Source organism: Bos indicus x Bos taurus, chromosome 21 (assembly GCF_003369695.1).
Source record: "Bos indicus x Bos taurus breed Angus x Brahman F1 hybrid chromosome 21, Bos_hybrid_MaternalHap_v2.0, whole genome shotgun sequence".
NCBI classification, from domain to species: Eukaryota; Metazoa; Chordata; class Mammalia; order Artiodactyla; family Bovidae; genus Bos; species Bos indicus x Bos taurus.
Window position 1 is genome coordinate 13,839 of NC_040096.1, and position 72,089 is coordinate 85,927.

The window sequence follows — 72,089 nt, forward strand, 5'->3', positions numbered from 1 at the left end:
GAGCAGTTGGAGCAGGGAGGTGATAGAATTGCATCTGCATTTCAAAAGGTCATCTTGCTCCACATCACTCATGATTGGACAGACTCAACTCCAAACTACAACGAGGTTCCACTTCACATTAGTCAGAATGGTCCTCATGGAAAAGTCTGTAGATAACAAATGCTGGAGAGGATGTGGAGAAAAGGGAACTCGCCTCCACCGTTAGTAGGAATGTGAGTTGGTAGAGCCACTATGGAAAAGAGTATGGAGGTTCCTGAAGGAACTAAAACTAGAAGTACCATATGATTCAGCAGTCCCACTCCCAGGCATATATCCACCAAAAGTATAACTGAACAAGATACATGCACCGTCTGTGCACATATATCTGTGTGTGCGCGCGGGTGCGCGCGAGCTCGGGCGTTCGCCTGCGAGGATGGGGGGGTGGGGTGGGGGTGTGTGGGGCTGGGGCTGGGGCTGGGGCTGGAGCTGGTGCAGCCCCCCGGGATTGCCTGAGGCACGCCAAGGGAGCCCCAGACGGAGACCCGCGGGACGGTCGTCTGGTTTCCTGGAAGCCAAATGCGAGGGGCTCGCGGGCCGCGCGGAGGCAACCCAGGTCTGCAGCGGGAGTCGGTGCCCTGGCCACCCACCCCCAGGAGGGGCTGGGGCTGCGGGAGCCCAAGAGTTGGGACGTGGGGCGGGGGCTAAAGGAGAGGGAAGGCAAAGAGCCTACAGCACCCGGTATGCCCAGGCGGTCTCCCACCCAAGTACTAACCAGGCCCGACCCTGCTTAGCTTCCGAGATCAGATGAGATAGGGCGCGTTCAGGGTGCTATGGCCTTAGACGGAGGCTGCTGCCGCCCGGCGCCCTAAGAGCCCTGCGCTGCACCTCCCTTTCGCTCTGACCTGCCGGTCAGCCATTCCGTCTACAAGTAATTTTACTCCCTCCCCTTTCTCTCCCTGCTTTCTGAGAGTCTCTCTCCGTCCATACTTGATGGTGTAATGAATGGATGCCTTAGATCATTTTCCCTCAACATTTTTTTCTCTTTATTTTTACATTGATTTCTATGAATTCATCTTCAAGTTTATGGATTATTTCTGCTAGCATCTCAAATGTGCTGTTGAACCTATCAATTTTTCATTTCAATTATTTTAGTTTTCAAATCCAGAATTTATGTTAGTTTCCTTTAAAAAAAATAATTTGTAGCTCTTCATTGAGTCTCTCTGTTTGTTGACTTCGTATCATACTGTCATCTAATTCTTCAAACATGGTTCCATTATTTCATTTTGTAGTTATCATTATTTTGATATTTTATCTTTTGACCTTCATACTGAATTTATAAGTGATATACTTATATGAGTTATCAGTGGTATGTTATACAAATGCTTTACTCACCACCATTACAACATTAGAGTTTTCTGAGTTTAACTGTATACTTACCTGTCCCAGCAGGTTGATAAAGAGTCCAAGCCTAAAGCCCCTTTAAGGAGGAGGCAAGCTTGCTTTCTTTTTCACATTCTTTTGCCTAAGACAAGTAGGCATTGTAGGGAGCAGTATCTCAGGTTCAAGGACATTCCTCTTTTTGAGCTTTGGATGTATGTTATAGGAAAGGGTCTGGGCAAAACGCTCACATCCTTGAGATGTTTTTTGTCTATTCTCAGAGGCTAGTTGAGAAGTATATATGGCCCCACTTAAATTAGTGAGCCCCTTCTGATGTCTGTGTCAGAAGCTTTTTCTGTCACCTTCACTTTAAATAAAATATACACAAAGCTCTGAGTGACTGAGACTGTCTTTGGCCCCAGAGTAATATCTTCTTCTTAGACACCATGAATCCAGTGGCATCGGTCACCGTTGACTGCTAGGTTATCATCTTGGGGGCTTGTCCAAGATCTTCAAGACAAGGTAAGAACACTCAGAGTTGAGATTCTTTTGCTCTTTTACTGTGGTCTCTACTTTACTACGGAGAAGGCAATGGCACCCCACTCCAGTACTCTTGCCTGGAAAATCCCATGGGCGGAGGAGCCTGGTAGGCTGCAGTGCATGGGGTCGCTAAGAGTTGGACACGACTGAGTGACTTCACTTTCCCTTTTCACTTTCCTGCATTGGAGAAGGAAAGGGCAATCCACTACAGTACTCTTGCTTGGAGAATCCCAGGGGCGGGGGAGCCTGGTGGGCTGCCAACTCTGGGGTCTCACAGAGTCAGACACGACTGAAGCAACTTAGCAGCAGCAGCAGCTACTTTACTAAATCAGAAGCATGTGGACTGAATTTCTTTTCCCCAGTCAGCTTTTCCTGGTCCCTCTGACCATTTCATATCTGCTTGGGGAATTAAAGTTATTAACCTTGTGTGCCGGATTGTAGACTTTCAAGGGACTTGCAATCCATGCTGTTATTGTGCTTTTCTAGCAAGGCCCCCACTCCAAGTTTTACAGGACACTGCAGACAGGAGCACTTTAGGGAGCTAGCTGGAGCTCTAGCTCCAGGGACATCTCTCAGACTAGAAATCACCATCCTGATCCCACAGACACACAGGCAAGTTCTTGTCATGGCTATGCCTCTGGACTATATGGATTGAGGCATTGCTGGTGAGCATGAGATTCCTGAGGACACAGATTGGGACACCCCAGATTTGGGCAGATTGAAAGTGCATTGGGCTTCTTCCCTTAGTAACGCTAGCTCTTAGCAGAGCAGACGAAGCCCTCCAGTGGCTCTTGTCTCAACTCCTTAGGTATTCTTTTTGTACAGTCTGATGGACAGGAATAAAAAGGATGATGTTGGCACTCCATGAATATGAAGGATTAGTTTTTCCTCGCAGGCGGGCCCTCCATCGCCTCCTTTGTTATTAAATAGACTCGTGTGGCCACTCTCAGGAGGATGTCTTGGGTTTTCTGTTCATCCCTTTATGACTTGCCACTTATACTGTTATGAGGATGTGCGCAGGTACACAGAAGTTGGGTGCTTCCCCTAGTGGTCTTGGCTCGGCAAGCATCCGGAAAACTACTCTGTTCCACCCCAGGTGGTGCCAGAATAAAAGGGAAATCAAACCAAGGTTTTAATGGTGAGGACCTGGACATCAATCTGGGATGCCATCAGGTCTAACCCTGGTGCATCTCCACCATGCCTGGGTGGTAGAACGAGGGGGGTTGGGAGTAGGACACCTTCACCTGTAAGAGACAGGTTAGCTCTGGCCAGGGAAGGAAGCTTAGGTGGAAAATCAGTCTCCAACCCCGTCTAGAGCAGGGGCAGACACCTCTGGTAGAAAAAAGCCATGGCACTGGGCACTGCTTTTTTCTCTCTTACAGATGGGGCCTAACAGTCCAGAACCACCCCCCTTGAATAATATCTTGAAAAACTGGGATAATTTTGATCCTCAACGCCTAAAAATCCCTTATATATGGGGTTTCTTTGCTTTAAGAGAAGACCTCACCTGCCCAGAGAGATATCCCTGCTGGGACATCTTATCGATCAGTCTACCCCTGTCATCAGAGCCAATTTGAGCACTCTCTGGTTTAAAGTTTAGCTATGAAGCTATGACTACATGAAGGAGAAATGACATTTTGAACCCTGAATGGCCATGTGTATTCTTTAGACTCCAGAGAAAACTAGGTAAAATGGAATCTTTTTGAAATTACAAAACTGGTTCTTTTTGCACATGTAATTACTAAAAGTTTGACTTGTGAAAATACTGTTTTGGGGAGCTCTGATCCTGCCTGAGAAACAGAAACATGCCTGGGGAAAAACCTGCGTTAACTCTTATCATGTCCTTGAGATACAGAGCCCACTCTATCTGGGACTCCAGCCATGAGCTGGAACTCAAGCCAAGAAAATAAAATGGACAAAGAGACATTTTAAATTTCAGGTGGAAAACTGTGAGGTTTCTGTCTGTCCAGATTTGTGTGTGTCTCGGTGTATGTCTCCATCCTTGGAAAAAATTGCTAAAGGCTAAGTGGTTCAATGAGCTCTAATTAATTGGCCTAAAGAGAAGTCAGTGCTTACAAATCAAACAATTCTAAATTCAAGAAAATTAAAGTAAATGAATTTGAGGCTTGTGTGAACTGGGAAATAATCATTACTGAATTGATACATGGCATTGATGTTTGTTTATTGATCTAATTAACAGAGACATTGTGAAGATACTTTTATAAATGATATAACTTTGGGTGATTTATCCTTACCAATCTACAGAATGATGATGTAAAGTACAAGTCATGGTTTCTGAAGAAAAGTAAGATATGTGTTTTTAATAAAAAGTAATAAGGAATGGAATTACATTCTATTAAGGAAAAGCAAAGTAAGTCTAAACGTACAGGTGGCTGTCCTCTAAATGGACAAATGAAGTGATGAATACAGAAAGTGTAAACAGGTGTGTTGCAAGTGAAAGAAGAGTTTTGTGCATGCTACAAGTTTGTTAAGACATTAAACTGCCTTTGAAGTCTTATTGTTACTATGACTAAGTGAATAACTATTGTTTCACAGTGAATATAAGCTGTTACCAAACTGGAATTTGGTTTTCTCTCACTGATTAAAAGAACAAAGTTTTGTTGGAATGTGGCTTTTGATAACAGACTACAGCACATATGAACAAAGCTCATTCTGCTTCTACAAAAGTTAACACCTCTTCAGGGAATTTAAAATGGATTTAAAATGGCCATAAACCAAAGAGTTTGGGCTATGAGAGGTCCAAGATGGCCACTTGGCTTTTCCTGGCTCCCTGACAAACCTTATTTTTATTTGATAATGCCTTTCCTGGCTTCAGGATTAATATCTCAGAATAGAAAAAAATGGTTAAAAGGTGCTTTCCACAATCTCCAGTGATCAGGGCACCCACTTTGCTGGACAGGTCATACAGACGTTCACAAATACTTCATGAGTCTCTTCGAGACTATTGCTTTCACTGATGTCCTTGGTCATGGGGCAAGGACAGCAGAACAAAGGGATCAATTGCATGGTATGGAGTAGACTGCTAAATATGACCACAATTTTCACAACTTTTTGTCTGACATATCGTTGACTTTTACTCTGTTTTTTCAGATATAAAGAAGCACTTCATTTAAAACAATCTAGTGATTTACTCCTATGGGTAAAATTATACCTTTTTTCTCTCTGCCTCATTCCTCCAGAAACTGGAGACACTTGGGTTCTGAACAGCCTTATCAGGTAAATAAAAAGACTGTCTCCCAACATATACAGAAATCTCAACGTATACCGGGGAGCTCTAAAAGAAAAATCCACCTGACTGATGTCAGGCCTATGGCATCTATTATGTTTCACTGAATATTAAGTTCCAGTTTTTTTAATTAAGGTCTATATTTACTAAGACTCACTCCTTAGATAGTTCCTTGTGGTTATGTTACATTGCTAAGATGTTTAATTAAGTTGTTTAAAAGGACATTCTGAGTTTGTTTCTAAAGTTTATCTCAATAACCAGCCTTTGAATAAAGATCAGATGCTCAGGATCTACAACCAGGATATCAACAGCAAGCTATAGTCATTTAGCAAACTAAGTCAGATGACATGGAGATGTCACTGGGCTACACCTAATAGAAGTTCTTGACTTAACTTCTTACTTATGATTCTACTATTACTGCTGTTGTTTTCAATATTGCCTGTTTCAAGAAGTGTTGTTCCTTACATTATCAAGTGTGTGACTGAGCCACTAAGTGAGTCACTGTATGACTTAGCTGTAAAAAGAAGAGAAGTGAAAAGCAAAGGAGATAAGGAAAGATATAAGCACCTGAATGCAGAGTTCCAAAGAACAGCAAGGAGAGATAAGCAAGCCTTCCTCAGCGATCAATGCAAAGAAATAGAGGAAAACAACAGAATGGGAAAGACTAGAGATCTCTTCAACAAAATTAGAGATATCAAGGGGACATTTCATGCAAAGATGGGCTCAATAAAGGACAGAAATGGTATGGACCTAACAGAAGCAGCAGATATTAAGAAGAGGTGGCAAGAATACACAGAAGAACTGTACAGAAAAGATCTTCACGACCCAGATAATCACGACGGTGTGATCACTGACCTAGAGCCAGACAACCTGGAATGTGAAGTCAAGTGGGCCTTAGAAAGCATCACTACGAACAAAGCTAGTGGAGGTGATGGAATTCCAGTTGAGCTATTTCAAATCCTGAAAGATGATGCTGTGAAAGTGCTGCACTCAATATGCCAGCAAATTTGGAAAAATCAGCAGTGGCCACAGGACTGGAAAAGGTCAGTTTTCATTCCAATCCCAAAGAAAGCAATGCCAAAGAATGCTCAAACTACTGCACAATTGCACTCATCTCACACGCTAGTAAAGTAATGCTCAAAATTCTCCAAGCCAGGCTTCAGCAATATGTGAACCATGAACTTCCTGATGTTCAAGCTGGTTTTAGAAAAGGCAGAAGAACCAGAGATCAAACTGCCAACATCCGCTGAATCATGGACAAAGCAAGAGAATTCCAGGAAAACATCTATTTCTGCTTTATTGACTATGCGAAAGCCTTTGACTGTGTGGATCACAATAAACTGTGGAAAATTCTGAAAGAGATGGGAATACCAGACCACCTGATCTACCTCTTGAGAAATTTGTATGCAGGTCAGGAAGCAACAGTTAGAACTGAACATGGAACAACAGACTGGTTCCAAATAGGAAAAGGATTATGTCAAGGCTGTATATTGTCACCCTGCTTATTTAACTTATATGCAGAGTACATCATGAGAAAAGCTGGACTGGAAGAAACACAAGCTGGAATCAAGATTGCCAGGAGAAATATCAATAACTTCAGATATGCAGATGACACCACCCTTATGGCAGAAAGTGAAGAGGACCTCAAAAGCCTTTTTTTTTTTTCTTTTTTTTTTTGCAGTTATTCCTTCTTTCACTTTTTTTGTATAAAAATTTATTCATTGTCTACTTTCTTCCAATAAACGTTCTAGGCTCTGAAGATACACTGGTAAACAAGATAAGCAAAGGCCCCTGGTCACCTGGATATATTTTAATGGGAAAAGACAGCAAACAAGTAAATAAAAAAATGATTAAGGCTATTTCAGAAATAATAAGTGTTATGAGAACATAGAACAGTGACACATAGGTAGAAATATAGATTGAATTAAGAAAGACTAAGTGGGAGAGGTAACAAGAGAGTTAAGACCAGAATATCTAAAGGAAATAGGAGCTATAATTTATTATATTTTTTTCTTTTTTTTCTTTTTTTTCTGAACCCTCCTCCCTCCCCATACCATCCCTCTGGGTCGTCCCAGTGCACCAGTCCCAAGCATCCAGCATCGTGCATTGAACCTGGACTGGCATCTCATTTCATACATGACATTTCACATGTTTCAATGCCATTCTCCCAAATCTTACCACCCTCTCCCTCTCCCACAGAGTCCATAAGCCTCTTGATGCAAGTGAAAGTGGAGAGTGAAAAAGTTGGCTTAAAGCTCAACATTCAGAAAACGAAGATCATGGCATCTGGTCCCATCACTTCATGGGAAATAGATGGGGAAACAGTGGAAACAGTGTCAGACTTTATTTTTTGGGCTCCAAAATCACTGCAGATGGTGATTGCAGCCATGAGATTAAAAGATGCCTACTCCTGGGAAGAAAAATTATGACCAACCTAGATAGCATATTCAAAAGCAGAGACATTACTTTGCCAACAAAAGTTCATCTAGTCAAGGCTATGGATTTTCCTGTGGTCATGTATGGATGTGAGAGTTGGACTGTGAAGAAGGCTGAGTGCTGAAGAATTGATGCTTTTGAACTGTGGTGTTGGAGAAGACTCTTGAGAGTCCCTTGGACTGCAAGGAGATCCAACCAGTCCATTCTGAAGGAGATCAGCCCTGGGATTTCTTTGGAAGGAATGATGCTGAAGCTGAAACTCCAGTACTTTGGCCACCTGATGTGAAGAGGTGACTCATTGGAAAAGACTGTGATGCTGTGAGGGATTGGGGGCAGGAGGAGAAGGGGATGACAGAGGATGAGATAGCTGGATGGCATCACTGACTTGATGGACCTGAATCTGGATGAACTCTGTGAGTTGGTGATGGACAGGGAGGCCTGGTGCACTGCAATTCATGGGGTCACAAAGAGTCAGACACGACTGAGCGACTGAACTGAACTGAACTGAAGCATTTGAGCATGATTTTAAACTAAGATTGAATGAAAATTAGTCCTGAAGGATGGCTGTAGGTAGGCTAAATAAAGATAGCTGCTGAGTAGATGGGTGGTAGCTAGCAATTAAGATGGGAGTGTATTTTGAAGAATATGTTCATTTTGCCCTAATTAAATTTTTCACAGCCTTAACCTTGGATGGAAAAGAAATTATAGAGATACACACAAGGACAGGAAAAAATGGACAAAACAAAGCTCATGCCTTGATGGCTTGAGACATTAATGAAAATGTGCGGCTAAGAAGGAAACATTAGAAAATAATTAAGTAAGAAAAAGATTTCCTCCGTGTATGCATTTTTTATACTTCTTAGTCACTATTTGCACCATTTCAGACTTTGTAAAATTATAGGCAGTGCTACATTGTAGAATATTTTGAGGTCAAATATTTCAAATTGAAAGTAAACATGAAAAACAGCATTAGAAATACAAGAGAAGAAACTAAATTTGGTGGGGGCCATTTATTACATGTGAAATTAAAGTCTTAAATGTTTTAGAAAATAATTAAAGTTGGACTTCCCTGATAGCTCAGCTGGTAAAGAATCCGCCTGCAATGCATGGGACCCCAGTTCGATTCCTGGGTCAGGAAGATCTGCTGGAGAAGGGATAGGCTACCCACTCAACTATTTCCGGTCTTCCCTTGTGACTCAGCTGGTAAAGAATCTGCCTGTAATGTGGGAGACCTGGGTCCAATTCCTGGGTTGGGAAGAACCCCTGGAGCAGGGAATGGCTACCCACTCCAGTATTCTAAACTAAATTTGATGGTTGGGGGGCATTTATTACATGTAAAATTAAAGTCTTAAATGTTTTAGAAAATAATTCACTAATTTAAGTTATATTTTATACATAATTGTGTAGTAAAAACAAATTCTTATAATAGAATTATATTCTATAGGTAAGGTTTCAGACAGCTTAACTTGTCAGAGACATATTAATAAGTGACTGAGGTTAATTTGAAGGCAAGTTAAATTTGACTTGATTAAAGAGTCTAGAATGTTAACAAGACATCATTCATATTCTCTAGGAGATACAATATGTGACTTTTTACCAAGGTTTGGCCAGTTGGTGAAATCATTAAGGGAACGTAAACCTGAGGCTTCTCTGATGAGGTGGTGCTGGATCTCTCAGTTGTGTGACTGGCGACTCCATGGCCTATAGCCCTCCAGGTTCCTCTGTCCATCAGATTTCACCAGCAAGGATACTGGAGTGGGTTGCCAGTTATTTCTCCTGGGGATATTCCTGACCCAGGGATTGAACTCATGTCCCTTGCATCTCCTGCACTATCAGGAGGATTCTTTACCATCGCACTACCTGGGAAGCCTCTCTCTGATCGGAGAGCACTAAGGAAAAGTGAGAGAAAAACAGGACATCTTGAGCAGTTAGAATGCCCTGAACAAACATAAGAATTTGCAAGCACAATCAACAGTTCAATTAAATGAAGCTAAAGAAAGGAATTCTTCATGTGGAGAAAAGGGAGACAGAGCTGGGAGAAATTCAAACAAGGACATATTCTGAGTCACCGTGACACTCAGCTCTTCCCAGTCCATCCTCTCCTTGCCTTTCCATCAGAAGCGGACTTGCATGCTCCACACCTGTAGACACACAGTATACCATTTGGGCTCCACCTGTCTTATTCGTATTCCTGGGAAATCCCAGACTTCACCACTGCAGACCAGTCCCCTGTCCAGGCTGGGGGAAAGAAAAGTACCCTCCATTTCTGTCATGTCTGGTTGCTTAGGGTGAACTCTGGTTTTCTCTGGCAGAAACCATAGTGATGGATGAGAGAAATCAGAATCACCTTCATCCTCTCAGGCTTCTCAGAATACCCACAGCTCCAGGTGCCCCTATTCTTGGTCTTCTTCACTGTCTATACAGTCTCTGTGGTGGGGAACCTGGGTATGATTGTGACCATCAGAATCAATCCCAAACTTCACACCCCCATGTAATTCTTTCTCAGCCATCTCTCCTTTCTTGATTTTTGTTACTCTTCTATAACCACACCCAAACTCTTAGGGATCTTGGCTGTGGACACAAGGACTATCTCCTACATGGGTTGCATGCTGCAGTTCTTCTTTGGTTGCACACTTGTGATTACGGAGATGTCCATGTTAGCAGTGATGGCCTATGACCAGTTTGTGGCTGGTTTGTGGCTAACCCTAACCCCCTGCTCTACACAGTTGCTGTGTCTCCTAAGCTCTGCAGCCTCCTGGTCACTGGAACCTACACATGGGGTGGAATGTGGTCCTTGACAATCACATGTTCTCTTTTGGAGCTGTCCTTGTATGGTTCTAACATCATACATCACTTTGGCTGTGAGCATTCTGCAATTGGCTCTGCCTCTTGCTCTGACTCTTACTTCAGTCAGATGACATGTTTTATCATTTCTACTCTCAATGAGGTGTGTCGCCTCCTGATTATTCTCGCCTCCTATGTTTTCATAATTGTCACATCATCAAGATGCCTTCAGCCGGTGGACTCCGAAAAGCCTATTCCACCTGTGCCTCCCACCTGACTGCCATCACCATTTTCCATGGGGTCATCCTTCTTCTCTACTGGGTACCCAACTCCAGAAGCTCATGGCTCTTCATCAAAGTAGCCACTGTGCTTTTCACAGTAGTGATCCCCATGCTAAATGGGGGTCTTACCATCAGAAAATTAGTCAACACCAAAATGTCTTCTCACCTAATGTAATTTTGAATGAGAAAAGAGATAGAGGAGAGCACTTTCTTAAATGTACTTTACACAGTGTGTTGATGGTTATTACATTTTTCTTCAAATGTGTGCTTATTCGCTGATTAGTGTGATCTTTGAGACCCCTTCTCTGTCCATGGGGAATCTCCAGGGAAGAATACTGGAGTGGGTTGCCATGCTCTCTTCCAGGGGACCTTCCCAAGCCATGGATGGAACTCATGTCTCCTGAAGTGCATGTTGATTCTTTAGTGACTGAGACACAATATATATATATATATATAATATTATATATATATATACATATATATATTATATACAAGAGATTGTATATAATATATATATGTGATTTTTATAATGTGATTTTTAAACTGCAATGTGATTTTAAAATATCAGCTTCAGTTTAAAAGAAAAAAATAAATAAAATTATGTTTATGTCTCACTTTAAGAGTGTTATAGGCTAAATAATGATCATCTAACACTGTCCATGAACTTCCCTGGTGGCTCAGATGGTAAAGAATCCCCCTGCAAAATGGGAGATCTGGGTTCTTTCCCTGGGTAGGGAAGAGCACCTACAGGAGGACGTGACAACCCACTCCAGTATTCTTGCCTGGAAAATCCCCATGGACAGAGGAGCCTGGTGGGCTACAGTCCATGGGGTCACAAAGAGTCAGATAAGACTGAGTGACTAAGCACAGCACATCAAAAGGCTGTCCACATCCTAAAATCCTCAGAATTTGCAAATGATTTCTGTTCCATGTCTTCTTTCTTTTTTTTCCCTCTTTCTTTCATTTCCTTTCTATTTTTCTCACTCTCAAATTATGAAATGTGATAAATAGACAAGTAATTCTGTATAATAATCTTATATGTTGCTTTCTCCAAGAAATTAAAGACATTATCAGCTCTTTACAGCATGTCTGTAAGCATTTTTCTAGTCACTGTGCCTCTCTGATGCCTCTAGGAGCAAACTTCATTGCTGTGTTCAAAACTTTTTCTTCTAAACAGAGAATAGGTTCAGTTCAGTTCAGTTGCTCAGTTGTGTCTGACTCTTTGTGACCCCATGAATCACAGTGCGCCAGGCCTCCCTGTCCATCATCAACTCCCGGAGTTCACTCACACTCACATCCATCGAGTCAGTGATGCCATCCAGCCATCTCATCCTCTGTCGTCCCCTTCTCCTCCTGCCCCCAATCCCTCCCAGCATCACAGTCTTTTCCAATGAATCAACTCTTCGTATGAGGTGGCCAAAGTACTGGAGTTTCAGCTTTAGCATCATTCCTTCCAAAGAAATCCCAGGGCTGATCTCCTTCAGAATGGACTGGTTGGATCTCCTTGCAGTCCAAGGGACTTTCAAGAGTCTTCTCCAACACCACAGTTCAAAAGCATCAATTCTTTGGCACTCAGCTTTCTTCACAGTCCAACTCTCACATCCATACATGCCCACTGGAAAAACCATAGCCTTGACTAGACGGACCTTTGTTGACAAAATAATGTCTCTACTTTTCAATATGCTAGGTTGGTCATATCTTTTATGACAGTTAAAATTTAACTTTGTTGCTTTTGAAATTTGTATTATTAAAATTTTAGAGTATATTCCCTTATGTCTGGCTTATTTGGCTCAGCATTTTTTTTCAAAAGAATTTTTAAGTGATTGACTATAACAGTAGTTCCATTTTTGTTGCTGAAGAATGTTCCACAAAATAAATATATGATATGATAATATGTTTATTCATACTTCTATTACAAATGGAATTTGGCTATTTCCTCTTCTTTATTGAAGTATTATTTATTTACAGTGTTATAATAATTTTAGATGCACAACACAGTGGTTCATTATGTTTTTAGACTATATGCTATTAAAACTTAGTGTCTCAGTGGGTAAAGAACCTGCCTGCAATGCAGGCGATGCCAGAGATATGGGTTTGATTCCTGGGTGGGGAAGATCCCCTGGAGGAAGGCATGGCAACCCAATCCCATGGGCAGAGGAGCCTGGTGGGCTACAGTCCATGGGGTCACAAAGAGTTGGACACAACTGAAGTGACTGAGCACAGCAGAGCACACAAAAGATAATAGCTAGAAATTATGGAGCTAGGCAGCGGTATCCTTGTAGCTTATCTATTTTATACAGAGTATTTTGTAGACTTTATACTCCTAAATTGACCCTCCTCCTTTCTTTATAAAGTCTGCAAATAACAATTTTTGGAGAGAATTAGAAGAAAGAGAAACCTTGTGCATTGTGGATGAGAATGTAAATTAGTAGAGCCAACTGCATATTGCTTAGAAAACAGTATGGAGTTTTGCACACACACGCACATAAACACATACACAAAAGCTAAAAATAGAACTACCATATGAGCCAGCAATTTCACTCCTGGTTATTTCACCCTTTTTGTCTTTAATGGAAATGCTGCATGAACATTCTTACACAAGTATGTGCTGCATTGCACATGAGCACTCACTGGGTGAGGTATGCTCTGTCTCTGAATGTTTTGGATCAAAGGCGCTTGTTTCTGATATTTTGCTAGGTGCCATCAAACAATTTTCCAAAATAGATGTATTAGTTTAAATTCCAACTATATTGCATGTGGGTTCTAATTATTGTCCATTCTTGCCAATATTTAATACTGTCATAGCAGACATTTTAGTATTTTGAGGTTGGTGGATGAGTAGGGGTACTTCATTTTGGTTATGAATTCAATTCCACTTTACTAATGTGGTTGAATTCCTATAATTTAGTTATCAGTCATTTGACTTGTCTTACTTCTTTGTGAAGGTCCTATTCAGGTTTTTTTTTTTTTACCTATTTTTGTATTATGTTGTTAATATTCTATTATGAAATATGTATTTCATTATGCATTCTAAATAAAAGTCCTTTGATGTATGTATCATGAATATTTTCTCCTAGATTGTGGCTTGTCTATTCACTTGTTTGGTGATGTATTTAGGTGCACACATTTCCTTATGTTTAATGGATTAATGTTTATCAAACTGTTTCTTTACACAGTGAAGTGCTTTTAATTTCTTATTTAAGATTCACTTCTTACCTCCAAAATAACAAAGATATTATCATACTTTATGTGCTAAATTATCACAAATTTCATACAGTATTATATTTTCTATTCTACTTCCTCTATTTTCAATTCAGAGTTTTATTTTCTCTTTTTACATTGATTTTTATATTTATTTCAAACTGAAAGTAAATTTTGATGGGGCATGACTATAATCTAATTTTATATTTTGACTTATTGGTGTATATTTACCCCAGAAATACTTATTGAAAAATGCACTCATTTTAACACTGCTTTGTGGTGCCAGAATATTCATAAAGTAAATATCAGTATATCTATACTTCTGTTCCTAGACTTTCTGTATGCTTCTAGCTGTTTTATAATCAGAACTACCCTTAACTAATAGGCGTTAACATCAAGTTGAACAACTCTTAAAAAGTTACTTATTATCTTGCAGAATGTTTAAGATATTCTTTATTTTTACCTTTTAAAACAAACTTTAGAATTATTCTTGTTTAGATTTAGTGTAGAAAAACAGTAGAATTGTAGATCTATTTGCAAAGAATGATAAGTTTGCATCCTCAAGTCTTCCAAATCATAAGCATGCTACATTATTATGTTAATTTAGATCTACTTCATGTTTTACAATATAAGATATATCATATTTCTATAAAGTTGTTACATATATTTTTAAATTAATCTGGATGTGTGATTATTTTTCATACTATTTTAAATGTCATTTGTAAAATGTTTATTGTTTTTCAATTAGGATTCAATGCATTTTTGCAACTCTAACAATATTTTTAAATAATTTTATAATTTATTTGTAGATTACTTTTGATTTTCAGCATGCATATCACACAATCTCTAATAAACATTTTCTGGATATGTTGTTTCCAATGTTATTCTTTTTGTTTTTTTCTTGTGTTTGGTTAACTAGCTGAAAACATTAGTACAATTTTGAATAAACAGTAAAAGTGGGTACCCTTGACTTCCTCATCTAACAAGGAAACATTTCATGCTTAAAATGTTAAACAAAGTTATCTCACATACTTGTTTTGTATGTGTCTGTTTGTTATATTTTGTTTTTTAGTGAGTGAATGTTGAATTTATCAAGTTAATTTTCCTCATTTTAACTCCTTTAATATTTTGATATGGTAACTTGTATTTTTAAAAATTTTCTAATATCAAAATATGTGTTTTTTCCTAAGAAAATTACTATAATTATATATTTACCTTTCTATTAGTTGATTGGTTTAATGTGTCAATATTTTATGTATAATTTAAAATTCTGTGATCATTAGTAAGATTATTCTGTAATTTTCTTTTATTGTCCTTGTTAGTTTTTGCCATCAAGATTATATTTTTCTCTCAAAACAAAAATGATGAGAGTCTTCTTATTCAATTCAGTGAATATTATGTAGAAATTAAAATGAGAGTGTGATTGGGAGAAACACAGGACACTATCATATCAAAAAAACCCACAAAACTATAAGTTAACTGCTATTCAGTTCAGTTCAGTTGCTCAGTCATGTTCAATTCTTTGCGACCCCATGGACTGTAGCATGACAGGCACCCCTGTCCATCACCAAATCCAAGAGTTTACTCAAACTCCTGTCCATTGAGTCAGTGATGCCATCCAACCATCTCATTCTCTGTCATCCCCTTCTCCCACCTTCAGTCTTTCCCAGCATGAGGGTCTTTTCAAGTGAGTCAGCTCTTCACATCAGGTGGCCAAAGTATTGGAGTTTCAGCTTCAACACCAGTCCTTCCAATGAATATCCAGGATTGATTTCCTTTAGGATGGACTGGTTAGATCTCCTTTCAGTCCAAGGGACTCTCAAGAGTCTTCTCCAACACCACAATTCAAAAGCATCAATTCTTTGGTGCTCAGATTTCTTTATAGTCCATACATGACCACTGGAAAAACCATAACTTTGACTAGACTGACCTTTGTTGACAAAGTAATGTCCCTGCTTTTCAATATACTGTCTAGGTTGGTCATAACTTATCTTCCAAGGAATAGGGTCTTTTAATTTCATGGCTGCAATCACCATCTGCAGTGACTTTGGAGACCCCACCCCCCAAAAAAGAAAAGTCTGCCACTGTTTCCACTGTTTCCCCATCTATTTGCCATGAAGTGATGGGATTGGATGCCATGATCTTTGTTTTCTGAATGTTGAGCTTTAAGCCAACTATTTTACTCTCCGCTTTCACTTTCATCAAGAGGCTTTTTAGTTCTTCTTCACTTTCTGCCATAAAGGTGTTGTCAGCTGCATATCTGAGGCTATTGATATTCCTGGCAGTCTTTATTCCAGCTTGTGCTTCATCTAGCCCAGGCTTTATCATGATGTACTCTCCATGTAAGTTAAATAAGCAGGGTGACAATATACAGCCTTGACGTACTCCTTTTCCTATTTGGAACCAGTCTGTTGTTCCATGTCCAGTTCTAACTGTTGCTTCCTGACCTGCATACAGATTTCTCAAAATGCAGGTCAGGTGGTCTGGTATTCTCATCGCTTCCAGAATTTTCCACAGTTTATTGTGATCCACACAGTCAAAGCCTTTGTCATAGTCAATAAATCGTAAATAAATGCTTTTCTGGAAGTCTCTTACTTTTTTGATGATCCAGGGGATGTTGGAAATTGGATCTCTGGTTCCTCTGCCTTTTCTAAAATCAGCTTGAACATCTGGAATTTCGCAGTTCACGTATTGCTGAAGCCTGGCTTGGAGAATTTTGAGCATTACTTTACTAGTGTGTGAGATGAGTGCACTTGTGTGGTAGTTTGAGCATTCTTTGGCATTGCCTTTCTTTGGGATTGGAATGAAAACTGACCTCTTCCAGTCCTGTGGTCACTGCTGAGTTTTCCAAATTTCCTGGCATGTTGAGCGTAGAACTTTCTGAGCATCATCTTTTAGGATTTAAAATAGCCTCAACTGGAATCCCATCACCTCCACTAGCTTTGTTTGTAGTGATGGTTCCTTAGGCCCACTCTCTTTGCATTCCAGAATGTCTGGTTCCAGGTGAGTGATCATGCCATCGTGATTATCTGGGTCCTGAAGATCTTTTTTGGACAGTTCTTCTGTGTATTCTTGCCACCTCTTCTAAATATCTTCTGCTTCTATTAGGTCCATACCATTTCTGTCCTTTATTGAGCCCATCTTTACATGAAATGTTCCCTTGGTATCTCTAATTTTCTTGAAGAGATCTCTAGTCTTTCTCATTCTATTGTAATTGAATAGAATGTTTTCCTCTATTTCTTTGCACTGATCACTGAGGAAATCTTTCTTATCTCTCCTTGCTATTCTTTGGAACTCTGCATTCAAATGGGTATATCTTTGCTTTTCTCTTTGCTTTTTGCTTCTCTTCTTTTCACAGCTATTTGTAAGGCCTCCTCAGAGAGCCATTTTGCATTTTTGCATTTTTTTCTTGGGGATGGTCTTGATCCCTGTCTCCTGTACAATGTCATGAACCTCCGTCCATAGTTCATCAGGCACTCTGTCTATCAGATCTAGTCCCTTAAATCTATTTCTCACTTCCACTGTATAGTCGTAAGGGATTTGATTTAGATTTTACCTCAATGGTCTACTTTCTTCAATTTAAATCTGACTTTAGCAATACAGAGTTCATGATCTGAGCCACAGTCAGCCCCAGTCTTGATTTTGCTGACTGTATAGAGCTTCTGCATCTTTGACTGCAAAGAATATCATCAATCTGATTTCGGTGTTGACCATCTGGTGATGTCCATGTGTAGAGTCTTCTCTTGTGTTGTTTGAAGACGGTGTTTGCTATGACCAGTGCGTTCTTTGGCAGAACTCTATTAACCTTTGCCCTGCTTCCTTCGGTACTCCAAGGCCAGTTACTGTACTCCAAGCAATTACTGTACTCTAAGCAATTACTTCAGTAATGGCTGTTACTGGTGTGCTTAGTCACTCATTTGTGTCTGACTCTTTGCAACCCCAGAGACTGTAGCCCACCAGGATCCTTTGTCCATGGTATTCTCCAGGCAAGAATACTGGAGTGGCTTGCAGTGCCCTCCTCCATGGGCTCTTCCTAACCCAGGGATTGGACCCAGTTCTTCCACATTGCAGGCAGATTCTTTACTGTCTGAGCCATCAGGGAACCTATTAGTGGAGGAGGCCCTAAAGCAACTGTGATTTTTATTATCTATTTATGCAAAGAAAATATTGTGTTCAAACCCTGACTTCACATACCAATTTTCTGGACCAGGAAATTTGATTTGTTGTGTCTTGCTTACTTCTTTGTGAAATGTGTATATTTGGTTAGTCAAAAAATTTGTTCTGGCTTTTCTGTAACATGTTATGGAAAAACTGGAATGAGCTTTATGGCCAGCCCAACATTATTAGGAAATTGTAAGTTTGCATTCACTAATTAGTTGTTATTTAGTTAATAATAAGTTTAAAAAATATTGCTTCAGTTCAGTTCAGTTCAGTCGCTCAGTCGTGTCCGACTCTTTGCGACCCCATGAATCGCAGCATGCCAGGCCTCCCTGTCCATCACCAACTCCCAGAGTTCACTCAGACTTACATCCAATGAGTCAGTGATGCCATCCAGCCATCTCATCCTCTGTTGTCCCCTTGTCCTCCTGCCCCCAATCCCTCCCAGCATTGCTTACTACTCCCCAAAACTACCCCTCAACCTGGCCCCAACACACTGACAGTCACAGATACTAAAAGCAAAGTCTGGCAAATGTAGCAAAATGATGCAAAGTGGGGATATTGAGAGCTACTTATTTCATTTACACTTTTTCAGTTCAGAATTGATAGTATGTTGGCATAAAGCAGAGCTGTTTGTAGTATTGGAGATACAATAAAATGGGACTACTAATGTGAATGATGACATTTTAAGAATAAATTATATAATTTTTAATTTAAAAAATAAGTTGCAAAGATATTTCAGTTTTCATCACACCTCACTGTACATTGTTAGTAGGAATGCAGAATGTTGCAGCTGCTGTGGAAAATGGTATAGAGGTTCTTTATTAAGTTGAAAATTGAACTGTACATGATCCAGAAATCCTGCTTATGAGTATTATCCTAAAAATTTGAGGTCAAGCTTTTAAAAATATGTTAGCATTCCCACATTCACTGTAGAACCATTCACAATAGCCAGGGAGTGGAAACCACTGAAATATCTATGGACAGATAGTTGGATAAAATAATGCAGTGCATATGTGAACAGTAGAATACAACCTGACCTTTAAAAAGAAGAAAATTGTGTAATATGTGACTACATGGATGAAACTTGAGGACATTATGCTAAATGAAAATGTCAGCCATAGAAAGACAAATACTGTAGGATTCCACTTATGTGATATATCAGAATCAAGGAGTGGAATAATAGCTACCAGAGGCTAGTGGAGAGGGAAGCAGAAATTTACAAATCAATGGTCAAGAAGTTTTAATTTAGCAAGACACACAGCTGTGCTGTACAAAACTATATGTGTAGTCAACAGTACTGTATTATACACTTAAAAATATCTTAAGATGGTAGATCTCATATTGTGTTATTACCACAGTAAAATAAAATTTAAGAGAGAATTAAAGGTATATTTTAACGACTGAAATTTAAATTTAATTTGATTCCATCTGGTTTGTTTTTTCCCACTAATACACTCTTTTCTTTCTGAGATGTAATCCGGGTGCAGCATTGGATTAGTTTTCACATCTCCTCAGTATCCTCTGGTCTGAAACAGTGTTTCACTCCTTTCTTGTTTTTTCTTGACTTTGACAATTCTAAGGAATATTGGTGAGGTATCCTGAAGAATGTTTCTGGATATGGGTTTACCTAATGATTCTCTCACATTAAATTGGGATTGTAGATTTTCAGTATGGTTTTATCACAGAAGTGAAGCTTTTCTCACAACATTGTATCATGGTGAATGATATCCACATTACATCACTGGCGAAGACCATCTTTATCTTTTGCCTAAGGCAGAGCTGGCCAAATTTCTCTACTCTAAACTGGAATGCTGGATTTGAAATGCAGTTAATAACAATTATTTCTATATTTTTTCCATATTTCAAAGTCTACATTTTATGTTTATTCGATGAATACCTATTATTTTAAAAGTTCAATATCAAAAAAGTAATTCATGGGATAGATGTGGTGGTGTAATTATCTTTAATGATTTAGAAGAAAATCCATCCACTAAAATGACACAAGAGACAGTGTTTCACCTAATTAAATGGCTTGTGGTCCACTGAGTAATACTCCAATTACAATTCTGTGTACTTCATATATTCATGGTCATGGGGGGAAATATAAGACCCCAGAGTTTGGCAGAATTTATACTGTGAATTCAGTTTCTAAATTTTTCTTTGTATTTTTTAATATTTCTAATGTTCCTGGAAATAAAATGCCATTTTACTGGCATGCTCATTGAAATATACTGCCATTTTTGCAAGCCAAAAGTCTTTTAATATCTTAAAGAATGTTTGAATAATGAGAAGAAATATACTGGAGGTTCATTAATCCTAAAAAGAAATTCTCAGTAAATTAATCAAGAACATCTGGTTTCATATCAGTTCATGTTTCTTTCTGTATGTTGCAAATTAAATGGAAAAGATGGAGCTACCACTCGTACAGATTATTCCACAAACTATAGATGATCCCTTTCTATGATCAGAAACATTTTAATTTGCACTAATATGGCATGAAGTGGTTTTCACAATTAACATTTGTATTACTGAAAGTGGTAGGAGTGAGCAACAGGGAAATTGCAAAGATGCAGAGAATTCTGTAATTCCATAAACCTGGTTCCAGTTTGCGGAGAAGGCAATGACACCCCACTCCAGTACTCTTGCCTGGAAAATCCCCTGGTGGGCTGCCGTCTATGGTGTCGCACAGAGTCGGACACGACTGAAGCAACTTGGCGGCAGCAGCAGTTCCAATTTGAATACAAACCTACCAATAATCCACTGATTTTCTGCAAAATCATTTGAAATTGCTAACGTTGAACACCAAATCAATTTTTCAGTCTCTTTGGTTATTGATATGAGTATTGCATCAGTAAACTAAAACAGTGGTTCCAGTCTTCCTAATATACCAGGGTGTTGCTAATATTTTCAAATGTTGAAGGAAAGCCATTTGTTAAAATAGCCTGAATAATAATGAATATTTACAATGTATCTGCCCAGTCCCTCTTGCTATTGGAAAAAAAATTCTGATGACATATTATTTATGTCTAGGGTTGTTTGTAGTGGATATCAACTAAGCCTTCATGGAGCTGCGTCTGTAGCCTGACACTTGATCTGGACAAAACAAAGATGAAGCAGACCATCCATCTAATTTTACTGAAGTTTTATGTCTGTATCTCGGGGCCATTCATTTTAAGGCATTGCAGCTCTTGCTTCCCTATCTTCTCCAAGTTTGCTTCCTCATAACAGAGGTTTACTCATTGGTAGAGAAAATTTGTAATTTTCACTGTATCTTGAATGCATTTTGTATAAATTTATTGTTGGTAAATATAACAATTAATTATATATAATTATATATAATTTATAAATATAAATTATATCATTTTGTTTCTCATAACATTATATATACTTTATATTATATATTTAATTATATATTGGTGGCTGAGACAGTAAAGAATCTGTCTTCAGTAAACCGGGGTTTGATCTCTGAGTTGGGAAGATCCCCTGGAGAAGGCAATGGCAATCCACTCCAGTATTCTTACCTGGAGAATCACATGGACAGAGAAACCTGATGAGCTACAGTCCATGGTTTTTCAAAGAGTCAGACACGAGAAAGCAACTAACACTCACCTATAATTTTAGATATATATCAAAAATGTTTAGCTGCTAAGTCATACTGGAGTGGGTTGCCATCTCCTTCTCCAGGGGATCTTCCCGACCTAGGGATTGAACTCAGGTCTCCTGCATTGCAGGTGGTCTCCTGCATTGCAGGTGGATTATTTACTGACTCAGCCACCAGAGAGGCCCACAGCAGTACTGGGGTGGGTTGCCATTTCCTTCTCCAGGGAATCTTCCCCACCCAGGAATCGAACCTGTGTCTCCTGTGTCTCCTACATTGAAGGTGTATTCTTTACCATTAAGCCACTATGGAAGCCTTATATATTAAAATAGATGATCTAAAATCACATTTACAAATAATTAATATAAGTTAATTAGATTAAATTAATGAATGAGTCAATGTTAAGCAAAATGTCAATATAAAAACCCAATAATTATCCCAGGAGGCAGTATAACCTTAATGGAGGTTTTGATGGAAGGTACATGATTATTTCATGAATAAGATTCTATAATTAATTTAAGCACAAGATGGAAGGCATAAACTAGTTACAACTTAAGATTTATGCCAATTCACAAACTTTTAATTTGTCAATTAAAAGTCAATTCTTTAATATGACTAGAATATAAAAAAATTATACTGAGATTTATACGGCACCTTTTACACACCATGTGATCTTATTGATCCTTAGTGTAACTGTTAGAACCATAACAAAGTACTCTGCTTCTTTTTGGCATCTCAAAATTTTGAGATTTACACTTTCTTTTGTGTTCCAAATTTATATTTTAGTTGTATATTGAAAATACTAAGGGCTAAATTTTAAATGATAGCATGAATAGTCTGTATTTCCGTGGTTCTCATAATTTATCATGCATCAGAAATCACCTGGAGGCCTGGATAAATCACAATTTGTGAGCTACTTTCCAGAGTTTTTGATTCAGGAAGTTGGAGACAGGGCTTGAGAATTTGCATTCCTAACATATTTTTAGGCGTCCCTGCTGCTGCTGGTTTGAGGACCATATCTGGAGAATATATACCAGCTCCCCCAGAGACATATGAAGCTTCTGCCTTCTCTGTTTCTCTTTTGTATTCATTTCTACTTTTCAGGAATAATGTTTGGTCCTTTGTTCAACAGGAATCATCCTGCTATCAGAAGGAAATCAGAGTATCATACTCACATTAATTCTCCTGGGTTTTTCAGAATATCCAGAACTCTGGGTCCCACTTTTCCTTGTTTTCTTGTCTATCTACACAGTCACTGTGATGGGGAATTTGCTAAGTCACTTCAGTCGTGTCCAACTCTGTGCAACCCCGTAGACGGCAGTCCACCAGGCTCCCCTGTCCCTGGGATTCTCCAGGCAAGAACACTGGAGTGGGTTGCCATTTCCTTCTCCAGTGCATGAAAGTGAAAAGGGAAAGTGAAGTCGCTCAGTCGTGTCCGACTCTTAGCAACCCCATGGGATTTTCCAGGCAGGAGTACTGGAGTGGGTTGCCATTGCCTTCTCCAGTGGTGGGGAATTTAGGCATGATCATAATCATCAAGGTCAATTCAAAACTCCACACGATCATGTACTTTTTCCTTAGTCACTTGTCCTTTGTCAATTTCTGTTTTTCTACTGTCAGTTCATTCACTCAGTCATGTCCGACTCTTTGCGACCCCATGAATCGCAGCACACCAGGCCTCCCTGTCCATCACCAACTCTCAGAGTTCACTCAGACTCATGTCCATCGAGTTGGTGATGCCATCCAGCCATCTCATCCTCTGTTGTCCCCTTCTCCTCCTGCCCCCAATCCCTCCCAGCATCAGAGTCTTTTCCAATGAGTCAACTCTTCACATGAGGTGGCCAAAGTACTGGAGTTTCAGCTTTAACATCATTCCTTCCAAAGAAATCCCAGGGCTGATCTCCTTCAGAATGGACTGGTTGGATCACACCCAAACTGTTGGAGAATTTGATTGTGGAGGACAGAACCATCTCTTTCTCTGGTTGCATTGCGCACTTTTGTTTTGCTTGCCTGTTTGGTGTAGCAGAAACATTCATGTTAGCAGCAATGGCTTATGACCGCATTGTGGAGGTCTGAAACCCCTTGCTCTATGCCACTGTGATATCTCTTGGTGTGCTCTCTTGGTGGCTGGCTCTTACTCATGGGGTGTAGTGTGCTCCATGACACACATATTTTCTTCTTGCATTATCCTATTGCAAGTCTAGCACCATAATTTTATCTGTGACCACTCTGTAATTGTTTCTGTCTCCTGCTCAGATCCCTATATCAGTCAGATGTTATGTTCTGTTATCTCCATGTTCAATGAGGCGAGCAGCCTGGTGATTATTCTGATGTCCTATATATTCATTTTTATCACTGTTATGGGGATGCCTTCTGCAAGTGGGAGCTGGAAAACCTTCTCCACCTGTGCTTCCCACCTGACAGCCATCAGCATGTTCCATGGAACCATCCTTTTCCTTTACTGCATTTCTAACCCCAAAACTTCTTGGCTCACAGTCAAAGTGACTTCTGTGTTTTACACAGTAGTGATTCCTATGCTGAACCCCTTGATCTACAGCTTGAGGAACAAAGAAGTAAAAAATACATTCACAAGATTAGTTTTCACAAAACCACTTTGTCACTCCACATACTATTTTTAAATTCATTATTTTATTTCTGAAAAAAAAAATTGATATCCTATGCTACAGATTGTTCAGTTCTTGTGGTGTAATTGATGATTCAAATCTTTTGATAAATATAAGGCTTTAAGTTAGTATATCTGTGGCAGGATAGCATTTTATTGATGATTATTGATTTTTGCATACATCAGTGTTTAGTAAAATAGCTGTAAACCATATGTAAACCAAATTTTTTTTAAATGACTGCTTTTTGTAGTATTTATAAATTATTTTGAGTGGATTCAATTGTATTAAAAGTTTATGGGTATATGATGAAATAAGCTATTTTTTTCTGTTTTGGACAGTTGGCATGTACCTCATAAGAAAAATGATTAAGGAGAAAGTTCAAGCTTCCTACAAAGAAGGCATAAACTGTTTATGATGTCCTCTTCAAAACACAAGTCTGGGAAAATTAAAGACAGGAGGGCAACACGGACTCCAAGAACTAATCAATCAAACACACAGTAACAATAAAATATGAGTGACCAATCAACAACACAATTATTCCAATCATACAATGACCAAGTATTGTCTTAAACTAAAGTGTTTAGGCACGCATGACAGCAATCTGTCCTTCACTATATCAGTTTGCTCATACTCATGTCCATTAAGTCAGTGAAGCTATCCAACTATCTCATTCTCTGTTGCCCACTTCTCTGCCTGCCCTCAACCTTTCCCAGCATCAGGGTCTTTTCCAATGAGTCAACTCTTCTCAACCGGTGGCCAAAATGTTGGAGCTTCAGCTTCAGCCTCAGTCCTTCCAATGAGAATTCAGGGTTGATCTCCTGTAGGATTGACCTGGTTTGATCTCCTTGCTGTTCAATGGACTCTCAAGAGTTTTCTCCAGCACCACAATTTGAAAGCAACAATTCAGCACTCAGCCTTCTTTATGGTCCAACACTCACATCTATACATGACTATTGGAAAAACAATAACTTGGACTATATGGACCTTTGTCAACAAAGTGATGCCTCTGTTTTTTAATACACTGTCTAGGATTGTCATAGCTTTCTTTCCAAGGAATCACAGATGAATGAATCATAGATGTAAACATAAAAATGAAAACTGAAAAATATTTAGCATAAAACAGAAAAAATCTTTCAAAAGTTAGGAGCAGAATGTTCTTTCTTGTGGAAAAGCCACCGTGTGTGTGTACAAATATAATAGAATGTAATGAGAAAATAGAAATGCTTGGAAAATGGCAAAATAAACTGTTCAAAGGATTAAAAAAAAAGTTAGGATGATAATTCTTTGAATGAACATAAAAAGGATGGATCTTTAAAAAACAATAAAAGGAGCTTCATTGCCATTAAAAAATGTTTGGTAAAAATTTATTAAGCATAAATGACACCAATAATAAGGTGAAAATACAAGCCATAGATTGTGAGGAAGTATTTGAAAAATATATTTGATAAATGATTTCAATGTAAAACATACAGAGGAAGTCTTTATACTCAATATGAGAAAAAAGCCTACTTAAAGTTTTGATGAACTATCTGAGCACACATTTGACAAAACAGAACACACAAACATGTGAAAAAATACTAAGTATAGCTAGTCATCAATGACATTCTTATTAAAATTAAAACTTAAACCACAAGGAGAAACTACTGTACTCCCTTTAGAATAGCTAAAATGAATAAGAGTTTCAAATACTGGTGAAAATGTGGAGCAAGTTAAATGCTTATGCATTTCAGATAAGGGTTAAATAACTTTGAAAATAGTTTAGCAGTATCTTATGAAGTTACGCTTCCCAGACTATTATGCTACAGAAACTGTGATAGCAGTTGAAGCCTCGAAGTTGGTGGCAATTTGTTGTGCAGCCTGGAGAACTAATATCCAACAAGGTTGCTAGCTCTGGGTGACCAGGGTGTAGATACTGGCTCCAAAGCTAGTCCAGGGTACAGAGGTGTCAGCAATGGGGGGAAGATGCACTGTGGAACTCAAGCCTGTCTCAGTGAGAGAATAACCATGCAGACTTGTGGGATTTTGGATCGAGACCATACTATGTACAATAATTCTATGCCTGGTAGGAAACAGCCTCTGGTGTGTTATGGGTTCCTGGTAGAGTCTGGCAAGTGTTAGTCAGGTTGTCAGGAGCCTAGGGAAAGCATTTGTTGCTGCTGTTTAGTTGCTAAACTGTGTCCAAATCTTTTGTGTATCCATGGACTGTAGCCCACGAGGCTCCTATGTCCAACAGATTTCCCAGGCAAGAATACTGGGGTGGGTGGCCATTGCCTTCACCAAGTGCTATTCCCGACTCCAGGCAGGGGTAGAATCTCTGTCTCCTGCACTGCAGCTGATTTTTTTTTTTTTTTTTTACCACCGAGCCACCAGGCAAGCCAGTGGTCTAACTGTGTGATATTTCACTGTAGTAGAACCAGTAGATTGACATTCAGAGGTTTTGGAGACTTAAACAAGTTTCCAAAATGTGTTTGCCATTTTTAAGAGACTGTATTATTTAATTGTATAAGCTAGGAAGTGTGGATTGCTTATATTTAGAAGAAAACACAATTTAGCTTCAGTAAAGAACATCACTGTTTCTGAAGACAATAATATTTATTTAGGTTAAGCAACAAATGCACTTCATACACAAAATGGGAAAGAAAAATCGCAAAGTAAATATATATAATAGCGGTTAATATCTCTGAGGGAATTCCCTGGTGGCTCAGAGGATAAAGCATCTGCCTGCCATGCGGGAGACCAGGGTTCAATCCCTGGGTTGGGAAGATCCCCTGGAGAAGGAAATGGCAACCCACTCCAGAATTCTTCCTGGAGAATCCCATGGACAGAGGAGCCTGGCCGGCTACAGTCCACGGGGTCGCAAAGAGTCAGACACGACTGAGCGAGTTCACTTCACTTCACTTCACAATATCTCTGAACAGTTTCATTTTAGCTTATTTATCTTTCATTTTGGGTTTTACTGTAGTCACCAAGTTTTCTTATTCAGTTCATGTATTTTTTTATAATTATTTTTAAAAGAAATTCATGAAATAGAGTATTTGAGGTGCCATTTCCAGTGATTCAGAAAAAAAAAAAACTACCTTCTTGCAAGTTGCCACATAAAAAAAGCATTCAAGCTAATTTATTGATATGTGATATAAAAATAAATAGCTCAAGAAATCTTCTCTGGGGTCTAAATCCCCAAGGTCATGGGAGCATACATAAGCCCTACATTTTGTTCATAGGAATCAGATTCAGCTTCCAAATCTCTCTCTCTCTGTTTCTTCCTTTCTCTGAGTTTTTCTGGATATTAAGAAAGAAGTATATTCCAGTCACATTGAATTTTTGTGGGCTCCTGCTATATTGATTAACTCCTTAATGTTTTACATGATGTTTGAATTCTGAGTGGGAACTGCCCTGGAGACAATTAATAGTAGAAATGGAATCTTGGGGTAAGTTGGTTTCAGGCGGGATGATCTATCTTGTTTCTTTTCTCTCCTTTGGTGAACTCTGAGATCCTGAAACCCCTAAAGCAGTGGACACTCTTTGTCAGTCTTTGTGTGATAATGTCTCCTGAGTCCATTTTCCTGAGGGCTGAGCTTTGATATCCTCCCCCTTCACTGGGGTATCATCCTGACTTTTGCTCTGAGGATATCCACACTGTGCTTAGCAGAGTAGTCACAATGAAATTTTTAAAAAGACTGTTATAATGCCTGGTAATTCCTCAACACCTCAAAATTGAGTCAAAAGAAGATAAGAATAATATGCATAAAATAATAATAAATACCATAATATACAATTCCATTTTTCTGACAGTAATGTCTTCAGGTATGTCAAGGGTGTGGAAAATATGGCTGAAGTGAAAAGGAAAAGTGTCCTCATGATAGTAATTTTCATGAAATGTTTTATGTCTTGTTCAAGTGCTGCATCAGTATGTAAGAAAAAGAGGAAATTATATTCTGAGAATACTGACATGAGCAGAGAAGGTTGAAAACTGGAGAATATAGCTAGGATAAGGGTTTAGGTAAAACTGAGCTGAGAAATTTAGATTTGATAAGTTAGTTAGTAGGGAGAAATTAAAGTTTTAAGAGTCAGAAAGTGTCATAACAACCACAGTAATCAAGAAGAGAAGAAATTGATTTTCTCACAGTGCAGGTTAGCAGCATCACAGGGAAGTTGCCTGAGCCTAGGTGACCATGATATTAAAAAGGGATGATTAATAAGAGTCAGATAATAATGAGAAAACACAGGGGAAACAGAAACAATTTACTGAAGGATAGTGATTGATGAATTAACATGAACAGGGTCAAGAGGAAATTCAGAAAAAGAGTTGAGCTACTCTTTGACATCACAAATTGTTCCTGCAGTTTTGCTGCTGCCAACTTTGAACCTTGATCTGTTTCTTAGATTGTTTAAAATAATACATTTAAAAATAATACCAATTATTCAGAGTATTAAGAATTAAAATGGATGAGGGTGGGAAAACCTATATATTTTGAACTGCATAACTGTAAGATTGTGCAAATTATATTAATGCCATTTCCTAACTTAATACTTATATACCTATAAAATATCATATCATTATTACTGATAAAGAAGTTGAGGCTCATAAAATCTGAGTGATTCACCAAAGATCATACAGTAAGTGCCAAAGCTTGGAACTGAAGTTAAATTTATGTTTCCAACTCTTTACTTCTTTCATTGTGTCAGTCTGTCTGTCACTAACTCTTTTCCACTTCCCACTCATTCCCTTTTCTGCATATAGGAAATACATTTTTTGAGTGTCAAAAGTACCATAAAGCTATTCAAGAAATAGTGAATTATTTCTCCCTTCACATGGTCAGACAAAACTAAAATTGCATCTGTGTTTATGAGGTTCAAACAAATAGTCCCTTTATTAATGAATATTTCAGATGTGTGCTTGTTGTTGGTTAATTTATTTAAAAATCTTTGCTAAATAAGTATACTTCTGTTGTTATAAACTGCTTACCAGTACAAGATGCTTTTGCTTTCTCAAAATAATGTGCACAATAATGATTGTATGACTCAAAGCAAGATTATCACCTGTAGTTTTAATCAAACTCAATATTCCTGTCAACAGAAGTTTTGAGGGTGATAATGTAACCACTTGTGTTTATTACCATATTTTCTGATTTTCTTGAGAAACAGTATAGAGTGTGAAAGAGTTGAGCAAAATATATTTTAAGTTACTCTGTAATTCAGATATTCTATAACGATTTAAATGTATAATATTCCTAATACATTTATTAGATTAAAAATATTGATAGCAAGTTAAGAGATATTGATCAAAGAATTTAAAAGACTATATTGAAAGCATCAGTGGCAGTATGTGAGACAAATGATAGTCAAATAGGAAAGAAAACAAAAGTGAGGGTACTACAAATTGTAATACAACTTCATTGCTTTACCAGGTCGCTGCATTGAACACAAAGCCAATAATTTTAGCATCAAACTGGAAGCATTGGAAAACTTGAAGATAGAGCTTTACTTCCTTCAATGTTCATTTATGTTTTCTAAAATGTGAAGATTCTTGTGGTGACTCATGACCTCTGCCTTTTTGATGATCTTCAGTTTGAATATAATGATAGAAGTCCTACGACCTCTAAAAATATTACTCCTCCTGCTTTTTAAAATAAATTTGAGTGCTATGTTTTCATTTATTGTTATGTTACTCCCACTAAACAGCACAGACCTTCAGAATGGTGGAACTATGAAAAACATGTTTTTCTGCAACACTATAGAAAACATTTCTAACTCTACATGAAATTCAATTTCTGTCACTCATGATCAACTTCAAACCTAACTCATCACTAGCAGGTTGTGTTAATTCAAACAAGTGTCTTAACTCATATATACTTCCATTTCCTTTTGTAAAATATGAGACCAGTTGTTTTGAAATTCATAAGTCTTATTTAGTGGTCAAAACTAATGTACCAATATTTTAATACAATGTCTGCTGCATGATAAATGTCAGCATTATCATTGTTATCATTTTATTATCACTGTCTCAGATTTTCTCCAACAACAATTTTGTGGTTTGCTGAAGGAAATCGGAGTGCAGGAGCCACGTTCACCCTCTTGGGCTTCTCAGAATATCCTGACCTCCAGGTTCCCTTGTTCCTGGCTTTCCTCACCGTCTATGCAGTCACCGTGGTGGGGAACCTGGGCATGATCACCATCATCAGGATCAGTGCCAAACTCCACACCCCCGTGTACTTGTTTCTCAGTCACTTGTCCTTTGTTGATTTCTGCTATTCCACCACAGTTACACCCAAACTCTTGCAGAATTTGGTGTGGAAGACAGAACCGTCTCATTCACAGGATGCATCATGCAATTCTTCTCAGCTTGTATGTTTGCAGTGGCAGAGGCATTCGTGTTGGCAGTGATGGTCTATGACCGATTTGTGGCCATTTGTAAGCCTCTACTCTACACAGTGGTCATGTCCCCAAAGCTCTGTGCATCGTTAGTGGCTAGTCCCTGCACATGGGATATAGTCTCCTCCCTGACACTCACCTGTTTTCTCCTGGCATTATCCTTCTGTGGGCCTAACATCATAAATAATTTCCTCTGTGAGCACTCTGTCATTGTCTCCATCTCCTGCTCTGACCCCTTCATCAGCCAAGTGCTCTGTTTTGCCATTGCCATATTCAATGAGGTGAGCAGCCTGGCAATTGTCCTCACTACTTATATGTCCATTTTTGTCACTATCATAAAAATGCCCTCTGCTGGGGGGTGCCAAATAGCCTTCTCTACTTGTGCCTCCCATCTGACCGCCATCGCCACGTTCCATGGGACTGTCCTGTTCCTTTATTGTGTACCCAGCTCCAAAAACTCATGGCTCACGGTCAAAGTAGGTTCTGTATTTTATACAGTGGTGAGTCCCATGCTGAATCCTCTGATCTATAGCCTCAGGAACAAAGATGTGAAAGAGAGTGTCAGGAAATTAATGAATCACTGAATACAATTTGGTTGAAGATCTGTATGTCCAAAAGAAATTTGATCATTACATAGTGTTGATTAGATCTTCTTGTAGAGATGAAGACTCAAATTATGTAGTCAACTCACTAGATAATAAATTTAGAGCCATGAATTGGCTATTTGATCTCTTAGTTTTTGTTCAGTTCAGTGTCAAATAAAATAGCTGTATATCATGTGTAAAATGATGTGTGTTGTGGGTGTATGATAAGTGAAACTGTGAGTTGTTCAGTCATGTCTGACTCTTTGCCACCCCACGGACTGTAGCCTGCCAGGTTATTCTGTCCATGGAAATCTCAAGGAAAGAATGATGGAGTGGGTAGCCATTGCCTTCTCCAGGGGATCTTCCTGACCCAGGGTCCGAACCTGGATTTCCTACATTTCAGGGAAATTCTTCAACTTCTGAGCCAGCATGGAAGAGCTGTGGATGAATAGTGTCTCCCAAATACCCATCACCCAGAACTCAGAATGTCACCTTATTTGGAAATAAGATCTTTGCAGATATAATTAAGGTAAGAGTCAAGATGAGCGTAAAGTGAATCCCAAATCCAATGAGAGTGTCCTTATAAGAGACAGAAAAAGATACACAGAGACACACAGGGAAGGAGGGTATGTGACTTCCATTTCTCTCTCTTTCCTCCTAAACCACACACAATTCTTAAAAAAAATAAAACTAATTTTTAGTATTGTTGGTACATCACTGCTTCCTGGCTGTTTGTAAATCTGTGCTTTACACAGCTGTTGTGACCCATAAGCTGTGTTCCATCTTTCTGGTTGATGGTACAGCTGAGCACAGACTGTTTCTTACATTCATCCTTTCAGTTGTATTGCCTACTATTGCCCTTTTGGATCTTGTTTTACTTTAGCCAATTCAATGAACTAAGAAAGTTCATAGTCATCATTTCCTAGCTTTCCCTTCTGTCACTATTTTAAAAATAGTTTCTACCTGTGGGCATCACAGAGTCCTATCTACCTATCCCTTCCACACATCATCATCCTTTCTCTCTATAGCACGTGCGTGCTGTGTGCTAAGTCACTTCACTCTGTTGACTCTTTGGACCCTGGACTGTAGCCCACCAGGCTCCTCAGCCCATGGGATTCTCCAGGCAAGAATATTGGACTTGGTTGCCATGCCTTCCTCCAGAGGATCTTCCAGACGCTGGGACTGAGCCAGAACTGCTTATGTCTCCTGCAGGTACCTTATCACTAGTGCCACCTAGGAAGCCCTCTATAGTATAGATAGATAGATAGTGAAGTTGCTCAGTCATGTCCGACTCTTTGCGACCCCATGGACAGTAGCCAACCAGGCTTTTCCATCCATGGGATTTTCCAGACAAGAATACTGGAGTGGGTTGCCATTTCCTTTTCCAGGGGATCTTCCCGACCCAAGGATCGAACCTAGGTCTCCCACATTGTAGGCGGACGCTTTACCTTCTGAGCCACCAGGAAAGTCCTTTATAGTATGCTCTGTTCCAAATGCTCATAAGTGATTGTTCAAGTAGAGTCTGTTTTAAACCATGACAATCCTCACACTGAACTCAGTGACATACAGTATACGTACTGACCCAGGGATCGAACCCAGATCTTCCACATTGCAGGCAGACGCTTTACCGTCTGAGCTACTGGAGAAGCCCCTATTAAATCATGTATGTGCCTACTCAAATAGCACCTTCCAAGAAAATTCTTTTCTGAAAATCTAATATAATGAGACAATCACTCTTTATCCCATTAACAATATATTTTTTTGCTTAGAAACAGATGATACATTAACTACATGCAATAATTTATTTGTTTCATTTCCTTCTCCCTCTATACACTCCAAAAGAGTAGAAATTTCTGGTATTATTATTGTATCTTATATCTCTAATGCCTAGAAAATTACCTAGAAAACACATTTGGTCTTCAATGAATACTTGCTGGATGAATAAAAGATGAAAAGAAATGAAAATTTCTGACTAAATTCATAATATTTAGTACTGTGCTCACCTAGGTAAGGGAGCTTCCCTGGTGGCTCAGATGGTAAAGAATCCCCCTGCAATGCAGGAGACCCAGGTTCAATCCCTAGGTCAGGAAGATGCCCTGGAGAAGGAATGGCAATCCCCTCCAGTATTTTTCTCTGGAGAATCCCATGGACAGAGCAGCCGGGCTACAGTCTATGGGGTCACAAAGAGATGACACGACTAGGTGACTAACTCTTCACCTGGGTAAGACTTTAGATGATGTCTCCTTAATGAATATAGTTGTCACATGAGATTTAAAAAGCTAAAATACCATAAATAATACACTCAAAGACTTATATGAGTGCTTCTATTGCCAAGTACTGTATCTTGGAATATATTTCTTTGCCTAATTTTAAGTCTTTAGCTGTAGCTGTATATTCTATAAACATTTGACTCTTTTACAGTTTTCAGAACCACAGAAATGACACTTCCATTATCAAAAGGGTCTCTCACAAATAGTCCTTGAATATAGTTTATTAACACTGGTCATATTCAATTTAGAGATTTTGCCCTTTCTAAGCTAATACAGATTTCAGAAAATCTGAAGAGTTTATTCAAAATTCTCCAAGCCAGGCTTCAAAATATGTGAACTGTGAAATCCCAGATGTTCAAACTGGTTTTAGAAAAGGCACATGAACCAGAGGTCAAATTGCCAACATCCGCTGGATCATCAAAAAAGCAAGAGAGTTTCAGAAAAACATCTATTTCTGCTTTATTGACTATGCCAAAGACTTTGACTGTGTGGGTCACAATAAACTGTGGAAAATTCTGAAGGAGATGGGAATACCAGACCATCTGACCTGCATTTTGAGAAATCTGTATGCAGGTCAGGAAGCAACAGTTAGAAGTGGACATGGAAAAACAGACTGGTTCCAAATAGGAAAGGGAGTACGTCAAGGCTGTATATTGTCACCCTGCTTATTTAACTTATATGCAGAGTACATCATGAGAAACGCTGGGCTGGAAGAAGCACAAGCTGGAATCAAGATTTCCAGGAGAAATATCAATAACCTCAGATATGCAGATGACACCACCCTTATGGCAGAAAGGGAAGAAGAACTAAAGAGCCTCTTGATGAAAGTGAAAGTGGAGAGTGAAAAAGTTGGCTTAAAGCTCAAAGTTCTCCTTTTTTAGTTCCTTGGGGTATAAAAGGTCTAGCTTTTTTTTTTTTTTTTTTAATGTAAGCATTTTTTCACTACAAACTTTTCTCTTAAAGCTGTGTTTGTTGTAATTTGTTATTGTCCTCTAATTTTTGGCATGACATTTTTCTATTTCCATTTGTCTCAGTATATTTTTTAATTCTTTTTTGATTTCTTCTCTGAACTACTGGTTGTTCAGGGATATGTTTAATCTCCATACATTTGCAAATTTTAAAACTTATTTCTTTAACTGATTTCCAGTTATATACTGTCATGGTTGGGAAAGTGTTTGATATGGTTTAAATTTTCTGTGACATTCTTGAATGAAGGTCTTACTGTCTGTCAGAGTCAGATGATCTGGAGACATGTCGACCCTTAAAGTGTTAGTCACTCAGTCATGTCAGACTCTTTGTGACCTCATGGACTATAACCCACCAGGAACCTATGTCCATGGTATTCTCCAGGAAAGGATACTGAAATGGGTAGCCATTCCCTTCTCCAAGGAATCTTTCTGACCCAGAGATCAAACCCAGGTCTCCCATATTCCAGGCAGATTCTTTACCATATCCTTAGGATGGTCACAAAAGCTGAGGTGTATCTATATGTACAAGTTCCTTCCAGGGAGATATTGGTAAATTGAGGTGGGAGGCCCTCAGACAATTGAATAAGTCAATTTTTAATTTTATAATTCCATTTATAGGACTTAAAATATTCTTGCCTTTAGTTCACATCCACTAGATCTCATAATAACAGCCAGTATGTAGATAAATGAATCTTTAGATGCTCTGATACAGGGCAGTCAAAAAGAGAGAGATTACCTAACCAGATTACACATTTATATTCTCTAAATTAGCAACAATCCACCAACACTCCATTTTCTTGGACTGCTGCTAAGTCACTTCAGTCGTGTCCGACTCTGTGCGACCCCATAGATGGCAGCCCACCAGGCTCCCCCATCCCTGGGATTCTCCAGGCAAGAACACTGGAGTGGGTTGCCATTTCCCTCTCCAATGCGTGAAAGTGAAAAGTGAAAGTGAAGTCGCTCAGTCATGTCCGACTCTTAGCGACCCCCTGGACTGCAGCCTACCAGGCTCCTCTGTCCATGGGATTTTTCAGGCAAGAGCACTGGAGTGGGCTGCCATTGCCTTCTCTGTTTCTTGGACAATATATCTCAAAAAATGATTTCTACCATGTTTCTCCTCATAAATAACAGTTCTAAAATATTGTGTGTAAACTGAGAAAACATACCAGAGGTGAAAACCCCTGAAGTCTTTTATTTAAAAAAACAATTCTTCATAAATTCTTTCCAGTGTGATTCTGTGTAAGAGGTCAGTTTCTCACAAGTCCCCCTGTGGAAGCCAGAGAATCTTCTTGGGCTTTAATTACATTCTGAAATGTTTTTGCACAAAGACACTCTACAATGATAGCTAGAAAATCTAAGAAACTGGTTTTCTAACTTTTGCAACTGTAATAAATAAGTACATGAATTTTACATGCTTCTTCAAATATATCTGTATTGTTTAGACATGCTGATTCAGTGCCTTAGCATCAGATTCTAGAGCAGAAACCCACAAAATAGATACATATTAAGAATGTATACAGATGAATGCTCTTTACTTCTAGTGTGATGTGTATCTTCTTTATAGATAAGCACCCTAGTATTCACAGCCATTTTATATTCTTTCTTAAAATTTATTACATATATGTATTCAAGGCACATACTATATCTTCAGTTAAATTTTATTTTGTTAATTATTGATGTCTAATAAACACTCAAAAATGTTATCTACTCTTTTTATTCCTTCCTTTTTCTTTGCTTTGTTCTCTCTCTCTCTCGTTCTCCATTTGTGTCCCAAACATTAGGTAAGTGCTTTGGATAATACAGACAGAATGTAGAATCCTTGAGCAAAGGTTGTTCACAATCTCATACTGTAGGCCATGATTTCACAAACAGGACAATATCAAATAGAATGATTAAAGGAAATGGTTGTCTGTGAACTATAAAAAGGAACATTTAATCAAACCTAAGAAGAGGAGGAGTTGATAGCTAATTATTAAGGAAAACTAAGCAATTTACCAAGGCACTTTAAATTGCTTTCAGTTTTGGATTTCTTAATTCTAAAAAGCTGTGTGTATGTGTGCATCTGTGTATTCAGTCACATCCAACTCTTTGTGACCCCAGGGACCACAGCCTGCCAGGCTCCTCTGTACATGGAACTTTCCAAGCAAGAGTATTGGAGCAAGTTGCCATTTCCTACTCCAGGGGCTCTACCTGCCCCAAGGATTGAATCCGAGATCCTGTATCACTTGCATTGGCAGGCAGATTGTTTACCACTGAGCCACTGGGAATCCCCTGGAAAGGTATACAGCTGCTCAACTCAAGACCTCTGTAAGTGTCAAATTATCTTTCTAGAATCATTTCCTTCCCAAATTTATTTTTGGATCTGACAATTAATATCTCCATTCAAGAAAACCTTTCTTCTGCACACTATGTTTTGACATTTGTTCCTAGATTTTTAACCCTGTTTTTTTAATTGATGAAAGTCTTAAACTTTATTATGAATTGTGTGTGTGGTTAGTTAATAAATGTTTCTTTATTCATCTAGATTACAAGGTCCATTTTTATACAAACTAATGAGTTTTTCAAGAAATGTAAAGCACTTAGAGGCAGACAAAGAATAATTAAATAGTTGATAAATAATAATATACTTGAAATAATAATGTTTGAATGAATGGATACACACAAAAATGATAGAATTTGAAGAGCCAGGAAGTTTTGCACAGAGAAAGTTTCATAGATAAGGTCAAGACATACAATGAAGCATGACAAGTTTTGAAAACTGCAACAATTCCCTATGGCTGAACTTTAGTATAGCTACTCATTTATTAAATAACTTGATAAAATTATATTTCTCATGTGTCATACTGTATAATTTTGCAAAAGTAATTACTATATGTGTGTGCATATGTGTGATATAAATCTTTGAAGCCACCTTTTATTTTTAGTTTTCCTAAGGCATTTTTCACATCCTTGTTCCATAGGCTATAAATCAGAAGATTTGACATGGGAATCATAAGGGTGTAAAACAATGAGGTCATTTTGTCTTGATCTAAAGAGTAGAGTGAACTTGGCCCAAAGTACATAAAAAGCATAGTTTCCTGGGAAATTGCCACAGCAGTTAGGTGGGAGGTGCAGGTGGAGAAAGCTTTGAACCTCCCCTCAGCAAAATGGATCTTTGAGACTGCAAGGATGATATAATAATAAGAGACAGGAACTCCTGAAATTGAGCTCAATTCAATAACTCCAAAAACAATAAATACTGTCAATCCATTGACCTGTGTATCAGAGCAGGAAAGAAGGTAGAGTGGAGGTAAGTCACAGAAGAAGTGGTTAATCTCATTTCACCCACAAAAGTGTAAGTGGATTGCTAATGTCGTGTGTATCAGAGCATCTGCCAAATGGTGCCATTTCCCACCAGGTAAATCCCAGCCACAAGCAGAGAGCACGCCCCGCTGGACACGCTGACCACATAGAGCAAGGGGCTGCTCACGGCCTTGTACTGGTCATAGGCCATCACTGCCAGCAGGAGACACTCAGAATCTGCCAAGATACAGAAGACCAAGAATTGCAGAGCACAGCCACAGAAAGAGATTGACTTGTTCTTGGCAAATAGGTCCACCAACATCTTGGGGCCAGTGGCTGTGGAATAGCAGAGGTCACAGAAGGAGAGGTGGCTGAGGAAAAAGTACATGGGTGTGTGCAGCTGGGGGTCCATCCTAATCAGGGTTATCATTCCAAGATTTGCCAGAAGACTGATGAGATAAACAAGGAGAAACAAGGTAAATAGGGTCACTTTGTTCTCAGTCTTCTCAGTAATACCCAAGAAAATGAATTCATTCACGGAGGAGCAATTATCTCTGTCCATTCCTCTTTGTTCTTGTCTATACTCTTAGAAAAATATTTTAAAAAATAAATAACAAAGATACATGGATAGGTAACACTTTTGCACATCTGCAAAATATCATAAGACAGAACACATTTCTTTCTATAATTGTGTTTTTGTATTCAGAAAAGCATCCAGTCAAGTGCCCGCTCTTTAAAGAGGCAAAGCTATCTATTGGGGCTTCTTTGTTGGTTCAGACAATAAAGAATCTGCCTGCAACATGGGAGACCCAGGTTTGATCCCAAAGTCAGGAAGATCCCTTGGAGAAGGGAATGGCTACTCACTCCAGTATTCTTGTCTGAAGAATTCTGTGGACAGAGGAGGATGGTGGGCTACAGTTCTAGGGGGCACAAAGAGTCCAGCATGACTGAGTGACTAATACTTCTTCAGGTATCTATTACCCAATAACAAAAATCACCTAGAATAGACTGCTGAGAAACTGAACCAAATCTATTATGTCATTTATGAGGCATATTACTTCCTACAAGGTCATGTCGGAGTCTGATATTTTTATCTCAATGGATATATTTGAATTAATTTAGACTGGTTCCAAATAGGAAAAGGAGTACGTCAAGGCTGTATATTGTCACCCTGATCATTTAACTTATATGCAGAGTACATCATGAGAAATGCTGGGCTGGAAGAAACACAAGCTGGAATCAAGTTTGCTGGGAGAAATATCAATAACCTCAGATATGCAGATGACACCACCCTTATGGCAGAAAGTGAAGAGGAACTAAAAAGCCTCTTGATGAAAGTGAAAGTGGAGAGTGAAAAAGTTGGCTTAAAGCTCAACATTCAGAAAACAAAGATCATGGCATCTGGTCCCATCACTTCATGGGAAATAGATGGGGAAACAGTGTCAGACTTTATATTTTGGGCTCCAAAATCACTGCAGATGGTGACTGCAGCCATGAAATTAAAAGACGTTTACTCCTTGGAAGGAAAGTTATGACCAACCTAGATAGCATATTGAAAAGCAGAGACATTGCTTTGCCAACAAAGGTCCGTCTAGTCAAGGCTAAGGTTTTTCCAGTGGTCACGTATGGATGTGAGAGTTGGACTGTGAAGAAGGCTGAGCGCCGAAGAATTGATGCTTTTGAATTGTGGTGTTGGAGAAGACTCTTGAGAGTCCCTTGGACTTGCAAGGAGATACAACCAGTCCATTCTAAAAGAGATCAGCCCTGGGATTTCTTTGGAAGGAATGATGCTAAAGCTGGAACTCTAGCACTTTGGCCACCTGATGCGAAGAGGTGACTCATTGGAAAAGACTCTGATGCTGGGAGGGATAGGGGGCAGGAGGAGAAGGGGATGACAGAGGATGAGATGGCTGGATGGCATCACTGACTCGATGGACATGAGTCTGAGTGAACTCTGGGAGTTGGTGATGGACAGGGATGCCTGGTGTGCTGCAATTCATTGGGTCGCAAAGAGTTGGACATGACTGAGTGACTGAACTGAACTGAACTGATCTCTCTTTTCCTCTTCAAAATAATATGAACAAGACTCTAATGTATTAGAGATGCTGAGCTGTAGACAGGGCTAAGGATTCTCTCCACTTGAAAGTATTTACATGGAAACAAAATGGGATTACAGCTTTAATGTTTCTCACTACATGATTGGCTTAAGAATATTTGTATTAATTCCTGAAATAATGACTCTGTCACTGACTAATAATAATGATCACTATTTTGTTACTGGTTTTATGTTGTATTTAATAGTGAAACATTTAAGTATTATTATCAGCCTTTATTCCTAGTAATTTATTATTGATCTGTCATAATACTCATTACCCCTTTGCAGAGATAGTTGTCAAAAATCAAGTCGCTTGATGAGTGAAAGAAAAGATCTAAAAGGAATTGAAAACAATAGAACACATTTGCATCTGTTTGGATTTTAAATGGGCTGTAATATTATAAAATGGAAATTAGACGAGAGACAATAAATTATTCTGAGAGACACATACCCTCTCTCGTGTATGTATCTGTGTGTGTGTCGTGTTTGCTATGCCTATTTTTTTAATTGGAGTAAAACTGCTTTACAGTGTTGTGTTGGTTTCTGCCATGTAGCAAAGCAACTCAGCCACTATTATAAATATATCACCTCCCTCTTGACTTGTATACGTTTTTGAGGTATATGAGAATAGAATGCATTTAATGAACTTCTTCCTTAAGCCTAAATAGATATGATGTTTTTTCACATGAGAATTAATTTGAAAGTTTTTATTTTTACTGTGGTGGTTGTATTATTTTTTAAACAAAATGAAACAAACCTTCAATTCATGTATACACTTATCCAATGATAAAAGGAGTAAAAGATTTTTTGTGAGCCAACAAGAAAATAAAATCATTAAGAAGTCATACTGTGGTTATTAACAAGTTCAGGAAGATGGTTCCCAATCAGAGAAATCAAAATCATTTCTGGCAAATAAATGCAGAGTTAATTTAACTGAGTAAGTAGGCATAAATGCTTCACTTACAAATACATTTTTTCTTTCTCAAAAAGTTATTTCCTCTTATATTCTTTAAGATAGGACCTGGAAACCTACCTGAAGTGAGTAGATCTTGGGTAGCTAAATGATAATAAGTAGATGGTCTTTTATTTTACCAGGTGTATGGGGACTTAAATCCCTGAGTTACTGCCCCTGGGTTTTGATGTTAGCAAACATTTCATTAATTATGTTTCTGCTTCTGTGTATTCCCCTGTGAATTCAGAAACAACTTTGCAAAAGCTGAGTTTTGAAGCCTCACTATTGCTGCCAAATTGATCTATGGTAGAAGAAAATAGCAATTTGTTTGTATGGTGTGCTTCACAGTTACCCTGAAACTATCTCTTCCTTGTCCAGTCAAAGAGGAAACCTAATGAAACTCAAAAAGATCCTCCCGCCGTCATTTTCAGCTCCTTTGGATTGGTCATTTTGTCTTTGAAACAGTCTCCTTCAATACATTTAGAAATATTGCTACACTTTGACCATATGCTCTTTCTTATGTAAGTATGCAGTTCTTGTTTTCATTGTTTTTTAATTATACTTTCAAGATTGTTCAGTTATCTCCAGTCTCTAAATCCAGAATATTTTCATTACTTCAATAAGAACCCCCCACTTGCTACCCGTCAGTTCTCCTTCCTTAGCCCACAGCAACCACTAATTCTATGTGGTTTCCTATTACGGATGTCTCATACAAACAGAATCATGTGATACCTTTTTTTGTTCTCATTTGTTTTGTTCATTTGTTTATTTGTTTATTTTCCTGTCAGGCTTCTTTCCTTGAAAATAATGTTTTCAAGTTGCATCCATGTTGTTCCACTTATCAGTATTTTGTTTCATCATTTTGGGACAATAATATTTCATTTTAAAGATACAATACACTTTGCAGATCCCCTCTTCAGTTAAGTGACTTTCAGGTTTTTTCTACTTTTTATCCATTATGAATAACGATGCTATAACATTAGTAACAATCATCACCACACATTGTCTTATTCTCATCCTACCACATTACTTACAGGCATTTCAATGACTTTATGACTCCCTCACATTTCCTAAATAATGCATTTTTTTCTTTCTGAATTACATTTTATTTATATAAGAATATTTATATTACATTTAAGACCTCAGGAAAAATCAATGATTTTTTTTTTCATTTCCTAAAATTTCTAGTGCAAGAATTTGAAAAGGTAATACTATCTAAATGTTCATTTACTACTAAGTATAGTAGTAATATTTCTGTCTATTAAAGTGGAGGCTGAGGAACAAAAATAAGAATGTAACTGTGTCCAGAATTTTCTACTGATAAAGTTCATATATGCAAAGATGACTCATTTAAAACTTTTTACACAAGTGATTTTTGTAAATAAACAGAGTTCATAATTTTTCTTAAAAAAGTTATTTGTTTGCTACTATCCACATTCATTCTATGAGACAGAAGACTCACTCATATTACATCCTCCCAAATTCTCCCTTCTAGACAGCAACGGAACTCTTTCAGTGAGTCAGTTCAGTCACTCAATCGTGTCTGACTCTATGCTACCCCATGGACTGCGGCATGCCAGGCTTCCCTGTCCATCACCAACTCCAGGAGCTTGCTCAAACTCATGTCCATGGAGTCAGTCACTTTGGTGCCCAAGAAAATAAAGTCTGTGACTGTTTCCATTGATTTCCCATCTATTTGCCATGAAGTGATGGGACCAGATGTTGTCATATACTCGATGGACATGAGTTTGAGTAAGCTCTGGGAGTTGGTGATGGGCAGGGAAGCCTGGCATCTTGCAGTCCATGAGGTTGCAAAGAGTCAGACATGACTAAGCATCTGAACTGAACTGAACTGACTTGGTGATGCCATCCAACCATCTCATTCTCTGTCATCCCCTCCTCCTCTGGCTTTCAATCATTCCCAGCATCAGGGTCTTTTGCAATGACAATCATAATCATTGGACACTCATTTTCCAATGAATCATAGTTCTGGTATCTTTGGAAGTAGCCCAATCATACCAGATATAAAGATCTTAGAGCAAACTTTGGGTATGAAGTCCCTTGGACTGCAATAAGAGCAAAGCAATCCATCCTAAAAGAAATCAGTCCTGAATATTCATTGGAAGGACTGATGCTGGAGCTGAAACTCCAATACTTTGGCCACCCAATGCAAAGAACTGACTCTTTAGAAAAGACCCTGATGCTGGGAAAGGTTGAATGCAGAATGAGAAGGGGATGACAGAGGATGAGATGGTTGGATGGCGACCCAATGGACATGAGTTTGAGCAAGCTCTGGGAGATAATGAAGGACAGGGAGGCCTGGCATGCTGCAGTCCATGGGCTCGCAAAGGGTTGGACATGACTAAATGACTGAATAGCAACAAATCCTCCATTATAAATATGTTCTGAATTGTCTTTATCCATTCATCTGTTAACAGACATTTAGGTTACTTCTATGTCTTGGCTATTGTAAACAGCACTGTAATGAACATTGGGGTACACATATCCTTTCAAACTAGAGTTTTCTCTGAATATATGCCCTGGATGGGGATGGTTGGATCATGTGCTAGCTCCATTTTTAAGTTTTTAAGGGATCTTCATACTGTTCTCCATAGTGGCTGTACCAATTTACATTCCCACAACAGTGTAGGAGGTTCTTCTATTCTCCATACCCTCTCCTGACCTGCCTCTTGACAAATCTGTATGCAGGTCATGAAGCAACTGGACATGGAACAACAGACTGGTTCCAAATAGGAAAAGGAGTATGTCAAGGCTGTTTATTGTCACTCTGCTTATTTAATGTATATGCAGAGTACATCATGCGAAATGCTGGGATGGATGAAGCACAGGCTGGAATCACGATTGCCAGGAAAAATAATATAACCTCAGATATGCAGATGACACCACCTTTATGACAGAAAGTGAAGAAGAACTAAAAAGCCTCTTGGTGAAAGTGAAAGAGGAGAGTGAAAAAGTTGGCTTAAAGATCAACATTCAGGAAACAAAGATTATGGCATCTGATCCCATCACTTCATGGCAAATAGATGGAAAAACAGTGGAAACAGTGGCTGACTTTATTTTTTTAGGCTTCAAAACACTGCAGATGGTGACTGCAGCCATGAAATTAAAAGACCCTTACTCCTTGGAAGAAAACTTATGACCAACCTGCTGCTGCTGCTGCTAAGTCGCTTCAGTGGTGTCCGACTCTGTGCGACCCCATACACGGCATCCCACCAGTCTCTCCCATCCCTGGGACTCTCCAGGCAAGAACACTGGAGTGGGTTGCCATTTCCTTCTCCAATGCAGGAAAGTGAAAGTGAAAGTGAAGTTGCTCAGTCGTGTCCGACTCTTCGCGACCCCATGGACTGCAGCCCACCAGGCTCCTCCGTCCATGGGATTTTCCAGGCAAGAGTACTGGAGTGGGGTGCCATTGCCTTCTCCGCAATGACCAACCTAGACAACATATTAAAAAGCAGAGACATTACTCTGCCAACAAAGGTCTGTCTAGTCAAGGCTATGGTTTTACTAGTGGTCATGTATGCATGTGAGAGTTGGACTAGAAAGAAAGCTGGGCACCGAAGAATTGAGGCTTTTGAACTGTGGTGTTGGAGAAGACTCTTGAGAGTCCCTTGGACTGCAAGGAGATCCAACCAGTCCATCCTAAAGGAGATCAGTCCTGAATATTCATTGGAAGGACTGATGTTGAGGCTGAAACTCCAATACTTTGGCCACCTGATGTGAAGAGCTGACTCATTTGAAAAGACCCTCATGCTGGGAAAGATTGAAGGCAGGAGAAGGGGATGACAGAGGATGAGATGGTTGGATGGCATCTCATGGCAATGGACATGAGTTTGAGTAAGCTCCGGGGGTTGGTGATGGACATGGAGGCCAGGCGTGCTGCAGTCCATGGGGTCACAAAGAGTTGGACACGACTGAGTGACTGAACTGAAATGAAGTGGCACCCTCCCCAGCATTTACTGTTTGTAGGCTTTTTGATTATGGCCATTTTAACCAGTGTGAGATAATATCTCTTTGTGGTTTTAATTTGCGTTTCTTTAATGATTCACATGTTGATAATCTTTTGATGTGCCTCTTGACCACCTGTATGTTTTGTTTGGAGAAATGTCTATTCAGATCTTCTGTGCATGTTTTTGTTTGGATTGTTTGTTTTATATACTGAGCTGCATTAGCTGTTTGTAAATTTTGAAATTAATCCCTAGTTGCTCACATTGTTTACAAATATTGTCTCCCATTCTATGGGTTGTCCTTTCATTGTGTTTATGGTATCCTTTGCTGTGCAGAAGTTTTTGTTGTTGTTTTAGTTTAAATAGGTCCATTGGTTTATTTTTGTTTTTATTTCTGTTGCCTTAGGAGGTGGATACAAAAAAAATATTGCTGTAATGAATGTCAAAGACTGTTATGCCTATGTTTTCCTCTAAGAGTTTTGTAATACCTCATCTTATATTTATGTCTTTAATCCATTTTGCACTTATTTTTGTGTACAGTGTTAGAGAATATTCTAATTTCATTCATTTACACTGGCTACACAATTTTCCAAGCACCACTTATTGAAGAGACTGCCTTTTCTCTTTTGATAGTCTTGCCTCTGCTGGATTTATAGTCCTCAATTTTTATTTCAGAGTGATTTTGAGGCTTCTTAGGAAGTACCTGACTATGTAGTTAATTAATGCTTGCTATTAGCTCTAGCTTATAGTTATTAATATAGAAAATGCAGTCTGTATCATAGAATATAAAGGACCTAAATGCTCAAAGTTCTCTCAGTAAATATACAATAAATCTTAGGGTAATTGAAATAATATTTGAATGAAAGAATTAATCATAATAGTTGACAAAATTGCAAAATTCTGGAAGTATTTGGCAAAAAGGAAGTGCTATATATTAGTTGTTATACACAATGAAAGCTGTGTTTTGGAATGGTAGTATTTTTAAAGATTACACTTTATTAAAAATAGTTATTCACTCCTTTAAAGTATTTGAAACAATTTCATTTCCCTTGGATCATGAATATAATTTTACAAAAACAACAGACATATGTATGTATGTCTATATATTTATAGTACACCCTTTAAAACCACCTTTTATTTTCCAGTTTTTCAGGGCCTGTTTCACATCTTTGTTCTGTAGGCTATATAACAGAGGATTTAACATGGGAATCATAAGGATGTAGAACAATTAGGTCATTTTGTCTTGATGTGGAGAGTAGGAAGTATTTGGCCTGAAATACAAGAAAAGTACAGTTCCCTAGAAAATTGTCACAACATTTAAATGAGAGGTGCAGATGGAGAAAGCTTTGAACTTCCCCTCAGAAGAGTGGATCTTCAAGATTGATAGGATGATATAATAAGAGAAAAGGACTCCTGAAATGGTACTCAGTTCAATAAAACCAAAAATAGTGAATAACGCTATTTACCTGAATTCATTTACCTGTATATCAGAGCGGGAGAGGAGGAAAAGTGGAGGTAAATCACAGAAGAAATGGTTAATCTCATTTGACCCACAGAAACATAAGCGAAATGCTAATGTTGTGTGTATCGGAGTATGTGCCATTCCCACCAGATAAACCCCAGCCACGAGCAGGGGGCACATCCGGCTGGACACGCTGACCACATAGAGCAAGGGGCTGCTGATGGCCTTGTACTGATCATAGGCCATTACTGCCAGCAGGAGACACTCAGAATCTGCAAAGATACAGAAGACCAAGAATTGCAGAACACAGCCATAGAAGGGGATTGATTTGCTCTTGGCAAATAGGTCCATGGTCATCTTGGGGTGAATTGCAGTGGAATAGCAGAGGACACAGAAGGAGAGGTGACTGGGGGAAAAGTACATGGATGTGTGCAGCTGGGGGTCCAGCTGGGGGTCCTAATCAGGAATATCATCCCAAGATTTGCCAAATAGCCAATGAGATAAACAATTAGAACCATGGTAAGTATGGTCACTTTGTGCTCGGTGTTATCAGTATTCCCAAGAAAATGAACCCAGTCATGGAGGAGCAATTCCCTCCATCCATTTTTCTTTGTTCTTGTCTAAGCTTTCAGAAAATGATCAAGAAAAGGACTCATGGATGTGTAACACTTCTGCACATCTGCAGTATATCATAAGATAGAACACAATTCTATCTGCAATTGTCTTCATATTCAGAAAATTATACATTCATGCACCCACTCTTGAAAAAGGCATAACTGTTTTTACTCAATAAAACAAGTACCTGGTATAGAACATTGGGAAACTGAACCTAATCTAAATGTAATTTGTGAGGCATGTTACTTTCTACAAGCTTGTCTCTGAGCCTTCCTTTCTTTACTTCAGAGAATACATTTGATGAATTTACCTGTCTTCTCCTCTTCAAAATAATGTGGGTGGACTCTAATGTTAGAGATACCTGGCTGTCAGCTTCAGGACTAAGCATTTTCTGTGAATATTCATGTGGATACAAACCAAGATAACAATTCTAATATTTCTCAAAACCATGATTGTTTTAAGAGTATCTGTATCAGTTCCAGAAATAATGAGCATACCATGGATTGATCATAATACAATAATTATGTTTCTGGTTTGGGTTTGTGTTATGTTCAGTATTTGGTGAGACATTAAACAAGTATTAATGAGCAGTTCTCTAGATGTGTATTTTTGTTTTGTCATAATATTAATTACCTTTTTGTGGGAATAATCTGGTGCCAAAGAAAGAGTCTCTTTACTCACTGAAGGGAAACATTTCTACAAACTTATTTAACACATATATTTTTATCTCTTGAGCCTCCCTGTAGCTCAGCTGGTAAAGAATCAGCCTGCAATACAGGAGACCCTGGTTCGATTCCTGTGCCAGAAAGATCCCTGGAGAATGGGTAGGCTACCCACTCCAATATTTTTGCACTTCCCTGGTGGCTCAGATGGTAGAGAATCTACCTGCAATGTGGGAGACCTGGCTTCAATCCCTGGGTTGGGAAGATCCCCTGGAGAAAAGAACAGCTACCCACTCCAGTGAAATATAAAAAAGACTTTTTCTTTATAAAATGGAAATGAGATGAGTGATAATAAATGCTGTAGGCTTCCCTCATAGCTCAGCCGGTAAAGAATCTGCCTGCAATGAGGAAGACCTGGGTTTGATCCCTGGGTTGGGAACGAGCTCTTGGAGAAGGAGATAGCTACCCACTCCAGTATTCTAGCCTGGAGAATTCCATGGACTATATAGTTCATGGAGTCACAAAGAGTCAGACATGACTGAGTGACTTTCACTTTCAATTGTTTCTGAAATATATAGACTCATCTCCATTGTGTTTTCATGCATTTATATGTGTGTCACGTATTTGTATGTGTGTGTGTCTTGGATAATATGTGAAAATTGGAATATGAATGACGTGTATATTTTTTAGACCTAAAGAATATGATATATTGTTCACATGAAGTTCAATTTTTCACAGGTTGTTATTTGTAAGATACTTTTGAAATAACTACTTTTGAAATAAAACAACAAGAACCTTCAAACTAATGTTTATACTTGGTTGTTGTTGTTTTGAGACCCCCTGGACTGTAGCCCACCAGGCTCCTCTGTCTGTGGGATCCTATATGGATTGATACAATCTGACCATGGTCAACATGAAGAATAACATAATTCAGCCCAGTTATTTAACCTGTGCCATTTTAAGACAGTGTTTATATAGCAAGTAAAAACTGAAGCAGTATGAATAGAATATAAGCAGAGGGGGAAAATGTTTTGTTGATTATTAATTATTCCTGTTACATAATTTTATGAAATCATTTTTAATGTTTTGTATTATTACATAACGCTATGTATTATTATGTAATATAGATGTTAGATTTATAGATGAAATGAAGAAAATATTTGTAAAACATTTTTGCAACAAAGAATTTGTAGCTAGACTTACAAAAATGTTTATAAATAATAAAAACACAACCCAATTAAAAATAGGGACATGATTTGAACAGATACCTCACCAACAGATATATAACTGGCAATTAAATAATGATATAATAAATAATAATAATGAAAATAATAACAAACAGCAAAAATATAAGTTATAGAAATGTATTTTGAAATCATACATGTCCTTTTATGTCTAGACTTCAAGTGACTGTTCTCTGTGGCACTTCTGAATGTCACGTCAGTTGACCGGCCATTGAAGACACAGGTTATATGCTCAGTAGCTCATTGTGTTTCTGAGGTACCAGAAAAGGATGTTCCATACTTTCAGTAATACTTTCACACATAAAAATAAAAGATAGGGAGGAAAACAAATACTCTGCTTGCAATTAACCTTTAGTCTACAAGATGCCACTTAGAAAAAGTTTTCAAATTAATTTGGATTAGATTGGGTATAGAAGGTTCTTGACTTGTTATTGGACAGCATTTAAGAAAAGGTATTTGATATTGTTTTGATTGCTTTCCTAGCACCCCTGCCTCACACCATCTTGTTGCACTTTGTATATTTTAAATGATTAAAGAAATATATGTATTTAAGATCTATCAAGTGTTTAAAATGATTCAGGCATGATTGTCAGCATTTAGTCAAACATGCAACAGTCATTGATGTACGTACTATACTCTCCTCATTTTACAGGTCAGACAATTGAGACAGAAAAAATAAGTAACTTGACCAAAGTACAATTGACTAGTTGGGTACAAGAGATAGCACAGAAACCAAAGGAATATGGCTTCCTCCCTAATCCAGTAATTTTGTAAATGCAATCTTGTTAATGAGATATTCTACACATGAAAACACACACAGACACAATCTCTGAGGTTCTTACTATATCTTTTAAGAAAACCTATTACAATCTGTTCTAGCATTAACTCCCAGCTCCTAATGGTTGGAATTGACAGACTTTATTTTCTTGGGCTCCAAAATCACTGCAGATGATAACTGCAGCCATGAAATTAAAAGATGCTTGCTCCATGGGAGAACAGGTATGACAAACCCAGACAGCATATTAAAAAGCAGAGACATTACTTTAGCAACAAAGATCTGTCAAGTTAAAGCTATAGTTTTTCCAGTAGTCATGTATGGATGTGAAAGATGGGCCATAAAGAAGGCTGAGCACCAAAGAATTGATGCTTTTGAACCGTCATGTTGGAGAAGACTCTTGAGAGTCCCTTGGCCTGTAAGAAGATCAAACCAGTCAATAACAAAGGAATATTCATTGGAAGGACTGATGCCGAAGCTAAAGCTCCAATACTTTGGTCACCTGATATGAAGAACTGACTCACTGGAAAAGACCCCATAGCTGGAAAGACTGAAGGCAGGAGGAGAAGGAGACAACAGAGGATGAGATCGTTGGATGGCATCATCAACTCAATGGACATGAGTTTGAACAAGCTCCGGGAGTTGGTGATGGATAGGGAAGCCTGGCGTGCTGCAGTCCATGGGGTTGCAGAGTCAGACACCACTGAGTGACTGAACTGAATAGTTGGAAAGTTATCCAACTATTAGTTTGCAGCAATTTTGAAACTTTTAAATGTTTCCTTTATCTGGGGGCTATTAAATGTGTTTGGCTCTGTGAAAACAAGTGTTTGATAAAATGCTTGTGTGAGAAATTGTGTATGTGCTGGCAAGGTTGTTGCAGGTTCTTAGCTACAGTTTGTCCCAGGCATTGCAGGGGTAAAGAATCCGCCTGTCAGTGGAGGATAAGCAAGAGATACAGGTTCCATCCCTGGGTGAGGAAGATTCCCTGGAGGAGGAAATGGCAACCCACTCCAGTATTCTTGTCTGGATAATTCCAAGGACAAAAGCAGCTGGTGGGCTATAGTCCACGGGGTCACAAAGAGCTGGACATGACTGAGCATACACACAGCTGGAGCTTGTAATCAGGGATTTAGATGAATCCTGGAACCTTATATCTCAGGAGGGATTTAGCTTTGGTTTTAAGACTCTTTCAGCAGCGTCTTTCACGTCTTTGTTTCTCAAACTATAAATCAAGGGATTCAGCACTGGGATGATGATGGTGTAGAACACTGAGATGATTTTATCAGTGTTGGGAGAATACAGGTTGCTGGGTCATGAGTAAATGAAGAGCAGAGTTCCCTGGTAGATGGCCACATGTCAGGTGAGAAGCACAGGTAAAGAAGGTCTTCTTCCTCCTGCTGAAAGAACGGATCTTTAAAACTGAGAGGAGAATGTAAAAGTAGGAGATGATGATGACGATGAAACAGATAATTTCCACTGAGCTGCCGTACGTGCAGAGAAGCCACTCATTAAGTGACGTGTCTGTGCACAATAACTTAAGCAAGGGAGGGAGGTCACAGAAAAAATGACTAATGACATTTTTATCGCAGTATTTCAGAATAAATGCAAAGGATGTGTGCACCAGGGAACTCGTATTGCCTCCAAAGTATGACAAGATGATCAACCATATGTAGATACCCTGAGACATCATAGCCGTGTACAGTAAAGGGTTACAGATGGCAACATAGTGGTCATACGCCATGGCAGCCAAGATAAAGGATTTGGTATCTGCGAAAGTACAGAAGAAATAGAACTGCAGGGCACAGCTGTGATAGGAAATTGACTTGTTCTGAGAGAGGAGGTTGACAAGCATATTGTTAACGATGACTGAAGAATAGCAAAGGTCTACAAAGGATAGGTTACTAAGGAAAAAATACGTGGGGGTATTTTTGATCCATTTGATCCATTGATCCGTTTGAAGGTGCGGATCAACCCTGATTAACATCATCAATCCAATGCTCCCCATTAAAATCATAGAGTACAAAGTCGGAAACAGGAGAAACAGGACAATCTGCAGTTCAGGATGAGTTGGAAACCCTAACAATAAATTCTGTTACCAAGGTACAGGTTCCATCTAAAAAGTCCATATTCTGTGCTGTTTTCTTCTTATGAGAATTCTAACATCCTAAGATGCTATGTTGATAGAAAGAGAAAAAGAATAGATATAGTTATAAGGTTATTTTATTGTTTCAACAAAAAAACAAGCAATCAAGTCAAGAGTCCCAGACCAAAGTGAAAGTGAAAGTGAAGTTGTGTCTGACTCTTTGTGACCCTGTGAACTGTAGCCCGCCAGGCTCCTCTGTCCATGGGATTCTCCAGGCAAGAATACTGGAGTGGGTTGCCATTTATGTCTCCTTCCAAATATAAGTTATGAGAAACATATTTCAGAATTTAGTATCTTTATCTCATGGTTGATAGTTTTATTTTATTTGTTTGATTAATAGCTAGTTCTTCCACTGGACAGACATGTGCAGATAACATCTCTTATTTCTTACCTTTTTTAATTCTCAAGTATAGACCTCTAGCTAGTACAGAGGATTAAATGAATAATGAAGTAATAAATGAAATGATGATAAAAGGAAAAATATATCTGTTATTAAAAGTATGTTAACTTGAGTACATCTTGCAATGATAATTCTAGAACAATGTACTCCTTCTGTCCAGTATTTAATAGATAGTAGTGTGTTGCACTCTTGACTGTAATTAGACTGATGCAATGAGATATACTTCAGCTATTAAAAAAATAATAAAAGCAAAAATAATATTAGTGAAATGAAAGCAAATGTCAGTAAACATCAGCTGAGAGCATGTTTTAGACAGGGAGGAGTTTAAGGCAATTCCTTAAATCCTATCAAGATACTAAGTCAAGGAGATTAAAGTGATTAACTGCTTTTCTCTTTGGCATTCTTTATCATTCTTGGCTTCTAGTAAGCACATAAATATTAGATGACTGAGTAAAGTGGGCAAAAAATTAGTATTAAGTTAACTTCTCATCTTTAAAAATCACTCTATATAGCCTCCTCACTAATTATATAAGTGAACAAACACAAATAGCTGTGTTTAACTTTTATCCTAATATAATTCAGGATAATTGAGTCTAAGAATTTTGTCAATATCTGTTTCTGTAATCTCAGAGATTTTCTGGAAGCAAGGAGAATTTGAACATGACTTTGAAATATAAGACTTTTTATTGTAACCTTAAAAGATGACTTTGAAATCTATAAAACAAGCAAGTGAAACCTCCAGTGAGCTTTGCTACTAGTGCCACAGTTGGCTAGAACAAATGGTTGGGGTAATTCTCTCACTTATATAAAATTACTGAGACAGCTACAGGGCTAAGAACTTCATTGTTGTAATATCATCTAATTACTAAAAGTATGCTATACCATAGGCACAGAAAAGTCTAAGAGAATTAGAAGGGTTAGGATGCTGTCTTATGTTATTACCTCAAAGAGTGTGAATGAGATGCAGTACCTTGTTAAAATAGTAGTTAATTTATTCTTATTTTGCCTGTTTTCAAGGTAATCAGAGTGTTAAGAAATGAAAGACCTAAATTTAGAGTTAATAAGCATTTGGTTAGAATCTCATATTAGCCACCTGGACTGTATGACCTTGAACAGTTATGTGTGTGTGTGTGTGTGTATAATACATATATATATATATATATATATATATATATATATATATATATAGAGAGAGAGAGAGAGAGAGAGAGAGAGAGAGAGAATCTGCTATACTTAATACATATACTATATGTATATTATTACATATAACATTATATATATATTTAAAATTTTACTATAATAATGACAACAGTATTTCACATGGTTTCTCTGTCAGGTTAAATTAGGAAAACTATCTATCTATACTTTTTTGCTGTCTCACTTTAGATAGACTGGCACATAATAGGTAAAGAGTGAAGATTAGTTTCAATTACTCCACTGCTATCTACTCAGCAGTAAAGAATCCATTTGTCAAAGCAGGAGATGTGGGTTCAATCCCTGATCTGGGAAGACCTTCAAGAGAAGGAAATGGGAACCCACTCCAGTATCCTTGCCTGGAGAGTCTCATGGACAGAGAAGCCTGATGGGCTTCAGTCCATGGGGTCACAAAGAGTCGGACACGGCTTAACGACTAAACAACAAAAGAAACAACCCCACTGCTCTCGCTTATCCCTAGCTAATAATTAGAACTATGTCACCAGATTTTTTAAATAATAGTTATCATTTATATAATGATTGTGATGTGAAATGCAATATTCTAAACACTTTACATATAATTTATTTACTTGTCACACAAAAGTACACTCACAAAGTTTCACAGCAGTTGCTGTTACTGTCGTCTTTCTCTTACAGTTGAGGGAGCTAAAGCACAGAGAGCTGGAGAGCTAAGATGTGATGAAAATAGGATTGGAGCCCAGGCTCCTGCCTCCAAAACTTCAAGACAGATTGGCTGTGTAAGCTAGATTCTCATTATTGATTCTGTATGTTGCATTGGGACATTGAAGCTTAATGTTCTGAGTCACTCTATAAGTAGTTGACAGGTATAATTCAAATTCAGATATGTGTGAAGTCAAAGTTCATGAGGACAACCATGAAGGTGGTTAGAGAATTAACAGTGCAGCCTCCGTGAGACAGGCTGTGGTGCAGACTTGCTGAAGACAGTGCAGAATGACTCAGTTATTTCCTGAAAACACAGTCCATTACTCTTGGGGATTCACAGCGAGCATCCCTTCCAATAGACTAAGAAGGATTTTCCTGGTGGCTCAGCCCTTAAAGAATCTACCTACAATGCAGGAGACCTGAGTTTGATCCCTGGTCAGGAAGATTCCCTGGTGAAAGAAATGGCAACCCATTCTAGTATTCTTACCTGGGAAATCCAATGGACAGAGGAGCTGGGTGGGGCCACAGTCCATGAAGAGTTGAACATGACTTAGTAACCAAATCACCTCTACCACCACCACCACCATCCATGTAGACAAACGTGAGTGAGAAGAGAAGCATGAGGGAGGGGAAAAGTCAGAGATGAGAGTGAATCTTGGATTCTTGCTTTCAATGGGAATGACCAAAAAGATTCAATCAAACTGACGTGATTTGCTAAAATTTTCATAAATGTATAGCAAAACAATGTTAGAATAGAAAATAAATTAATTGAAACTATCATGTTTTAGTTGGCTACATGCTAGCCATTCATGTTTCAGTTTATTTCTGTTAACAAAAAAAAATTATTTAAACAAGGTAAGTGTCTCAGATCCCTGTAGAAGCTATAGAAGAATGACACGGGTAAATTTATTTGTGGGTAATATGCTAATACATATGATTTTGTAACTATTTTGACACATGTCAGAGGTCTCAGATCCATAAAAGTCTATTTTTGCATCAATAAAGCCAATCTGGTAAACACAGAAGCTACTTACCAAAGAAGGAGACATTTTCCTATTACCTAGATGAATAATTTCACCAATAGAACCAAGGACTTTTATATACATTCTCAAGTCATTAGGGACCCAATAACTGAAGGTTCCAAACATGTTCATTTCCAAGAGATTCCTAGGGAATAATTAGTAGGTTATTGTGAATTATTATTTTGAAACAGCTTCATAATTATAATAGCAATTCTGTTAGTGTTAGTTTGAAGAGGCAATTTTTACTCTCAGTAATATTGTGGTTGTTTTTTTTCTGACACTTGAAATCCCACTAGAGTCCTACACTCTAATACTGTAGAGGTTCTTTTAAATAGTTGATATATTTTAAAATGTAGCTCTCATTTAAAGTATTTCAAAAACCACATGGAAGTTCCTAAAAATGTTACTTGATGCCCTCAGCACTGAAATGTAATATTTTTTGTTGCACTGACGGGTGAGACCCATGGAGGGTGCTATAGAACCTGTTATTGTAGGTGCCTTCTGAGGAGACGAAAGGACTTTATTTTAAAAAAATTATCTATCTACCTATCTATCTATTTTTGGCTGTGCAGGATCTTCCTTGCTGTGCATGGGCTTTCTCTAGTTGCAGAGAGTAGGGCTACTTTCTGTTGCAGACCATAGGCTCTAGACCATGGGCTCTAATATCACAGGTTCAGCAGTTGTGGTGCACAGCTTAGATGGAATGTGGCTTGTGGTTATCTTCCTGGACCAGGGATTGAACCCATGTCCTCTGTAGTGGCAGGTGGACTCTTAACCATTGGCCCACCAGGAAAGTCCCAGAAGGACTTTTAAATAAGAGTCATATGCCTGAGAGCATCAAAGGGAGGCAAAACCATCCCAGTTACTAAATACAGTTTTTCATCATCAACTTGATTGTTCTTATGTGCGTTTTGTATGACGGTTTCACTAAAACAATATTTCAGCTGCTCTCAGAAAAACTTTCAGAACTTTTGGTGATTACACAGTACTAGAGTACCCTTGGAGAAGGCGATGGCACCCCACTCCAGAAATCTTGCCTGGAAAATCCCATGGATGGAGGAGCCTGGTAGGCTGAAGTCCATGGGGTCGCTAAGAGTCAGACACGACTGAGCGACATCACTTTCACTTTTCACTGTCATGCATTGGAGAAGGAAACGCAACCCACTCCAGTGTTCTTGCCTGGAGAATCCCAGGGACGGAGGGAGCCTGGTGGGCTGCTGTCCATGGGGTCGCACAGAGTCGGACACGACTGAAGTGAATTAGCAGCAGCAGCAGCAGAGTACACAAACTGGGAAATTTGCATGGCTACAAACACAGAGCTGTTTTCCCTTCACAGCATTTGCCAAATTTTAAATTGCTTGGAGTGGGGGGTTAAAGATATGTCAAAAACCTCTGAAACACAAGAATAGACAATTCTATATTTTTGTGCTGAAGAGACTGAGAAAGCTCAAGTATTTATGTGAGTACCTAGTACTAGTATGAGGGGTGAACTGGAGATACAGTGCATGTTGCCAAAACCAAAAGAATCAGTTTTCTATTGAATGGAGCTTATCACTCTTAATTGCATCAGAAAAATAACTGAAGCTTCATTGATTTGAGAAATCCTGTAGAACATCTTTGTAGTCTGTATGGCATGTAATAAACAAATTACTAAGCATGATAACAGGAAAGATTTTATGCCCATACAAGAGGGAAAATTCCAAAAGCAAATACACATTGAACCAAAATTGGAGTTGGCAAGTAAGAATTTAAAAATAATTCTAAAAACATCCTAAAGAAAATTGTCAAAAAAAAAAAATTGAAAATGACAAAAGTTGGGAGGCATTCTGCAAATGATTGGAAACCTTAGAAAATAAAATAGAATTGAAAAATACATCTAAATTAGAAACTTACTGAATGGATTTATTGATACATTGAATTTTTAAAAGCAAAGAATTGGATGAAAAGTGACAAGGTAAAAAGGGTTTGTATTAAGGATCTTTGGTTTGGAACTTGGCAACTAATGTGGTAAAGGAGGTCATCAAGAAAATATATGCTACTTCCACTCAAATACTTAAATGCTCACCATGAACCAGCCTTAAGAAAGCAGACTTTCCTAGCAAATGCTCTTTCACATTGGCACTGCTTGAGAGGAATGAACTTTAAAAGGTCAGGATGGGGAACACATGTATACCTGTGGCGGATTCATTTTGATATTTGGCAAAACTAATACAATTATGTAAAGTTTAAAAATAAAATAAAATTTAAAAAAAAAAAAGAAAAGAAAAAGAAAAGGATGAAACTCAAAAAAAAAAAAAAAAAAAAAAAAGTGTTTCCCATATACTGTAGATCCTAGAATTCTTACATCTTTCAGACAATAGATGGCACCAGAGAAAACTATCTAATCTAGTTACTATGCCTCTGAGTCAGTCCTGAAAAATAAACTTTCAGTGTTCTTAAAGATTTTTGTGTAATTGAGATTTCCAATTATGTTAGTACTCTGTTTCTCACTGTATATATGTTTTTTTTTTCAGAAATTTAAATTTTCTTTTAAGAAATTCTCTCATTCCCTGATAAGTTGATAACACTCCTCTCTGTGCAGGAAACTGTGACTCTCAGGTTCCAGTAACCCATCATCAAACAAAAAGTCCTGATTCTTCTCATCCTTGGTGTCAACACCCAGATATTCTTGTTGTTGTTTAGTCTCTAAGTCATGTCTGACTCTTTGCAACCCCATGGACTGTAACCCACCAAGCTTCCCTTTCCATGGAATTCTCTAGGCAAGAATACCGGAGTGGGTTGCCATTTCCTCCTCCAGGGGATCTTGCTGACCCAGGGATCAAACCTGGGTCTCCTGCACTGTAGGTGGATTCTTTATCGTTGAACCACTGGGGAAGCCCTGATATCCCAATAAGTTGAATTAACTTTAAGGCAGGTCAGTAAAATACAATTGAATTAAAGTTGAACTCATGTTCTAGAATAAGCATCAAACTATTTCTTATAGTCTCACATATAGGGCTTTTCATGGGAGGCTGTGAGACAACTAGACCTCAATACCCACCAGTCAGAATTTCAAATATTTATACAGAGGTCTTGACCAGCTTCAAGCATGTATACTGTCCAGATGGTCTCAACAGCAAGTTGCTCTCTCAAGACTGCTTGTGTGGTCTTTGGAAATACCTCTCATTGAAGGAATGATGGACAGAATGCGCATTCTAAAGACAAGGGAGAGGGTGAGGTGCACGCAGGTCCAGTGTGCCAGTCAACCAAATGTCACCTTCTCCAGATGACCTCCTCCCATGGTCCTAAATGAATCTGCCAAATAAGTCCCTTTATGTGCATAGTCATAAGTTGCTTCAGTCGTGTCCGACTCTTTGTGACCCTCTGGACTGCAGCTCACCAGACTCCTCTGTCTATGGGACTCTCTAGGAAAGAACACTGGAGTGGATTGCCATACTCTCCCCCAGGGGATCTTCCTGACCCAGGGACTGAAACTGCATCTCCTGCAGCTCAGCAGGCAGACTCTTTACTGCTGAGCCACTGGGGAAGCCTGAATCCCTTTATACACAGTGTCATATCCATATTTCCAGAAGGAGTTGAATGCAGTTAATATCTTGAAAAAATTGTATGAGGTGGCTGAGCTACCCTATAAGTAGTCAAGTAAAGTATCTTGTGTCCCTTTAGAGGTGATAGCAAACTTCCTCTGAAAGGCAGTTGAAATAGGCACTGAACAGAATATATTAGCTAAATCTGGCTGCAGAAGACTTGACACTTGCTGATGGAATGAAGTCAGTAATTTCATTGCTATTGCCTAGTCAAGGCTATGGTTTTTCCAGTGGTCATGTATGGATGTGAGAGTTGGACTGTAAAGAAAGCTGAGCACCGAAGAATTGATGCTTTTGAACTGTGGTGTTGAAGAAGACTCTTGCGAGTCCCTTGGACTGCAAGTAGATCCAAATAGTCCATCCTAAAGGAGACTAGTCCTGGGTGTTCATTGGAAGGACTGATGCTGAGGCTGAAACTCCAGTACTTTGGCCACCTCATGCCAAGAGTTGACTCATTGGAAAAGATTCTGATGCTGGGAGGGATTGGGGGCTATTTTCACCTCTCTATTCTGTTTTCCATTATTATCAATTCAAAATTAATTTTATTGTTCCTGTAAATATTTTGTAAGCCACTTAAAATTGTTTTGGGGATAAAGATAGTTAATTTTAAAATGATGATCTTCCAGTGGTATTTCCAAATCATGTTTGTCTTTGATGTTATGCATATTTAGCCCTTCTACTATAAAACCTAATCAGTGAGCTGACCATTGGGTATTATGGGATACTATTTATTTTTTAAAAGTGTGTATTTCAATGTAATGTCTATAAAAGCAACAGTCATTTTTTAAATATATAATTTTTTGTTTTTATTCATTTATTTATTTTAGTTTGGCCACAAGGCATGTGGGATCCTATTTCCCAGGCTAGGGATCAAATCTGGACCCTTGCAGTGGAATCAGGGAGTCTTAACCACTGGACCACCAGGAAAGTCCCAGTAGTCATAATTTTTATTCAGATTTTCCAACTTGGACAAGAGTCATTAAGCTGATCTTTCTGTCCAGGAACACCCAAGAGATAAGAAGTAGGTACATCTGGCACTTAGGTTTCAGCTAGGAGTTCTAACTAGAATGCTCACCCCTCACATACTTACTGCATGTAAGAAATATCAGCCACAATTATCTCCACGATCTTCCTAAATTACTCACATCCTTGATAATTGCTGTTGTTCTGCTGGTCCCATTTAATTCATTCATTCTTGTGGTTTTTTTGTGTGTGTATGTTTGTTTATGTGAATGTGAATATGTTGAGCTGAGGTTGTCCATCTTCATTAAGTACTTGTCCTTTGCTATAGCTAGATTTTAAGCTTCTTGTGATAGTCTATACATCTTTCTATGGAGTATATAGTATATTTTCTCACAAAAGCAATTTCTTAATTTATTGAATAAATTAAAATGAGTCAACTTGATTGTTTCTCTACAATAGACCCCAAGATGTAAGCGAGGCTTTCTACCCAAAATTCAGAACAACCTCCTATACCCTCTTGTTTTATTTACTTATTTAATTCAGTGTAGACTGTAGTACTTGGATACTGATTAAAATTGCTTGTTGAAAGAATCATCAGTCTTTTTAGACCAGTGCAGTTCAAGTGCAGAGGGTGTGTGTGTCTAGAAATTATACTCTTTTCACCCATTCTTGTAGCAGTTGCAAATTACATCATTGTTTTCAGTATATCAAACATAACTTCCATGGTTATGTGCTAACTAATTTGAAAGTTCACAGAGATGAAGCCACTGCAAAGAAGAGACATGCCTATATCCATATTCTAACAGTTTTAAGTAAGGACGAGGGTCAACATTTCAGCTACGAAACTGTAGACACACATATAGGGCAGAAGGAACAGTCCATCCAACACTTGAGCACCCTGGGGAATTCCTTTTCCCTAGGAAAAGGAAAGCTGAACATGAATCTACTATACCAGCTACAATATTTCAGGCTGCTTATATATATTTATATTTTACATATAATATATATTAAGGATCAGAAGGTATTTAAACTTAACTTATTATTATAGAATTCTCCCAATGAAAATGTGATTTTAAAAAATATAAAAATGCTTTGACTGAGTCTTTAAAATGATCAGAAACAGGGGTCTGATAGATGACATTATTAAGATATGATTTTATGTGTATAAGACTATGAAACAGTGCCTATTTTTTTCATTACCTTATCCTGACACCTTTATCCATGTTTATTCACCTATTTAATTTAAATTAGAGTGTAATACTTGGATACTGATTAAAATTGCTTGTTGAATGAGCCATCAGTCTTTTCAGTCCATTATGCATCATGCCCTACATTTGATGAGTTAACCTCTGCCTTCAGAAACTACTGTCAGTTTTTTTTTTTTTTTTCTTTTATTGTATCTTCTTTTTATATAAGGTCTTCTCTCATTTTTTGGACTTCTGTCTAAATTATTCCTTTCTGTTCAAGTAGGATAGTACATTTGAATATCCCTAGGTCAAGAAGATCCCCTGGAGAAGGGAACAGCTACCCACTCTAGTATTCTTGCCTGGACAATTCCATGAACAGAGGAGCCTGGTGGGTTACAGTCTATGGGGTCACAAAGAGTCAGACATCCCTGAGCTACTAACACTTTCATTTTTTCACACAGGGTAGTACATTTGAAAGTCATATGGAAACTCAGGTTCAAAAAGTAGCCAGAATAAGTCAAAAAACAGAACTTGCAATAAAAAATACAGTGTTCTTAATTTACTGAAATATTTTTTTATTCTTAACTTTGCTCTTCTTTGTCAAATGGAGCAAGATTTTATGAATCTTAAGCGGAATTATCAATGTAAAATCATATTTAAAGTAAGAAATGTTAAAGCTATTCAAATCCTATCCAAGTTACACTTAGTTTATAAACTCAATCTCATCAAAATTTTTCTTCTCAAATCTTCCAATGTCGCTGCTGGTTTCCAACTTCTGGAAACCTTTAGATAGCATGACTACTACACTCAGAAAGAAGAGCCACTAAATTGTTCAGGTTATGTAGCCACTTTTGTTTTTATCCAAATAACTCATGTTTGCTTTTCTGGTCTTTCCACTATGTGAAGATTATAATAAGCATGTACATTATCTATCATTAAAATGTACATGGTGCTATTGAAAGCAAGTTTGTAAAATCAAATTGAAGATAGGAAATAGAAGTCTAAAACTGGTGACTCCAGAAGTCTAATTCCTTGTGTGCTGCAGTCCATGGGGTCACAAAGCGTCGGTTACAACTGACCAACTGAACTGAATGGAACTGAATTCCTATTTGAAGCTTCTAAAGATTAAAATTAAAGCATACCAAAATCTCTTTCATATTGTCAGATTCAGTTACCATAAAAGTTATTTTTAACAAACAGGATTTGATGTAAACAGGGTGAAAAATCCTTTTAATAAAGTTCATTTACTATCTTATTCCTTAGTTATATACAATTAATTTTAATGAGATATCACCAGATTTAATACATGCAAACTTCTTAAATACATACTTAACACATAGTATCACTTAATAAAAGTTGGCATTTAAATTATTATGATAGTGATGCAGAAGTTGGTAAACTTTGGTATACTGGCCCACAATATTATAAAGTACTTTTGTAATTTTTTATTTGATAATATAATGATGTGGGTCAGAAAAGTAAAAAGGCTATCTGAATCAGAGTTTTGAAATTAAACAACAATAACAACAAAAGTTTCCTTCCTAAATTTTCTGAAATGAGTGTTTTTTGCCTGATGTTACATATAAACAGGTACATTTAAAACTAAATTCAACACTGGACCAAAATGAGGCATGCTCACCTGTTTAGATTCAAGTTAAATATAATGCTTACCTTTATTAATTGAGTTTTTGAGTTAAAAGCTGATAGAAACTGTGAAAGGTTTATATATATATATATATATATATATATATATATTGTTTTTGTTTTTTTTTTTTTGGCAGTTAGGTAATTCATGATACCAAGAATTTGATACCAGGTTTAACTGCCCTCTAAAATATCTTCTATCTTCATAACAATTAGGGCTCTTTAAATACGAATTATTCTTACCCTCGGGATCAGCTTCTTCCCCAGGTCACTTTCTAATTGAGCTAAACCTTTCTGCCTGCCACTCAAGAAGTTTGGTGCAACAAGTAAAACCAGACCTGTCTACACCACATGTTCTCTACATTCTTTATATCTCTTGCTGATTTTTGTAATTACTAAGAAATATAAACATTGCAAAACAATAATTCATGATGCTATATTATTTTTATAAAATAAAGATGGTCTAAAAAGATGTTAATATACACTGTCTTACAGGGAATTTTGTTTTTCTGACAGTAAGTGTTCTACAGTAAGAAATCCAGGACTGTCAGGGCAGCTGTGTCATCTTCAATACAGATCTTCCATCTCTACGTCCACATGAGTCAGATAGTCCTCACCACTTCCCAGACTACAGGGGGATACAGAGGAACGCTCACTCACTCCTTTTCAGATGTACAAACTGGAAACAGAATACTGAATTTCCAGGCATGACCCCTCATGTCAACATTAGTTACAATATCAGGCTAAACTGGAAGAGAGGACAGAAATATTTCTAGCTGTGCTGCCGTGTGTCCAGCCAAGACTCCTATTTCTATCAACTGCCCTCAGTTGTCACAGACTAAAGCTCTAAGAAGTTACTGTATTCTCTCCCCAGGTAAGCATGCCCTTAAGTTAATTGTGGCAACTCTTGGTACAGTGATTATAAAGTAATAGAACTGTATTTTTTGTAGCACACGCTACAAACACACATAGACCCCAACTCACAAAATGCAATGGAGAAGAATATTAGATTTAACTAAGGCAATGGCACCCCACTCCAGTACTCTTGTCTGGAAAATCCCATGGTCAGAGGAGCCTGGAAGGCTGCAGTCCATGGGGTCGCTGAGGGTTGGACACGACTGAGCGACTTCACTTTCACTTTTCACTTTCATGCATTGGAGAAGGAAATGGCAACCCACTCCAGTGTGCTTGCCTGGAGAATCCCAGGGATGGGGGAGCCTGGTGGGCTGCCATCCATGGGGTCGCACAGAGTTGGACATGACTGAAGCGACTTAGCAGCAGCAGCAGCAGCATACGGAGTAGGAATAGATTTATACTCTTATGAAGATTAATACTTAAAGAGATAATTTAGAAATTTGATGCCCTGCATTGAAAGCTGTTCAAAAGTTATATATATACACACCGATTTTGAATTATACCATTTTGTAATTTGTTTTATTTAACTCTAACAATTGAAATACATGTTTAGCATAATCTCATTTTTGTTTTCATTTGCATTTTGATAATGACTAATGACAGTGACTATCCTTTATGTGATCATTTGACTTCTGCTTATCTCCTTTAGTAAAGAATCTATTTAAGAGTTTCTATATTTAGTGGACATTTAGGTTACTTCCATGTCCCAGCTGTTGTAAATAGTGCTGCAGGTCCATGTGTCTTTTTGAATTGTGGTTTTCTCAGGTATATGCCCAGTAGTGGAATTCTTGAGTCAATGGCAGTTCTACTCTTTTAGTTTCTTAAGGAACCTCCATACCTGTCTGCACAGTGGCTATATCAATTTAAGTTCCCACCAACAGTGCAAGAGGGTTCCCTTTTCTCTGTACCTTCTCTAGCGTTTCTTGTTTGTAGATTTTTGATGATGGCCAGAGAGCTAGTGGGAGCCTGCTGTAAAGCACAGAGAGCTCAACTCAGTGCTCTGCGGTGACCTAGATGATGGGATATCAGGAGTCGGAGGGAGGGGAAGTATGCAAACATATAGCTAACTCACCTCACTATACAGTAGAAACTAGCACAGTACTGAATAACAGTGATACTCCAATGAAGGAAAAAAGAAAAACCTTGTACATTGATGTTAGATTGCTTCTTTTCTTCCTGTTGCTTTTGAGACTTCTTTGCATAATCTTTCTATATATTTCTTATTTGAAAGTCACACATTTGGTAAAGAATCTGCCTGCAATGCAGGAGACCTCATTTGATTCCTGGGTTGGGAAGATTCGCGGGAGAAGGGATAGGCAACCCACTCCAATATTCTTGGGCTTCCCTTGTGACTCAGCTGGTAAAGAATCTCCCTGAAATGAGGGAGACCTGGGTTCGATCCCTGGGTTGGGAAGATCCTCTGGAGAAGGGCAAGGTTACCCACTCCAGTATTCTGGCCTGGAGAATTCCATGGACTGTAGAGTACACAGGGTCACAAAGAGTCAGACACAACTGAGAGACTTTCACTTTCATTTTATATTTGTGAAGACAATTAGGACAACTGACTCCTCCTTTAGAGACCTTTCAAAAACATTTTGCTGACTTTATCTTAATGATAAAATTTTAGATGTAGGAGTTTATTAGGACTGTATGAATATTCAAAACAAAAATAGATTGAAAACAGATCAGTGCAGATACAGGTATTATTAACAATGTCTCTTGAAATCATTTTTATCTTTGGGCTACTATTTCAAGTAATGATGAAGGGGTCATACTTGTCATGAACCAAGTTATAAGAAAAGTTCAAGGCCTGCAGGTTTAACAATGCTTTTACATGTCAGAATTATACAACAACAAAATTGATTATAAAATGAAATATTATTTAAAATGTAAGGGATTTGTCTAACAACTGCTTTCAGATCATCAAATTCCTAGCTGTGGAATATCATAATTATGAAAGCCACACTTACAGAAGCATGCAATTCTTTTCTGTGAAATGTCAAGAGATCATTCCAGGGCCTTTCTTACTATTCTTCCCATTGACATTGTGGATACATTAAATTCTTGCAAAATGCTTATGAAATGTGTCTATATTCACAGCTATCTACATCCACAGAAGTTCAGAAATCGGATGAAGTTGGGTTGAACGCATGCACAGAAAAGAAAAGCACACTTCCCTTGGAACATCCAAAATGTCAGTCATAACACACACATTAAAAGTATTAAAAACTGATATTATTCAGCTGCTAAAAAGAATGAAGTGATGTAATTTGAAGCAACATGGATGGAATTAGAGATTGTCATACTGAGTGAAGTCAGACATAGAGAAATATCGCATGATATCATTTACATGCAGAAATTTAAAAAGAAAAGATGTGACGAACACACTGCTATACTTAAAATGGATGTTGAATGAAGACCCACCTACTGCACAGGGAGTGCTGCTCAATATTATGTAACAATGTAAAAGGGGAGAGAGTTTGAAACAGAAAAGGTACATGTATATGTATAATTGAATCACTTGCTATACACATGACATTTGGTGAATTTAGGGAACAGCACTATTTCCATGACGTTGTGATTCCTGCTTTCCTAAATTTCAGAAACAAAACTGATATCATCATCTTTATCATCACTATTATAATCCTCATCCTAGATTACATTACAGACTATATACAAAAGTATATAAACATACTAAACATTTAATTAGAAGGTATATATGCATATAAACACTATGAATAAAATGCATAAATAACTAAACCTCGTACTGCCTACATATTAAAGGAAGCAAATAGACTTGAGACATGAACTATAACTAGCTTCACCATGGGAGCTAACATTGCCTTAACACATGTGGGCAATTATAACTAAAACAACAAAAGAGCATACTGTCCAAAGCACTGCCAGCAGACGTAATCTCTAAATGAGCTGTTGAGTGTGTGTGTGTGTGTTCGTGTGCGCTCAGTCGTATTTGACTCTTTGGGGCCACTGGACTGTAGCCCACCAGGCTCCTCTATTCATGGAATTTCACAGGCAAGTAGACTGGAGTGAGTTGCCGTTTCCTGTTCCAGGGGATCTTCCTGACCCAGGGATCGAACTAGTGTCTCTTGCATCTCCTGCATTGGCAGGCAGATTCTTTACCACCGTGCCATCTGAATGGAATTGGGAGGATACCTGTTAATGATTCTATTGACAGATGCTCATTTTCCTTGTGAATGTGAGTTCAAAGGTTTAAAAATTATATCACTTATAGAAGGTTAAAACTATGGAGGATTAGACAAGGCACACTAATGTAAACGCAATTGTGGAAACTTTGTGCCATTCTGAAAAGAACTAACATTTTCTTTACATTAAAAATGCATATATTTTATTTTTAAATTATGAATTAGCATTGGGGTAGTTTGGAAGGCAGTGATGAAATAATTCAAAGCAGATTATTTGGGGGTCAAAATTGCTACATATAATATAGAAATATGTACAAAGTAAAAGTGTTGAGACAAACAGGGAGATTCTTCTATAACATGCAGTTAGGAAAAGTACTCAGTACATGAAAGATTTTCTTTTGCTCTGATGATTGAAGTAATTGCTCATGAGGGTACAGTGGGCTAAATAAACATACTCCTAGTGTTTATTGATTTTATTGGTTCAGTGATTCAGAAAGCAATTTTAAAGGTTAAAAAAAAGCAGAAGTTTAAAACAATTATTGTCAATGTGAAGTGAATTAAATGTGAATTATAAAATTAAAGTGGAATTATTGTTATAGTGGTGCTTATATAATCTGATAATTCAAAGAACAAGAGGATCAACTTAAAATTTTAAAAATTGAACAAGACAACTTAAACATAATTCAAGAGGATGGTACCAGTTCTAAACCACAATATTTTCTTTTCCTCCTAGTAGTCTTGTTTTATACCAATTGGTCTTATAAATGAAAGGATTCTCTAGTGAGAATCATTCTGATAGGTCAATTTGGTGATAACTGTGATGGAAACGGAAATATTTAAAGGGAGAAACAAGTGCCCTCTTCCTTCCAGAAAACTACCAAACCAACTGCTCTAAGGGAAGTAGAGGAAACACATAAGCTGTATAGATCCAAAACATAATTTACAATGAGGTGAATTCAAGCACATGACAGATGAACAAATTAGCCTGCAAAAATTGGTTGACTTACTTTAATTTCTCTACAGGATCCTGTCTCGCCCTTTCTTCAATCTCCCATTTATACTGCTCTACTTCACTGTGTTCTATCATATTCATTTCTATATGACTTCTGAGGTTCACTACTTCTTGCTCCAACTTCTTTTTATTCTTCTCTAGTTTTTCACATTTCTTTTGCATTCCTTTCATAGATAATAACTCCTCTCGAAGAACTTGATTTTTTGCATCCAGGTGCAGACCTTTTGAAGATGCAGTTTCCAGCTCTGCTGTAAGATCATCAATCTGCAAGAATAAAACAATACTGTTTGGTAATGAGGCAAGTGCACTGAGCACAGCCTAACTCAAACCCAGGATCAAATAGATATGATGGTATTCGTATTGTAGAATGTAGAACCAGGGATTACTCAGAGAATCAAGAAAGAAGTTCAAACCACCAAGAATCACAAAATATATTCTTCACTGTCATCATCTTTGTCACACAACATTTGCACTTGATTTTACATTCTTTTCTATTTTTTCTCCATAAAATGACTACAAGTCACCTCTTAGTAGAATGTCTCTTACTCCTTCCCCCCATCTTAATGCCCCATGTTTTAAAGAAATTTGAGGGATACTGTATTGAGTTATCTAGGGCTGAGTTAATAAATGCTTCCCAAAAGAAGATTGTGAAAATAAGACTCTCATTAATAAATCTTATAAATATGGATTCTAATCCCATGTATTTTTCTGAACTATGAATCAGACCAAATCAGATCAGATCAGTCGCTCAGTCGTGTTCGACTTTTTGTGACCCCAAGAATCACAGCATGCAAGGCCTCCCTGTCCATCACCAACTCCCGGAGTTCACTCAGACTCACGTCCATTGAGCCAGTGATGCCATCCAGCCATCTCATCCTCTGTCATCCCCTTCTCCTCTTGCCCCCAATCCCTCCCAGCATTAGAGTCTTTCCCAATGAGTCAACTCTTCACATGAGGTGGCCAAAGTACTGGAGTTTCAGCTTTAGCATCATTCCTTCCAAAGAAATCCCAGGGCTGATCTCCCTCAGAATGGACTGGTTGGATCTCCTTGCAGTCCAAGGGACTCTCAAGAGTCTTCTCCAACACCACAGTTCAAAAGCATCAATTCTTCAGCACTCAGCCTTCTTCAGAGTCCAACTCTCACATCCATACATGACCACAGGAAGGGTGGCCGAGAGGAGATACCCAGCGTCCGAGGTCAGGGCAGCGACGAGTGGAGTTACCCCACGTCGGAGGTCAGGGGCGGCAGCTGGGAGGAGATACCCCACGCCCTTAGGCCCGAGGCCAGGGGCCGCGGCAGGGAAGAGCAACCCCACACCGTGGTTGCGCGGGCACAGGAGGGCCTAGAGGAGCTATCCCACATTGAAGGTCAGGAAGGGCGGCGGTGAGGAGATACCCCTCGTCCAAGGTAAGGAGTGTTGACTGCGCTTTGCTGGAGCAGCTGTGAAGAGATACCCCACGCCCAAGGTAAGAGAAACCCAAGTAAAATGGTGGTGTTGCAAGAGGGCATCAGAGGGCAGACACACTGAAACCATACTCACAGAAAACTAGTCAATCTAATCACACTAGGACCACAGCCTTGTCTAACTCAATGAACTATGAATAGTTTTTGCTAATTTGAGCTGCATTCCAAAGAAAAATAATTCAAAAGGTTAAAGAAATCCCATCTCCTAGTAGCTTAGTGAGATGATCCACACATTTTTCTGAACAACAATAACAACAAAAAATGCCTCATTTTTGTAACCATTTGTTACTTTTAACAGAACAGAACATACCAAACAAAACAACAAACAAAATTTGCGGGAATTTCAGTAACACCAAGTTGCAAAGAACTTTCCTTTAGACAGAATGATTACTTGGTAAGTCGAAGTGAGTGGATGTGGTGGTACTGAAACTGTCTACAAATTCTTTGACACATTTCTCTGAAATGTCCTCCCCTTAAATATATGCTGGCCTCAGTAACTGATTTCTACTGGACGGAGTCTGGGGAAACTGACTTTTGCTCTGTGTGAAAGCCCACATTTAGCATCAGTCACTATGCTGCGAAGAAGCCCAGACCACACACTGAACACCTTGTCAGTGCCCCCACTGACCGCCCCCAACTAATGCCCCATCCAAAAGCTATCTCCAACTGCCAGACATGTGCATGAACTAATCTTCAGATGACTCTGGTCCCCACCTTCACAGTATCCCAGCTGATGCTGACTGGAAAAGAAACGTGCTGGCCTCATTCACTGAGCCTTGCCCCAACACAAATGTTTGAACAAAGTAAATGCTGTTTTGAGCCACTAGGCTTTGACATGGTTTATTATACAATTCGCTGGCAATAAATACCTGGCACAGATACTGATGTTAAAAATGCCATTAAAAAAGAACTAAAAGATGTGAGAATGCCTTTTAACCTGGAGGTAGGTGAGATCTGAATGGATGCAGAGAGAGAAATTAAAACCCAAAGGGCTTCATGACATTGTAAATTGAATCCTGATGGCCCTTAAAGAGGCTGTTGGTGACAGCATCTAGGCAAGAGAAGAAAACAACACTGAAACACAGAGGAAAGGAGACTCTTGCTATGAATCAGCTGAAAGTAACATCAATGAGAGTGATAAGCTATCAAAAAAAGGGGGGGCTATTAAATGTAAAGGAACAAGGCTCAATTATGTTTGGGTTCAATATCTGTTATCTCCTTTACAGCATCTCCACATGTCCAGTGGTCACATGATGCTAAAAGAAAGAAACAGCTTCTGGGCTAAGATCAAATCTACGGTGCTGCCAGGAAAACATGGTCTAAAGGTGAAGCCTGTAAAACCCTTCATTAAGACCCTGGAAAGACTTAAGGTGGTGCCTCAAATTCCTTTAAAGATCTTAAAGGCATACAAATTTAAAAGGCATCATCCTACAAAGCTTCACAAGAAGCCCAAGGTGCAGAGCTTCTCTTAAAAATTTAAAAGATTTGTGAGGGTAGCCTCTCCAATGACATGAACCCCAATCCAATTTTCAGGACACTAAAAGCTTTAAAGAGAACCTTGGCAGCAAAAAAAAAACAAAACAAAAACAAAACAAAACAAAACACTGCTTGGCCTAACAGAGACCAAGGAATACAAATGAGAATAGCCCTTTGGGATTTTCTTAGAAGTTCAATAAAGAGGAAGCTGGCTTAAGAAACATGACTCAGCTATAGACAGAAGTCATTTCTTATGAAAAGGACAGCACACAGAGCTCAGAGGGTAGAGCAAAGGAGAAGCACTCCTATGGGCAGAACCAAGTCCTCATCAAAGAGCTGGCAGCAGCAAACTGGACCTCAGAACTGCTATGGACTATGGTGCCTCCTGTTTCCCATTTCTGAACGGGAGAGTCTAGTCATTCAGCAGAATGGTGGGGATGTGGGTGGCAGATAACTTGTCCCTTTAGTTATCGAGTCTTAGTACTGAGAGGGTTGTGCTCACAGGGTCACACTCTAGAAATCACACCAAGAACCCTCATCTGCTTGTGCCACCTGTACCTGATGAAGACAGTAAGACCCGTACTTGAGCCTGGGCCTGACACTGTTAACAACTGAGACTTGTGAGGGGACGGGTAGGGCAAAGGGTATTTTTAATTGGGAGGAATATAAAAAATTGTGGCCAGTGAGTAACTGTGCTAGTTTTTAAATGTACCCATTCATTTTAAAAACTTTATTCTGTAAAAAATGGTAGAATATAGACCAAGTATAAGTGACTTGCTCCTATTGAACAGAAGATGATGAAAATGATGCTGTGTGAACTGCAAAGCGAGGTTAGACAAGGCAGCAGAGCTTCTGCCTGGCTCTCAACCTGGGAATCAGGCTCCATGTTGCGAGTAAGGCCAGGCTGCAAACAGAGCCTAGGTGTTCAGGGTAGGTGTTTCACTTGTCTGCCTTCACCAAAGTCCAGCCAACCACAGATACCAACTATCAGACATGGGAATGAACACACCTTCACCCGATTCCAGCCCCCAGCCCTCGAGCTGCCCCACCTGAAGCCAAGGGGATGAGAAGACAGCCGTCCTGGCCACCTTTTCCTAAGTGCAGATTTTGAACGAAACCAATGTTGTTTATTGAAGCCACTAAACTTAAGGCTGATTAGGAAAAAAAGAAAAATGGATTTTTGAAAAAGAGAAAATAAAGAAACATAACTTAAATGCAGGTAGGAACTAGTCTCCTACAAACTGGAATATAATAAAAGGTGAGATTTTTAATGACAATGTTAATGAGGAGAAGCATATAACTAGAAGGAAGACTTAAGAACTATTCATGAAGAAGTTTTTTCGGGTTCCCTTCAATTACAATTTCTTACAAATAGGCAGGTGTGACTCCTTAGAATTTATGCTCAAGTTTGAAAGCAATGGAGACTAGTAAGCAATGAGACATATGATTTGTACTATAAGAAATAACTAGAAATAGTTTAATTACCAAAATCAGACTTTTGACCTCATCTCAATTTAGTAAAATTTTAAAAGAGATGGGTAGCTTTGACTAGTTACTAATCTAGAACTCAATCTTCATTGTCCTCTCCTCAGAGAGAGAAATAAAACACCATGAGATGCCACTTCATACTTGCTAGGATGGCTATACTCACAGAGACAGGTAATGACTAGTGTTGACAGGAATGTATAGAAATAGGAACGTTTTACATACTTTGGATAAAAATATAAAATGATGCAGCCATGCTGGAAAACAGTATGGCAGG

General features: G+C 38.3%; 7 pseudogenes; 3 read left to right on the plus strand and 4 right to left on the minus strand.

Annotated features, from left to right (window-relative positions):
• Positions 1 to 702: 702 nt before the first annotated feature.
• Positions 703 to 821, minus strand: LOC113880115 (annotated as a pseudogene).
• A 9,085-nt stretch (positions 822 to 9,906) lies between these two features.
• Positions 9,907 to 10,819, plus strand: LOC113880064 (annotated as a pseudogene).
• Positions 10,820 to 22,063: 11,244 nt separating this feature from the next.
• Positions 22,064 to 24,243, plus strand: LOC113880065 (annotated as a pseudogene).
• Positions 24,244 to 30,192: 5,949 nt separating this feature from the next.
• On the plus strand, positions 30,193 to 31,184 carry LOC113880066 (annotated as a pseudogene).
• A 6,069-nt stretch (positions 31,185 to 37,253) lies between these two features.
• On the minus strand, positions 37,254 to 38,266 carry LOC113880067 (annotated as a pseudogene).
• A 7,549-nt stretch (positions 38,267 to 45,815) lies between these two features.
• On the minus strand, positions 45,816 to 46,782 carry LOC113880068 (annotated as a pseudogene).
• A 3,847-nt stretch (positions 46,783 to 50,629) lies between these two features.
• Positions 50,630 to 51,600, minus strand: LOC113879569 (annotated as a pseudogene).
• Positions 51,601 to 72,089: the final 20,489 nt, after the last annotated feature.